The 60948-nt window shown below is 42.0% G+C and overlaps 4 protein-coding genes and 1 long non-coding RNA gene across 8 annotated transcripts; 4 read left to right on the forward strand and 1 right to left on the reverse strand.

Moving 5' to 3' along the window:
• Positions 1–10892: 10892 nt before the first annotated feature.
• Positions 10893–11855, forward strand: TAS2R40 (taste 2 receptor member 40; the record flags this gene model as incomplete). Its single annotated transcript, XM_081287303.1, has 1 exon — positions 10893–11855. One exon carries the CDS (start codon positions 10893–10895, stop codon positions 11853–11855), a length of 963 nt encoding a protein of 320 aa, XP_081143429.1.
• Positions 11856–27673: 15818 nt separating this feature from the next.
• On the forward strand, positions 27674–32268 carry GSTK1 (glutathione S-transferase kappa 1). 2 transcript variants are annotated; one of them, XM_081284038.1, is made up of 8 exons: positions 27676–27862; positions 28358–28439; positions 28646–28774; positions 29069–29169; positions 29326–29361; positions 31114–31230; positions 31590–31683; positions 31960–32268. In XM_081284038.1, the coding sequence occupies exons 1-8, from the start codon at positions 27791–27793 to the stop codon at positions 32007–32009; spliced, it is 681 nt and encodes a 226-aa protein (XP_081140164.1). In that variant the 5' UTR covers positions 27676–27790; the 3' UTR covers positions 32010–32268. The 2 variants fall into 2 exon arrangements, with proteins under 2 accessions (XP_081140165.1, XP_081140164.1); XM_081284039.1 differs by lacking the exon at positions 31590–31683 and having other exon boundaries at positions 27674–27862.
• LOC308643798 lies at positions 29891–34676 on the reverse strand. The gene is made up of 2 exons (XR_014020829.1): positions 34603–34676; positions 29891–30689 (listed from the first exon to the last, which is right to left on the reverse strand). It is a non-coding gene; the product is annotated as an uncharacterized lncRNA (long non-coding RNA).
• On the forward strand, positions 34665–44261 carry TMEM139 (transmembrane protein 139). The gene is made up of 6 exons (XM_081284037.1): positions 34665–34802; positions 38028–38099; positions 39916–40058; positions 41621–41667; positions 42152–42401; positions 42612–44261. The coding sequence occupies exons 3-6, from the start codon at positions 40042–40044 to the stop codon at positions 43012–43014; spliced, it is 717 nt and encodes a 238-aa protein (XP_081140163.1). The 5' UTR covers positions 34665–34802; positions 38028–38099; positions 39916–40041; the 3' UTR covers positions 43015–44261.
• A 179-nt stretch (positions 44262–44440) lies between these two features.
• Positions 44441–59331, forward strand: CASP2 (caspase 2). Of its 3 annotated transcripts, XM_081288071.1 has the most exons (11): positions 44443–44604; positions 46700–46850; positions 47138–47305; positions 47459–47540; positions 48124–48218; positions 48454–48630; positions 52715–52843; positions 52997–53087; positions 56156–56293; positions 56429–56538; positions 56702–59331. In XM_081288071.1, exons 1-11 carry the CDS (start codon positions 44531–44533, stop codon positions 56831–56833), a joined length of 1347 nt encoding a protein of 448 aa, XP_081144197.1. In that variant the 5' UTR covers positions 44443–44530; the 3' UTR covers positions 56834–59331. The 3 variants fall into 3 exon arrangements, 2 of the variants coding, with proteins under 2 accessions (XP_081144198.1, XP_081144197.1); XM_081288072.1 differs by lacking the exons at positions 56429–56538; positions 56702–59331 and adding an exon at positions 53172–53232 and having other exon boundaries at positions 44441–44604; positions 56156–56288; XR_014021270.1 differs by lacking the exons at positions 47459–47540; positions 52715–52843; positions 52997–53087; ... (1 more) ...; positions 56429–56538; positions 56702–59331 and having other exon boundaries at positions 44442–44604; positions 48454–48591.
• The last annotated feature ends 1617 nt before the right edge of the window (positions 59332–60948 follow it).

Here is a 60948-nt window from a genome sequence, read left to right on the forward strand (position 1 = left end):
TAAACAGAGACATGAGATGGGAGGGAAAGGGAGAGAAAAGGGAAATTGCATGGAAATGAAGGGAGACCCTCATTGCTATACAAAATTACATATAAGAGGTTGTGAGGGGAATGGGAAAATAAACAAGGAGAGAAATGAATTACAGTAGATGGGGTAGAGAGAGAAGTTGGGAGGAGAGGGGAGGGGGGATAGTAGGGGATAGGAAAGGTAGCAGAATACAACAATTACTAATAGGGCATTATGTACAATTGTGGATGTGTAACCGACGTGATTCTGCAATCTGCATTTGGAGTAAAATTGGGGGTTCATAACCCACTTCAATCTAATGTATGAAATATGATATGTCAAGAGCTTTGTAATGTTGTGAACAACCAATAAAAAATAAAAAAAATAAATAAAATAATAAAAAAGATGCACAGAACAGCTTCCTACAACAGAGATTCACCCAGCCCCAGATGATCATAATGTTGAGGTCTAGCAGGTTCACTTCTCCCAGGGACTCTTGCACTCCGCTCAGTAGCAGCCTAGGCAAGCCTGAGGAAGGTGCTGGTCCTACCAAGGGTCTCAACACTACCGGTGATTCCCTGGACATTCCTAACCTCACTTGTCTTTTGGGGTAAGAGTCGGGGGAGAACATGGTAGGGAAAGAACTGGAAAACTGCCACTCTCCTATTTTGCAAATTCCCCTCAAAAATTCTCTCTTATATAGATGGAGGTGGGAGATAACAGTAGGATCCTTCCTCTAGATTGTGGGACCCCTTTTCACCATTGATTTCCACTTAGAGCACTTAGCAAACACTTCAAAAGCCCTAAAATGTCCTCTTCCATATCTCCCCTGAGATCTATAAGGCATTGTTAGGTTCTAGAAATGCCCTGTTAACTAATTCTGTGGGGAAAACCTGTATAGGTTAACACTTACATCCAATAATGATTTTCATTTTCTGAATGTGTCTTTCACACAAATTTCAGAACTGGAGTACATAGGACACATTCTGATGTGTGTATCAGAGAAAGGATACATAGAACCAAAGGAAGAGAGGACAGAAAGCAGAACAGGGATTGTGTGATTTCCCTGGTCCTTAATTGAACAGATACTCTGTTCACATGCTCCTTCCTTACCAAGATCTTTCCTGACCACAAGGTTTAAAACAACCCACCACCACCCCTATGCCCACTTCCTCTCTTTGTTCTCTCACCCTACTTTATCTTCTACTTTTTGAGAACCTACTGAGCTAATTCCCAAAGGGGCTGCACCACCTTACCTTTCCACCGCCATCAACATATGGGCGTTCCAATTGTTATATGTCCTTGCCAACACTCATCATTGTCCTGTTGTTCCTCCATCCTAATGGATGATATCTTGTGATTTCTTTATGTGCATTTCTCCAATGGAGGATGATGCTGAGCATTTTCTTTATGTGCTTATTGACCATTTGTATATCTTCCTTGGAAAAAATGCTTATTCAAATCTTCTGCCCATTTTTAAATGGGTTATCTTTTTATTGTTCTTTTGTGAGAGTTCTTTGTATATTGGGGATACTCCCTTATCAGTATATGGCTTGCAGGTGTTTTCTCCCATTAGATGGGTTGTCTTCTCACTCTCCTGATTGTGCCCTTTCAAACAAAATTTTTTTTTAGATTTTGATGAAGTTCAACTTATCTTGTTTTGCTTTTGATTGCTTGTGCTTTAGGCCTCATAGCTAAAAAATCACTGCCTAATTCAAGGTCACAAAGATATACATTTATATCCTCTTACATTTAAGACTTTGATCCATCCCGAGTAGACTTTTTCATGTCGTGTGAGATGCAGGCTAACTTCATTCTTTTGACATGGATATTCAGTTATTTCAGGAACATTTTTGAGGGCTCTTCCTTTTCCCATTGAGTAGTCTTGGCACCCTTGTTGAAAACTGATACTTCGTTTTCTTTATGATACTGTGTGTGCTTTTCTAACAAATAAATTGTATCATTTTTCTTTATTTGTTATCTGTCATTCTCAAACTCCCTCATCCCCCTCTCTCCCACATCACCCCCCACACACACAAATTAAACTGTACATTTTATATGAAACTTGTCTCATTTACTATTTCTCTCCAGTGACATAGTAGACACTTACTAGGTTATTTGTTGAATAAATGAAAGAAACACCTGTTCTATTGTTGAGAAACAATGGCTATTCTATGTATCAACAGCTAAGTGCAGGTAGGACAAAAATTATGTTTGAACACTGTTTAGATGAAATTTCATAAGCATTTCCTGGATTGGATGAGAAGAGTCAGATTAGGTAAGTAATTTCCCAACAGTATAAAAAAATCAGCAAAAAACTTTAATAGAAACCCAAAGGCAAGTTTAAAAGGACCATTCAAAACTCATTCTTTGATAGTCCAATAATGACCTCAACAGGTGTTTGGCCTTGGACAATGAATGCCCTTTGTTTCTTTCTTAATTGACTCTTTTCTACTTGGGCAGCTCAGTTGCCACAACGGTCCTCAGATCACTTGCAGTATTGTTATCCTGTTATTCTGATATTTGTATGCTTTAGAGACATACAATTTAGGCTCTGTAGTGCTCTAAAATTTGTCTATTTAAAGAATACAGATTTTATTTGCAATTTACCTTTTAAAAATAAATGCAACTAATCTGTTGCTAAAAGAATACTTGAAGGACAGACAACCCTGACCATGGGAACAATCAGAAATCTCCCTAAAAAGTGGGTTGGCAAAACTCTTAGCCACTGCCTCCAACAGAAAAGACTTTCAAAGATTTCCCTGAGGCTCTTATTTAGAAAGAGCATGACTGCTCACTAGCGGATGAATTCAGGTATTGTTCTAAAGACTTTCTAAGAGAAATCGGTAAACTCCATCTTGTGGTGAAAACTGTTAACTAATCTTTAAACCTAGTGCATCATTCCCTAATGATGCAAGGCGTGCTTCAGAAGCCACTGAAGATTCCAGGGTCTACAGGAATCAAGGACATAAAAGTCCAGACAAATAGGGGCTGGGGTTATGGTTCAGTGGTGGAACACTTGCACACTGGGTTTGATCCTTGGCACCACAGAAAAATAAATAAAATAAATGTATTAAAAAAAAAAAGTCAGGGCTGGGGATGTAGCTCAAGCGGTAGCGCGCTCACCTGGCATGCGTGCAGCCCAGGTTCGATCCTCAGCACCACATACCAACAAAGATGTTGTGTCCGCCGAAAAACTAAAAAGTAAATATTTTTAAAAAAATGCTCTCTCTCCACATAATGTTTACATGTATACATATGAAGAGTGTGTCCTAAATTCAAAATTTAAAAAACAATTAGAAATGGAAATAGTTTTAATGTTTTCTTTCACTATTTGTTAGCCTTTGTTTTAGAATCAGAAATTTGCCACTTTTTCTTTGGCACCAACACATCTTGTGTCTAATTGCAATGTGAACAGAATTCAGCCTCAGCTAGAAGCCCTTGACTAGGAGTGGTAGGTACTATCAAATGTGAATCTTTGCAGATTTGCTAAGGTATCTATGGTATCTTAGCCTTCCAATATCTTTGTACTGCACTTTCTATCATATACCCCACCACGGATCATTCTTCATGGTGAAGGTAAAAATTGATGAAGATGCACTGAATAATGAACGCTGTCTTCACAAGATCAGAAATCAATAAACCATTTGGTGAAGTCAGTTTTAAGTGTATCACAATTTCATCATGGGGTTGAGGCCATCAGTTACATTTTTAGAACAGAAAAGAGCACCCAGTGGTGCAATGCCAGATATATTTCCCCGTGATGTTTTATGACTACTTGTGCATGTCTTTGCAGGAAAATACTTAAAGTGTTTGTCCACCCAGGACCAGTTACATGATAACAATCTTTACTGCTTAGCATAAGCAAGGATTTTTTTTTCCTCAGATAATATAAGCTCATTTCTCACAATAGCTCAACAATGCTCCTCTGTGTTCCGCCGTGACTAAGCCACCCGCCCTCTGTGCAGTGAACAGACTGTGATGCTACGCGTCCAACTCATCAACACTCTGCTTCAAACCCCACCAAGAGATCCAGCTCAAATGTTGAGCACTGTGTCCAAGATGTCTTCTATTTTTAACTTCTAGCAGAAAACAATTCCTGCTGAATAATGCAAATGAGTATATGTAAAGCTGTATCCTTACATAACTTGCCACATGGAACTTAAGTCTTATTGCAAGTCTAATGTTAACACCATCCATCCCAGGAACAGCATCAGACAGACACACAAATCTTCCACATTCGATTGTGCAAAAGCTTCCTCTCTTCACAAAAATTAATTTCTTAATTACTTTGGGGTATGCTTTCCAAAATATTTTCATTCATGTAAAAATTCTCAACACCACAATGAGTAAATGAGCTAATTATTACACAGATTACAAACTATGCATCCTGGTCAGCTGTAACAGCAAAACGTCACCATTTTAAAGTGTTTTTTTGCATAATTTTTCTTTCAGTCTCTCAGCTGTATTTTCATTGCATTGAACAATGGTATTTCTGATTACTTTTACATTAGCAGGTGCTTACATCTTTTTCAGGACACAGAGAATTTTCACTACATTCAGTAGACAATCTTTTACAATTTTCTATCTGTGAAGAATTTGATGCCCCAGGCAGATTTTTCACTTAAATATATAACCGTTTGTTTTATAAACAACAAACATAAACCTTGTTGACTTTTCAATTCTCTTTTCAATTCATTTAGGTTTTGATCACACATTTTTCTATGTCTCCATCCTTTGTTACTACAGTGGTTTATTTCATAAGGACATCTAGGCTGTTTTCTTTCATCGTGTTCTTTGTCAAATAAGCATATAAGAATGTTCTTCAATGTATCAAGTGGAACCTATCACCCTCTCAGTCTATCTCTCCTTTCCTACTTTTTATAGAGCTATGGGTCCAAGAAATATGTTGCTTTTCTACCACTGTAAACACAACTTCCCCAAGCCAAGAGCTCAGGTCTGCAAAATATTATAATTATTTCCTATAGTTAGACTTCTCAATCTAGTCTCCTTCTGTTTGATAGGGACACACATCCATTTAGTCTTCTCTAAAAAATCATTCAGACTTTTGCACCAGGAGATTCAGCAGCACTTCTGTTGTCTCAGAATTAACCCAAGAGCTCACATTATGAAGTGATAGGGTAAGTCTCCCTAAAGGACAGTGATTCCCAACACTTCCCACTCCATATTAGAATGAAAATTGAGAGATTTGAAAATATGGCTGCTTGGCTTTTCTCTGACAACTCTTCAGAACCTTTGAGGGTTATGGATGTCTTTTAAGAGACCTTTAGGTAATTTGGCCAATGCCAGCATATTCACATGGTGGAGGAGGACATATTGAAAGAAGGCAGCCAATAGCTGAGGCCAGATGCCCACTGCAAAGCTTACTAAGAGGTTGCAATGCCAGTCCTACTATGGTGAGGAACGGTTCCAACAACATCCCTCCTTCTAAGTCTGTTTATATTAAAAGATGAGGGAAGGGAGAGAAGGGGAGGGTTACTGGAGTCCTGGGCAGCAGAGAAGAGAGGTGCTGCAGAGTCCCCTCGAAAACTCAGAGAGGCTCTCACAAGACAGCCGACCGAGGATGCCTGGCTCCCAGAAGACACTCATGGCCAGCTGTTGTTGGCCAGGGAAGCAATGGCCACCACTAGAGAGCACATTTACATGGCAGTTGGTAAAACAGAGAGACTCTGTCTTCTAGCCCCTCTCCCCACACCAGCCAAGACAAGAAGAGGGAAAGACGCATGTCTCACGGCCCATTCTATTCCTGCCATACCAACCAGGTGGGGTCTTAGCCCAAACTATTCTAAACAAAGGGAGGAGGTGATATTTAAATCAAATCAGAAACTAAACTGGACAGAATATTAATAAATAACAAAAGAAAGACTGAAAAATATGAAATCTGCTCAAGATACCCCTCTGGGAAGGGAAAGGGAGATTACCACCACAGAGCTGAGCACTGTGTTGGGGAAAACTTGTGTTTGTACCCTTCATAGAGCTGTCACTGCCCCATCAACTAAATAGATTTTAATGTCTTCTCAGTCGTACCAGGCTAAAACACCAGCCTTGATGGATACAGGGGGGTTTTTCCTTCCTAAGGCAAAATCCATGTTCTTTGAGATCACACAAACATGGTGGTAGAGTGTGGTCTGTCCCTCAGCCTTTACATCGGCTTCAGCTAAAGAGTCCACACTTCATCTGAACTCAGGTTATAAAGTTTCCTGGATCTAACTACTAGATCCAACCACTAGATCCACCAACTCCCTTAGGAGATTTCCAAACCCTTTTTGTGGACATACTGAGGGTTTAGCAGTTTTCCCAAGTGAGACACTTGAGGGCTGTCTTGCAGCCCTAACTGCCTTGATACCCCTACACAGTCATAAGGACTGGGCCAAGAATAGGACCCTTTCACAGAGGCCTTCCCCTTCTCTACTCCTCCCTGTCTTCTCTTACCTTCCTCTTCAACTTAGAAAGACATTTCTAGTCTGAATGGTAGTGGAAAAAGAAGTGAGAGAAAAATGACTCCCCTAATCCCATGTTCTTCTAAATCTGTTCTATCTTATACCTGGACCAAAGATTTTGAACCCAACAACCAAATGTTTGACACCTTTGGTTCCTTCAAGAAATCTTAGCTAAAGTAGAGATGCCTCCTATTTTAGTTCATCGTATACTTATAACAGAATACCATATTGTGGTAATTTACTTTAAAAAAAAAAAAGATTTATTTCTTATGGTCCTGGAGCCTGGGAATTTCAAGGTCCAGTGTCCTGTATCTGGCAAGACCTTATTACTGCATCATTCCCTGACAGAAGGCAAAAAGGCACAAGTGAGCAAGAGGGAGTCAAACTCACTTTTAAGATAAATGTGCTCTTGAGATAATGCCATGAATCCATTCATGAAGGCAGAGCCCTCATGACCTAATCATCTCTTAAAGTTCATACCTGTCAACATTATTGCACTGGGGATTGAATTTCCAACACATGAAATTTGGGCCACACACTCAAACCACAGCACCTCTGTCCTAGCTCCACAGATGAGAAAGTATCACAGAACAAAAAACGAACCACACAGACATAGCACTATGAGTAGCTTGGATTCGTCAGTCTGTGTGGAGCCTCAGCATCCATCCCCACACCTCACCTCACGGCTGCTCTCCTCCTTGCCCCTCTTGCTCATGTCTATGGCACTTTGGAACATGTGGAGCTGCTGACAAATACCACTCTGCTCCATCAGGAGAAGCTACAGAATCTAGTGGGCCTCTTACAGGAGAGGCAAAACTTGTCAGCATACCTTGTTTCTGGTTTCCGGCTAGGAAGACAAGAGTTGCTATGAGTATGCTTATAAAAGTCTCTGTATTGACGAGTTTTTATTTAATTTTTAGATGTTTTTATTAGTACATGAGAGTTATACACAATAGTGGGATTCATTTTAACATATTCATGTATGCAAGTAATTTGCTCCATTTCAAACCCCAGTGTTTCCCCTTTCCTCCGACTCTATTGATCTTCCTTCTACTTACTTATTGCTTTGTTTTAATCAGTGCATTTTAGATATACATAAAAAAATCATTGTGATATCTTCATACATGCTCATAGCATAATGTGGTCAGTTTCATTTTTCAATTTCTTTCTTTTCCCATCCCTTCTTCCTCCCCTTCAATTCCCTTATTCTACTCTACCATTCTCCCTTCTATTTTTATGAGAGCCCCCCCCACCCCTGATTTTTAATTCCTCATCTCTCTCTAGTTACCACATATGAGGCAAAACATTCAACCCTTGACTTTCCAGGTCTGGCTTATTTCACTTAGCATGATGTTCTCCAGTTATATCCATTTTTGAGAATGACATAATTTCATTCTTGTTATGGCCTAGTAAAACTCCACTGTGGACAAATAATAATCTCTTTCATAACCTGTCTATTGTGAACTGAACTGCTATAAACATTGGTATGCATGCATCACTATAGTATGCTGATTTGAGTTCCCTTGGATAAATACCAAGGAGTGGGATAGCTGGGTCATATGGTGGTTCCATTCTTAATCTTTTGAGGAATCTCCATTCTGCTTTCCAAAATTGTAGTCCTAATTTGCAGTCCCACCAACAATTTATGAGTATACTTTTATCCTCCATACCCTCACAAACATTTATTATTTGTGTTCCTGATGATTGCCATTCTAACTGGAGTGAGATGAAATCTTCATATATCTTTCATTTGCATTTCCCTGATTGCTAAAGATGTTGAACTCTTTTTCATATATGTGTTGACCATTTGTATTTATTCTTTTGAGAAATGTCTGTCTGAGTGCATTCACCCCTTTATTGATTGGGTTATTTGTTTTTTATTTTTTTATGTTAAGGCTTTTTTATTTCTTTATATATTCTATAAATTAATCCCATGTGAGAAGTGTAGCTGGCAAAGAGCTAAAGACACAAATACAAACCCATACAGAAAAGATAAGGAGATATCTTTTAGGCATGGAATATGCTGTTCCTTTGTTCTTTCTCAGGACTTCCAAGGACATAAAATAATAAATTTCCTTAAGACAAAAAAAACCCACACAGATACAATCATCTGATCCTTGATAAAGGTGCCAAAAACATATATTGGAGAAAAGACAGTCTTTTTAACAAATTGTGATGGGAAAACTGAATATTCATATGTAGAAGAATAAAACAAGATCCCTATTTCTCATCTTGTTCAAAAATCAACTCAAAGTGCATCAAAGACCTAGGAATTAAACCAAAAACACTGCAACTGCTAAAAGAAAACATAGGGTCAACACTCCAATATATTGGTTCAGGCACCAACTTCCTTAATAAGACTCTTAAAGCTCAAGAAATACAACCAAGAATCAATAGGGATGGTTTCAAATTAAAAAGCTTCTGAAGAGCAAAGGAAACAAGAAAGAGCCTAGAGATTGGGAGAAAATCTTTGCCAGCTACTCTTCTGACAGGTGTTTTTTTTTTTTAATTTCTTTTAACAATGCTTTCTTAGTTTTGCAATGTATTACTTTGGTGCTCTTTTATACAAATATGATCTAACAACAACAAAATTTTATAATAATAAATTTCTGACTTCTTTATTTTAAATAAAATTAATTTTTATCATTCCTCCATATATAGTACAAATGCCTAACATATACAAATTGCCCAATAGAATAGGGAAAGCACACAAGCAAACAGCATGTGGCACCAAGACTGAGTGTCAAGAAGACATTAGGGGAGCTCAGGTTGTAGCTCAGTGGTAAAGTGCTTGCCTAGCATGTGTGAGGCACTGGGTTTGATTCTCAGCACCACATATAAATAAATAAAAATAAAGTTCTATCAACAATTTTAAAAAAATTAAAAAATAAAAAAGAAGGCATTAGGAAGCTGGGCATTATGATGCACACCTGTAATCCCCAGCTCAGGAGGCTGAGGCGGAAGGATTCCAAGTTCAATGCCAACCTCAGCAACTTAGCAAAGACCTAATCTACTTTATGAAAACCTGTCTTTAAAAAAAAAAAAAAGAAAGAAAAACAAAGGGCTGGGGGTGTGGCTCAATGGTTAAGTGCCCCTGGCTTCAATCTCCCATGCCAAAAAAAAAAAAAAAAAAAAAAAAAAAAAAAAAAAAGCCTTAGGAGCTAGGGGATATTGATAACAAACTGAAAAGTATATACACAGCGTAAAATAAGCAGCCAGTGCCCAGCTTCAATCAATTAACCATGCAGATCAAATATTGCCAAATCTTCTAATTTTTCAAGAAAAGATTTTGTGTGTGTGTGTTTGTGAATACATGTATACAATCTTTTAAATTCAAATATTGGCCAATTACAAAAAAAAAAAAAGTTAATCACTGGTAGACTCTCACTGTCCAGGGCTACACAATTCAAGATAAAACACAAGTGCAGGCAAATTTGGCCCAGGCACTTTCGCTTCTAGCTAAAACTTTGGTACTTCATACTACCTATGAGCAGCATGCTCTTTTAGCTTCATAAAAATATAGGCCAGTCCTACCCAAGATTCTGATTTAGTAGAGTTGTGATGAATCCTGGACCCATATGTCTTTTAAATTACTCCAGAGTTCACTGTGATTCACAATGAGAGGTAAGAAGTCAGAATTTTTGAGTTACAGTGTTTGTACATTTCCCAATTTCAACACCATGTTAAGAACACTGCAAAACCTTCCCAGCCTAAATCTACCTACTCCTGAGCCCAAAGTCGTGCAGAGGTTAGTCAGTTGTTTTTGGTGACACAATGAAAACAAAGGTCATGAAGATTCTCTAATCTCTAGTTCCCCCAGATAGCACCCAATGTTGGCTTCTCTGAGGTCCTTGTTGTAGCTGGCCCTTCTGGAAGACACTAAGTAAAGAGGCTCATGCGTGAGTGTATGGTAAGTTCTTATTCACACTCACAGTAATCATAGGGAAAAAAAAACCCTCTCCCATCATAAGGGAGATAAGAAAGGGGGAAGAAAGCACAGAAAAGAAGCAGTGTGCATTTTGACAGATGATTTCAGAAGTAACACAAGTCTTGTGAGACAAGTGAAAAGGCCAGGAGACCCTAAGACTCCTCACTTGGGATTCTTGTCTTGTCAGGTGAATATGGACAGAATATAAAATAAGAAGGTGCTGAGCTGAACACACATTGCAAATTCTATTTGATGAGCTTCTGAAAGCCCAAAACAAATAGGCTATTATGAATAAAGGAGATAGAACCAGTAACTAGATCCTCTCATAATTTGCATGACAAGCCTCTAACTTTCAGTCATGTGACAAGCAAATGAAGAAAAACTGGAAATAACCATTAACTAAGGGGGAAATTACAATAACACTGGGTGAGGGTCAGAAGGCTGCAGAGTAGGTACCAGTTCTTTGTGTGAAAACCTGAAAGGCAGAGTCAGAAGAAATGGTAGTGATGAATACAGATGCCACAGACAAAGACATTTGGGGGCCTAAAGTCCCCTTCATGTTGGTGATCTCTGGAATCCTGTGCGCCATTGGTGTACTTGGGAATGGCTTCATCGTGGCCATCTATGGGATTGAGTGGGTTAGGGACAAGAGACTCCCTGGTGGGGACTACCTTATGTTCATGCTGAGTTGTTCCAGGATCTTTCTACAGATTTGGATGATGCTGGACATTACTTACAGTCTAGTATTCCCAGTCATTTATAACCAAAAGACAGTGTTCATATTCTTCAAAATCGTCATGCTGTTTCTGAACTATGGCAACCTCTGGTGTGGTGCCTGGCTCAACGTCTTCTACTGTCTCAGAATTGCAAACTTTACTCAGCCTTTGTTCCTTACGATGAAGAGGAGAATCGCCGTGCTGCTGCCTCGGCTTGTGAGTCTCTCCGTGCTGGTGTCCCTGGGTTTGACCATTCTCTTCTCTAAAGACACCTTCAATGCGTATGTGAGTGTGTCCTTTCCTACCCCTTCCTCCAATTCCACTGACAACAAGTATGTCTCTGAGACCAATGTGGTCTACTTGGCTTTTTTCTATTATTTGGGAATCTTGGTTCCTCTGATCATGTGCATCCTGGCAGCCACTCTGCTGATCATCTCTCTCAAGAGACACACCTTACACATGAAAAGCAATGCCACAGGCTCTAGGGACCCCAGCATGGAGGCTCACTTGGGGGCCATTAAATCAACCAGCTTCTTTCTCATCTTCTACATCATCAATGCAGTCGTTCTGTTTATTTCCATGTCCAACATCTTTAACACCTACGACTCTGGGAATATTTTGTGCAAATGTATCCTGGCTGCCTATCCCGCTAGCCACTCAGTGCAACTGATCTTGGGCAACCCTGGGCTGAGAAGAGCCTGGAGGCGGTTTCAGCACCAAATTCATCTTTACTTTAAAGGGTAGCCCCAGTGACTGGAGCCCAGAGAGATGACAAGTTCTGGCCCAATGAGCTCTGCCTTTTCCTTGCCTAGATCTCTCTCCTCTCCCATTTTTTATCCCCCAAACCTGCTGACACTTCTTCTCAGGTAACTGAATTATTTTGTGAATATAAAGCTGAATTGAGACTCTAAGCAGAAGGAGCTAAGCAATGCAATGGTGGACTTCTGCCTAATGGGGTTTGTTGGCATCCAGCCCTCAGCTCTTCACTGTCCCCTCCTCTAAGCCGTAAGGAGTGGGCAAGCAGACCTTTCAATTCTCTTGGAACACTTTCTGTGGTGTGCTGTCCATTGAACACCATTTCATTGTCAAGGACATCTTGATCTGGATGAAAAAGTATGTGGTCAACCTACTGTAGACCACTGACTAACCCACAGAGAGGGACAAGGGGACTAGCGAAAGGGACCGCATGCAGTCCAAGACGTAGAAGAGAAACTAGAAAACTGCAGAGAAATGGGATCCAGGAAGAAAGTCTGGCCAAGACCACCAGGGTGCAGAGGCTCCAAGGAGAGTGCAGAGTGGAGAAAGAGGCTTTGGATCTGACTGAAACAGAGGCCATGCACACTGTCAGTGGAGTGACAGGGTAGCATTTGTATCCCAGGAGTTTCCAGAGATAGTGATGAGCAAGCGTGCAGAGACCAGTGATGGAGGGAAGGTGCTTGGAGACAAAGGAAAAATGAAAGATGGCAGGTGGGGAAGTGGAGGGTCAACTGAACATTTCATTTTTCCATGGAAATGTCAAAGTGAGAAGAGAGGAAAAGAAGAATGAAGGGGAAAGAAGGAAGTGAGCAGAAAGAGGCCAGAGCACGAGTGTCTACTGTGCTCAGCACCCAAGTCTGTGGCCATGAAGGGGCACCTGTGCCTCTAGCTGACTGGCTCTGGGTCACTTTGAAATAGTTGATGGGGTCAGGGCAGCTTCCCTGGGAGTGGCCATTGGAGCAGAAGGAAACTTTCTTCTTTACTGTCACTCTTCAGAATGGGGGATCACCAGCGTTGTCTCAAAGGGTCAGTCACAAAATAAGACACTCAACCCTAGATATCTTGGAACTCAAAAACTAGGAACTCTAGCTCTTCTTTTATTAGGTATCTTTACAACTCATAATTACTAAGGAAAATGTAAAAAGAAAGCTACCCTCATAACAGGCTAAGGCAGTTCCCTAAAGAAAATATGAGCTTGGGAGCAAAAAGACAAAGTTTTGAGCTCCTGAGTCCCCAAGCATGTATTTAAGAGACTTCTTTACATCCATAAATTGCAAAAATAACTCACACATACCACACACTCTCTCTCTTCTCCATTTGTCTTTCTCCCCCTGTCTCACACACATACATCCCTTTATAATTCAAATGGCCTGAGGCTTTTTAATTGGAAAGTAAAGTATTTGTGAAAACATATAGTTTTGATAGTTTTCTTAAAATGATACTTATTTATGTGACTATTTAAGGTTAGTATAGCTATTACAGTAAGACAAATTAGATTTTGAAGTTTCATTCCAATTCCTAAAGAATAGAGAAATATGCTTTTTTTTCCTAACAACACCTGCTGACAAAAGAGCATCCATCCTCACTAAGAGTATCTAATGCAGCACAGAGAAAAACAGAAAATTGGTTTGAAGTTGCCATTACTTTAATGAGACCCATGCCAAGATGAGAAAATGGATAATCCCTCTCTGCACTTATTATGAAGAAATATCATCCCATTGTTTGCAACAGCCTAAGGCATCGAAGAGAGAACTGACAAGAGCTTCAAGGACAACATTCTCATGGTCACTGCAGTCACCCTGCCTTCAGCTAGATGAAGTTCTCTCTGATTCTCTTTCTTCCTTTCTGTAAAGCCCAACTAAGTGTCCAGAAAGGGCCAGAATACTTGGTCTCCAAATTCATTGACTTTAAATAGAAGTCAGAAGTCCTAAATGAAAACAAAAATCAGATTTTTTTGGATGAAAGTTCATAACCAAATGAAAAGCCTGGCTTGCTGTGGACCTAGGATCCTTGCAGGAGACTCCCTCAACACCCAGGGAAGGTAAAGTTTCTAGCATGAAGAACGATGCTGATGAAGTCTCTCTGTACATCTGTGCGCCATGTGGACAAGCTGAGGGACTCTTGGTTGCTGAAGATGCAGTATAGAGGTCCACCTGGTGGAACTCCCACAGGTGAGGGCTAGACTGGCAGCCAGGGCTGATCTAAGGCCTGTGACTTGAGGGGCACTAGGTAAACCTCCAATCCAACATCACATTCCCCTTCTAATGATCCCAGTGTCTGATACAATTTCACTGTGATTTCTGCTTGTCTTTGAGTTTCCTCTGCATGACATCTCTTTTTCAATTTTCCCAATTGTCCTTTACTTTGGGCTACCAGGTCAGCCCACCTAAAACAAATCTTGTGTTAGGGGAGGGGAAGAGTAACCAAGGGCAGGAGTCAGAAGCAAATGATGGAGGGGAAGGAAAAAGAGACACTAAGAGAGGAACACTTCCGTTCTGACTAGGTTTTCCCAGACATTCTGGAGAGAAGAATTTTTAGGAGAGAGCTGAGAGGAATGGAAATTTCTTACCTACTGAGAAAGATTGGTTTATAGGAGCAGAATGGAGGATAGAAAGGCCGAGGAGCCAGTACTTATTGATTAGAAGCTGCAGGAGCTCTCTGCACCCCTTTCTAAACTGGGGAAGAGTTACCTAATGTCAGAGAGGGAAGAGTTTGGGGAAAATGCTCACTTCAAGCGTGCTCTGGGGAGAAGTAAGATGTTACAGACACTGACACAGTTTCTGTTGATGGAAGGAGAACAGGAGCATTCTAGAGCCTGGGATGTGGCCCAGGAAGGGCAGGTCTGGACAGGAAGTGGCAGGAAGTGGCGGCAAGGTTGGGAGAGAGAGGTTGGAGCAGAAGAAACAGTGAAAGGGAAGGCATCAGGTATTAAGTGCTGACGTCACTCTTGGCTGTTTGTCAGAAACTCTCTGCTGACACTGGTCCAGGCCTTTGGGCATTATCTCTACACACATGGAAACAAAAGGTCATACGAGAGCCTTCAAGGGGAACATTTCTGGGTGCGACCTTTACCAGTTTGGGATGTGGCATTGCCAAGGTGCTCCATCTTGGGACACTCACCTGTCAATCAACTTCCATGAGAGAAAAATAGCCTTTTTAAAATGTTCTGGTTGATCGCTCACTTGATTTTCATTTCTCTTAATAAGATGTCCTATGAATTTTCGACCTTCTCTCAGTTGCTTCAGAAGAAAACAAGAGAAAAGTGGTCTTAAAGACAATTCAAAGAGAACAAGAATCTACAACCATTATGGGTTCGTCTGTGACTTGACAGAGAGAGGGCATCGAGGGAAGAACTCTCTAAGGTGAAAGATCAATGGGAAAACCCACAGGCTCCTTGGGTAGCTGCTCCTCCCTACCCTCAACTCTATGCAGTCCCTAGGTTTGAGTCCTGGCTCTGAGTCATGGGCGTGTTATTGCATCTCCTTGAGCCTCAGTTTCTACATCTGTAAAATGAAAATCACAATGATACTAATGTCTACCTCCTAAGGTAATCTCAGCCCAAGAGATGAGTGAGCTAAAGCGTTTAGTACAGTGTCTGGCCCAGAGGAAACTGTCAATAAATGTTAGTGTTTGGACTCTAAAGGGAAGCTTAGGACATTCAAAGTAGGCCAAATGTGAAAAGGCCAGAGCCCACCCAGACTGGGCAGAGGCACACAAAGAGCTAGACTTTTATAGTCCTGTAGACTTGGTGGCAGAACATGGTCAAGAGGTCAGGGTTTAGCAAATCCTTTTTGTCAAGTGCAAGAAAGTAACATCCATTCACAAGGCTGCTGTGAGGCTGAAAGGTAACGATGTAGAAGTGTATAATAAACTACAGACCATCATACAAAGATTAGCGCATGTATTCATTCATCAACAAAAGTGGATGTGTTCATTCAAAGATTAAATCGACCAAAATTTCTCCCTCCGAGAGTACATACATAGTGTGGGGAACAGCAACTGATAAAATTACAAAGTAGAAAATATTCCAAATTTTGTGCTGTGGAGTCAGAGATGTATCTTAAACTGCAAATTCTCACATAAAAATGTTTAACCTCCAAAAAAAATTTTTTTCTTCATCCTGGTCTTTTTACTTTAGCTTCTTCATGGCGGGGAGGGGAGAACTCAGGGCAGAATCTCTTCTTCTTACTGAACAAGTCAGAAGAGGTAGGGAATGTGAGAGAAAAATTCCACTGAGCATCTTCAGAGACTCTCATTGGAGCCTGAGGATGCAAAACAGAAAAGGGTCCCATTACAGTCAGACCTCTCTAGGGAAAGCTGCCCTTTGCATCTCCTGCCTGGAGCCCTCAGGGACTGCAAATGAACCTGTGCATTATTCAAACCAGTTGCTAGATGATAGATTGATTGCAGCTGGTGGGCTTGAGTGCATCTGGGACCAAGAGTGAAACAACATTTACAGGGGAGGAGGCACCAATGAGACTCCTGGACAGATCAAGGGCCCCAAGGGCCACTGCTCTTGCCTCCCTTCTCAGTGGAATAGCCCCTCATACTCATACTCTGCTCATATGCAGTGAGAATAATTTGCTCACCTTTGGATTCAAAGGCCCAGAAAATGCCTTGGTAAATCAGTCCAGTCCCTTGGAGGTCGGGTCTGCACAGGGCTCTGGGGCCTCCTCCCAACTTTTCCTCGCAGCCTTAATCTGCTCCCCAGGAACAATGGAATATCTGTCAGAGGGATTCTGCAGGGGTGTGGATGAGGGAGGCTGGATTTTGTATCCTTTGCCAAGGTTGGAGTTAAGTGGAGCCATGTCTTACCCCCTCAACCAACCCCTGCCCTTCTTGGACACATCAAGATGGCCCACTCCGCTGCAGTAGCTCCACAGGGAAAAGTGGATGAGTATTTCTCTGCCTTTGTTGAATGTGTGACAATAGCAACAGGAGATGGCTAAGCCCAATGTAACCAGGGCCATAAGGTGATGCGGTACAAGACAAGAAAAGCCACATGACTGTTCCGGCTCTGACTGAGGTTTCTTGGAGAAGACAAAACAACGCTCTGGCCAGTCAGTGCCCAAAGCACTTTGATGAATGAGCCTTAAAGTCCCAGCAGCCCAAGATCTGCTCTACAGGCTGCCTTGTGCATCCTTCGGACAAAAAGAAACTGTTCTCTATCTCCTTGGAAGACTGTCTGTCTCAGCTTTTCGAGTCTCCACAGCCTTAGCCCAGGACCTTGCTCAGCACAGCATAACAAATGCCAAGGGAGATTAATACATTAATTAAGATCACAAGATTAGCAAATTGGCTAAAATGATTTTCTCTGGAGTATATTAAGTCAGATATGTATTTGTGTTTGATATTTATGTGTTTTGATTAAGATTTCTTGGATGTTTTGTGAAATGTCATAATAAAAGCTATCTCCAAAGAGTAAGAGATTGTTTTAACCTTTTCCTTAACTAACAATTAAAAAAAGTTAACAATTAGAATGCCTTTGCCTTCACATTTTACCTTTTGTGGACTTTTTTATTTTTATTTTTTAAATTTTTTAGTTGTATCTGGATACAATACCTTTATTTTATTTATTTATTATTTTTATGTGGTGCTGAGAATCGAACCCAGAACCCCACATGCGCTAGACAAGTGCTCTACCGCTGAGCCGCAACACCAGCCCTCATGGGTTTTTTAAACAATTCATTCTTCTGCCTGTATTCTAATATCCAAGAATATGAATTCAATTTATATATTTGGCATTTTTCATAGTAACTGCACTGGATAGCATAAATTTTTGTTTCCATTTTTTGTTTTGTTTTGATTTTGGTTTTAATGGCTAAGTCAGACAAAGTCCTGATCTGAAGAAGTTGGTTCTACGTCCTAGTAAACCCCTCTGTGCTGGACCACCCAGGACAGTTGGTCACCCTGGCACCACTCAGATAACTGAAGCTATGTTCAGATTCAAGTATGACCTTTCAACTGCAACTATGAACTTCATCCCAGATCCATTTTTTTTAAGAGCAGGAGACATGTACACACACAAAAACATTTGGACTATACACCCACACTTGCACACTCACCCACACTCACATACACACCACCTGCTCAAAATCTTCTGAAGACTTCCCACTATCATAGACCTTCCCACTAGCATGCAAAGCCCTCCACATGCATTCTGGTCTACCTTTGCTGACAGTTCTTGATTTTTTATTTTATCCACTCGGCTGAATATAATCATTTTTTTTCTCTCTTTTAAGCTTGGAAATTTTCAAATACACACAAAACAAAAGAAATAGTGCACTGATCCCTATGTATCTGTTACTCAGCTTAACACCCATCAACACTTAGCCAGTACTAAGTACTTAAGGCTTTCTAGAAGGGTTAGTATATGTTTCAAATATTTCTAGTAGCTCTAGCCCAAAAGGTTTTGTGGCTTCTTTTGCTTCCAGTTAAATTTTAGTTCCTATCACAGTTAATTAGACTCTGAGATTCGTCTTTGAAACACACACTATCTGATATGTACCATCTTTGTGATGGAAAGATCTATACATTTCCCCAAATTCAGCAATGTCTTAAATGTGGATCATTTGGTTGCAAAAAAAAAAAAAATAGAAATCAATGCAGAGCAGCAAAAGCGTGGATTACCAATGTCATTCCGAGGATTTCATGGAACCTCATCCAGGAAATTTCAGGAAATAAGACTGAGATTCATGAAAACTGGACAACCATCAGAGAGTCTCCTCCTCTCCTCTCCCCTCCCCCTTTTCTTTTCTTCCTCCTTCTCCCTTCTCTCCATCAACTCTCTCACTTAGCTGTTTTCTGCATCTCTCGGCACATCTGTTCTGGGATCCTCTCTTCAAACCACCTTTCATTGGAAAGATGTTCATTAGCCTCATGATTGCTTATATTTCCCTCTTGCCTTTAGTTTGAGACTTTCCAATGTGTAGAGTTTTCTGATTTCCACTGTGTAAATAATTCTACCATGTCGGAATTCAAACTACCCACACGACACTGCTGATTAGGGAACTGGAAGAAAGCACACCAGCCATCTCTCTCTAGATGGTCAGAGTCAACTCCAACACACCACTGTCTCTTTTCCAGACACAATGGCAAAAACCTTGAACATATTTATTCTAGAGCTACACTGTCTAGATTTCAACAATCTAAGTCACAGATCATAGCTCTGTGATCTTGGCAAGTTGCCTAACTCTTCTAAGTCTAAACTTCCTCATTTTTAAAATAGGGATAATAATAAACAATGTTTTACAGGGTAATGGTAATGCGAAAAATTCTTAGAATAGTGCCCTGCAATTAGGAAGTGTTATAAAATGCATCCTATTATTCAGGACTGAGGAGCCAGTGGTAGTGTTTGGGCTCACAGCCACTAGATGGCGCCCACCTCTGAACTATTGTTGAACTGATTTATGATCTTTTCTGTAGAGGTATCAGCAACTCAACTTTTTAACAAACCACAATTTGATTATATGAATTAACTCACAACATTTTTCCCTCTGTAAGAATTTCCCTGTGAAAATTTTTATGTTTTCCTTTTAAATTCCACTGAGAACAAAGCTATTGGCCCTTTTGTTGTTGTTGTTCTTTTTAGTTACACATGACAGTAGAATGTATTTTGACATATCACACATGCATGGAGTATAACTTCCCGTTCTTGTGGTTGTACATGATGTGGAGCTACAGTGGTCATGTATTCATAAATGAACATAGGAAAGTTATGTGCTACTGGCCCTTTCATGGGGCCACTTCTAAATCTCTAAGCAAAAGCTATTTTCAATCAAAAATCACTGGTCTCCTTGAGTTAAATTAAAACCAAAGCCACATTCATTCCTCAAGGGGTTCACTTCCTGGCTTTGCTCTCCTCCTCTGGTTCCCCTTCCTCAAAAAAAAAACAAGATGGCTTCAATGCTGATTTGCATTATTACATTTCTCACTAGCCACTGAAAGGAGATCATCAATCAGTTCAACAATAGTCCAATTCTATAAATATTTATTAAGCAACTGTATGTCTGAGATATAATGTTGGATACAGGCATAGAGGACATAAAGGCAAATAAGAATCATAAAGAAGCAAGGGATTTCCTATCGAAAAATCCACTCAATCTTCCTAGAAATAAAATATATACTTTTTGATGAACCCACAACCTACTCTAAAACTTATGTAGAATAGAAGTTCTTGAATAGTGAATATCACTACCAGATATTAAGATACAGTAAGTTATAAACAAAGATAACAAGAAAGTAGATATACAGACTGACTCACTTATCCATGAGAACTGAAGATATGTCGCACATAAAAGTGGATAAAGGACAAATTGCTAAGTGGGACTGAGCACTGGGGCTCACTATTTAGAAAGAGACCAAGCTGGATCTCATCCTTGAACTTTATGCAGAGGTAAATCCAAATAGATAAAAGATCTAAATGTAAAGAACAAAGTTATAAACTAATAGAAGAAAACATAAATAACTTTGTAACCAAGGGGTTGGGAATGACTTACTATACCAAATCCCAAAAGTGGACTGGGATTGTGGATCAGTGATGGAGTGCTTGCCTAGCACATGTGAGGCACTGGGTTTGATCCTCATCGACACATAAAAATTAATTAATTAATTAATTTAAAGTATCGTGTCAATCTACAACTTAAAAAAATAAAAAACAAAAACAAAAGCAAAACAAAATAAAAATCCTAAAAGTGCTCATCATAAGGCAAAGACTGGATTTCCATTCAGTGAAAGGCCAGGAAGAAGACATAATGATATCTGAACTCTATGAAACCACCAGCTAGGCTATACGAGGAAAATTGGGTGGGGGGGGGGGTGCGTGCACACACACACACACAAGTAGGCAGAGGAAACCCAGTTGACCAGCAAACAGAAGAAGTGTTCATACCTACTTGTAACCAGAAATATGCAAATTAAAACAACAATAAGATACAATCATCACCTTTTATCCAGGGTTTCATTTTCTAAAGTTTCATTACTCCCAGTCAAGGGTGAGAAAAGTATGGTAAGAGATGCTGAGAGAGACAGAATGTTCACATAACTTTTATTATGGTATATTTTTATAATTATTCTATTTCATCATCACTTATGGTTGCTAATCTCAAAATGCATCTAAATTGTAAGTTAAACTTTATCATAGATATGTCCATTAGGAAAAAGAATAGTATATATAAGGCTCAGGACTATTTGCAGTTTCAGACGCCCATTTGGGAGTCCTGGTATATATCCTCTGTGGATGAGAAGGGACTATTGTACCATTTTACATTCCTCAGAATAGCCAGAAATTACCAAGTGTTGGTGAGAATGGGAAGAAAGGAAAACCTTGGTGTTTCTGACCAGAGTGCCACACAGTACCATAGTTCTGGCAGCAACTTATCAGCACTGGTGAAATAATTTATTCACATAGATCTTAACTCAGAGATCCACTCCTGAATGCGCTCCCAGAAGAAAATCCAGCACAGGTTCGTGAGGGGATCTCCTTGCATTGTTCTTTGTGGAGGAAGTGAGTTGAAGCTCATGGCCAGGATAAAATAGGACATAACAGTCAGAAACAGTGAGCTAAATGTGTCAATAGCAATGAAGTGAAAGTGTTAAGTGAAAAACACAAGAGGCAGAACAAGACCTGCAGTCCAGTGCCATCTGTATTTACCGAAAGCTTCTCACAATGCATTTTAGGAAGTAATGATCATGCCCAAGGTTGTCACCAATCACATGCAACAGCATCTATGTCATGGTACAGCATAGAAGGTAGAAGTGTGGCTTCCAGAGAAGGACCACTTGAATTCAAATCCTGGCCCTGCCAACTCACTCTGTCACCATGTACAAATTCCTTAACCTCTCTATAAATCAGTTCCATTGACTGAAAAATGGGAGTTAATCATGACAACTACTTTATGGGACCCTTGAAGGACCGACTGAGCTAATATAAGGTGCTTAAACTATGCCTGTGTCTTTGTTGTTATTGATAATAATATAAGGGGGGGATATCACAGTGTAAAGAAAAAGATTTTTAAAAGGGTACGGACCTGTATCATACGAGCTGTGAATTAAAGGGAATGAATAACCAAACTCTGTACCACAGGTCAATAACACACATACCTGTCATCCTCCCTACCCAAGTTTATAGTAGAGTGGAGGATGCTGACAATTTCAGTATAATATGGTAAGGCCTGTCATAAGAGAAGGCACAGATGGCAAGAAAACACTAGAGAGGGCCCTACAGCTAGCCTGGAGACTCACAAAGGCATTCTGGAGAGCAAGAATCTTGGAAGCAGCTTGATTCACAGCTTAAGATTTGGAGCCTGAATCAGGATCCCAGTTGTCTTCCTAGCCTGTGTAATTTGTGGCAAGTTATACTCTCAGAGTCTGGATACCTAAAAAACACCCAGGCCCTAAGAATATACAACTGAAACTCAAAGACCCCAGTGGGGCCTCTGCAGGTAACCTTACCCTTGCCTGAGCCTTCTCTGCAGGTAGCCCTGTCTCTGCAAAAGCAATTCCCCTGCATATCATCCATGGGTCATGTGAAAGTTGAGCCAAAGGCCTGAAAATGTATTTCCTGGCTGCTTTGTTCAGAACCTGGAGAGTGGAGCTGCCTCACTCTTCTGCAATCCTCAGCAAAATGAGGATGTGAGCATGGTAATCAGCTCAAATCTTGAAAGCAGAAGGTGGCTGATGCAACCTTTAAAATCATGAGGAGGTAATTACCAGCCAGAGGCAAAATGTCCTTTGAGCAACTGGTTCATGGGCCCCTGACAGTCAGCCCACATGCTGTCCTTGGCATGAGCACCACAGGCCACCAGCTGCTGCATTGGAAAGAAACCACACTAAGTCAGCACCTAGAATGTTATTTATTTTGCCCCAAGAAGATTGTTCTTGATCCGAGAAGGGGGATTTGATCACTGGAGAGTGATCAAATGGAAAACACTTGCAGGTTTGTTCATTTTCCTCCTGGAAAGAGCATGAAAATAAAAATTCTCAAGTGGCCTGAAATTTGCGTAGGAATCAACATTGGGACCAAAGAAGAAAACAAACACAGCAGGAATTCCTACAGGCACAATCCCCACCCTCAAGACAGAACTGAATGACATATTCTTTAACACTTCTGAAATCAAGATGAGATGAGGGAAGAAGACAAGGTTTGTTCTTAGAAATTGAAAATTCCAAACAAAGGAAGTGGTCACCAAAGTTTTGTGTTAAATCGGCAGAGGTTGAATCAGGATCTCAAAGATTCAGTTCACACCCTCACCACTCACAGGCTCTAAGTTTTCATAATTTCCCCATCCATACAGTGGAGATGATGGTGATGCTAACTATCTGAACAGCGACTTTGGAGAAGTCTATCCTTTTGGTTTTTTTTTAATTAAGACAAACCTATCATCAAATCTGCTTGCTAATCCCACTCCTAGGTATCTATCCAGAAAAATACAAACATATGCCCACACCGAGATTTGTATGCAAATATTCACAGCATTGTTCATAATGGTCAATAACTAGAACACTAAAACGTCCATCCACTGGCTAGTAAATGAATAAAATGTGGTCCATTAATACAATGGGATATTTTTCACCAATAAAATGTAAATAAATAAATAAATAACAACTGGTATATGCTTCCACACTGATGAATTTCAAAAGCAATATTGCTAAGTGAAAGAAGCCAGATGCAAAAGATTGTATATTTATGTGAAATTTAATATATGAAATTTAAATATATTTATATGAAATGGCTACAAAAGGCAAATCTATAGAAACAGCAAATCAGTGATTTCCTGGGGCTGGGGCTGGGAGTGGGATTAAATGCAAGCTGGCACAGGGGACTTGGGGGATGATGGAAATATCCTAAGATTAAATTGTGGTGAAGGCTGCACAAATGTATCAGTATACTAAAATCCATTGAATGGTACACCTACAATGGAAGTGTTTACAGTAAATAAATACAGCTGCTAAAGGGCTGGACATGTAGCTCAGTGATAGAGCACTTTTCTAGCATGTATGAGACCCTAGGCTCCATACCCAGCACCACAATAAAGAAATAAAGCTGCTGACAAAAAGTAGTACCTATCTCATAAACTTGTTATTTACAAAGCACTTGGAACAGTATCTTAAATGTAGCAAACTCTGTGTATGTTTGCTAAATTTAAAAAAAATATATATTTGTGGTGGTGTGATTCATCACAGGAATACATTACTAACAAACAGTTCCTGTATGTTTTTCTGCTCCACAGGAAGCACTTCTAACAACTTAAGCAATGGAATTCCTTCTTTTCTGTGAAATGTTTATAAAATCACGAAGCTTGAGGTCATTCAACCAGAGACTCTGTCACATGACCACCCTTTACCTGCCCGGGTCCAGCCTCATCTCCTGTACTGCCCTCTCCAAGTCCTGCAGCTGAAGAGCCCTTGTCAGTTCCTCCAGACCCCAGAAATGGGTTTTTGCACATGTTGCTGGCTCTATGTGGAATGTTCACCTGCTCCCCCAACCACATACACACTCTTTCTGTCATGGATGTTTGTGTCCCCTGCCCCAAATTTTGTTATGTTGAAATCCTCATTCCTCAGGTGCTGGCATCGGGAAGTGAGGGCTTTGGGAGGTGACTGGGCCATGAGGACCTCTCAGGAATGGGATGATTGTGATTAAAAGACCCTGGAGAGCTTCCTTTTCCCTTCCTCCATGTGAGAACAAAATGAGAACTGGAAAGCAGGTTCTCACTGGACACCAAATCTGCTGGTGTCTTGATCTTGAATTCCCAACCTCTAGAACTATAAAAAAATAAGTTTTGTAATTTGTAACTTTCCAGTCTATACTATCCTATATTTGCAGCACACCTAACTTACATTCAACGGTCTATCTCCCACCTATCATTCAACTCTTTGTTTGGTCACTTTCCCTGGGGAGCTGTTCCTGGGTTTATTGTCGTTGTCTTAAACCCTCTCTTCAATACACACACACACTTTATATTGAATTTGCCAACCAACTTAGAAAAAAAATTTTTTTATTTATTGTTTTTATGTATGCATGATAGTAGAGTGTATTTTGGCATATTATACATATGTGGAGTATAACTTATCCTAAATAGGATCCCATTCTTGTAGCTATACATGATGAGGAGTTACACTGGTCATGTATTCATATACATAGGAAAGTCATGACTGATTCATTCTACTGTCTTTCCTAATCCCATCCCCCCTTCCTTTCATTCCCCTTTGTCTAATCCAATGAACTTCTGTTCCCCTGCCCCACTGTGTGTTAGAATCCACATAGCAGAGAGAGAACATTTAGCCTTTGGTTTGGGAGGATTGATTTATTTCACTTAGCATGATAGTCTCCAGTTCCATCCATTTACCAGCAAATGCCATAATTTCATTCTTTTTATGGCTATATAATAATCCATTGTGTATATATACCACATTTTTTTTATTCATTCTTTTGTTGAAGGGCACCTAGGTTGGTTCCATAGCTTAGCTATTGTGAATTGAGCTGCTATAAACATTGATATGGCTGCACCACTGTATATTAAAAACCAGTAAATGGGATGGTATCAAACTAAAAAACTTCTTCACAGCAAAGGAAATAATCAAGAACTGAGAGAGCCTACAAAATGGGAGAAAATCTTTGCCATCTGCACCTCAGAAAGAGCATTAATCAACAGGATATACAAAGAACTCAAAAAACTTAACATCAAAAAACAAATGATCCAATCAATAAATGGGCAAAGGAACTTAACAGACACTTCACAGAAGAAGAAACATGATTGGTCATCAAATATATGAAAAAATGTTCAACATCTCTAGCAATCAGAAATGCAAATTAAACTACACTGAGATTCCATCTCACTCCAGTCGGAATGGCAATTATCAAGAATACAAGTAACAGGCTGGGGATGTAGCTCAGTTGGTAGAGTGCTTGCCTAGCATGTACAAGGCCCTGGGTTCAATCCCCAGCACCACAAAATAAAAAGAAAAAAAAAATACAAGTAACAATAAATATTGGTGTGGATGTGAGGGGAAAAGTACACTAATACATTGCTGTTGAGACTGCAAACTGGTGCAACCACTCTGGAAAGCAATATGGAGATTCAAAAAAAAAAAAAAAAAAAACAAAACTTGGAATGGAACCACCATTTGACCCAGTTATCCTATTCTTTGTTTTATATCTAAAGGACTAAAATGAGCAACGTTTTTTTGTTGTTTTTTCACTCCCACATCAAATAATTAGCCAGGTGCTTATATTCCTCAGCACTCAGAATACTACCTCTCAATAGTGCTAAGCTAGTTACCATACTTTGAGCACAGGGACCTTTGGAAGACATTCCAGATACAAATTATAACATATTTCATATAGAAGTAGAGATTGGCTTTTTGGATTCTGATAGGCTGTAGTTATGTGCTAATGAATACACGAGAAGCTGTATTTTTACTGTGTGTGCTCTAATTTCTAAATTAGTAATGTTCAAAATAGTTTTAATAAAGTTAAATAAGATTTTTTTAAATGCTGTTTCAATGCAGTACATGAAATTCCAATTTAAGACATGACATGTTTGCTGATAAAAATAGGACAGATCATTCCCCATCGTCCCTATAATTACTGTGGGATAATGAGTGAGTCTTCCTCATCCCCTACCAGTCTCTCTGTTACACACTCAGAAGAATGTAAAAATTCCCTTCATTTTTTTGCTGCTCATTTAGTGAGCTTTTCAATGATCTTATGATCAAAGATACCAGGTTCTTGACACACAGAGTTTCAACTCTGCAATTTATATTCTCAAAATCTGCTGGGGTCTTCTGGAAGCTGTAATTATATTTTCTTTCCCAGGCCACTTAGGTGGGCTAATTGGGCCTGCAGAGTCCTCCTTCTCTTATCCATAGTTTCATTTTCTAGAGTTTCATTTCTGCCGTAGTCTAGCGGTGTCCAAAAATACTAAGGGGAAAATCTAGAAACAAATAAAATTCATAAGTTTTATATTGCCAGGCTTTCTGAGTAGCTTGATAAAATCATGCACCTTTCACACTTTGATGTGAATCATTCCTTTCTTTGTCCATGGTATCCCCACTGTATATATCACCCACCTCTTGGTCACTTAGCCATCTAGGTTGTAGTACTGAAGTGCTTAAGTTCAAGTAATACTTATTTTACTTAATAATGGTTCCAAAGTGCATACTTTTAGTGCAGTATTTTGTTGTGATTATTCTATTATTGCTGCTAATTTCTGTGCCTAAGTTACAAATTAAAATCATAATTATGTTTGTACAGGAAAAAACAGATAGGTTTTGGTACTCTATCCCATTTAAAAGCACACAGTGACCTTCAATCTGCACCTTCGATTTCAGTTATTTCCCTGGGGATCTTAAATGTATTGGGAGGGTGGATAAGAGAGGACTATTATGTTGTCAATTATGTTCTAGCCATTGTACTAATTTTTGATAAAGGCAACACAAGAAAATGTTCATGCAACTGCCATGTAACAATATACAGCTAACATTCATTGGCATGCCTTCATTTCTCACAACTCTTAAGTCATTAAGTAGATCCCATTTGCTGGAGGAATGAGGTTCTGAGGAGTCTAGTGGTTTGCTAAAGGAGCACAGGTAACTGGGCAACCCCACAAACGTCTCACACCACCCTCTGCGTCCCAGACTCCACCTCATACCGGGGCGGAGACTGCAGGTGCCAGCCTCACCCCTCTCAATCCTCGCGCGGGTCTTCTTCGGGTGAACTCTGCACGAAGCCGGGGCGAAATCCTTCGCGATTCGCCCCATTGGGCCCCTGGAACATCTCTCCACCGCGGTGGGCGGGTCGAAGGGTGGGCCCAAAAAAAGCAAAGCGGGCGGAGCCTGGGGCCAAGGAGCAAAAGTGCTCTCTCGCAGCTTTTACTTTGCTAGCAGCAGTCCGCCTCGCTTTTGGTCTCCTTCGCTGCAGCATGGGGCCCTTGCCGCGCACCCTGGAGCTCTTCTACGACGTCCTGTCCCCGTACTCCTGGCTGTGCTTCGAGGTGACAGTGGGAGAGCCTGAAGGGCGAGGGCAGGGGGTAGCGCGAGCGCAGAGCAGTGGAGCAGAGGCCTCCAAAAATTCCTGGAACTGCCCTTGGGGTTAGGACAGAGAGCGTACCTGATTGAAGTTCACTGTGTGCTTTTACATAGAGTCGCAATCCTAATTTCCAAGTGGAGTCTTTATTTCCTAAGATGGTACAGTTGCTTTCCACAATAGTGAGAAAGAATGGGGGCAAACTCCAAATAATCAAGAAGGCCAAGGCCTCTGATGTCAACTTGGCGGGGTGCAGAACAGGATGGAAACCATCCACAGGAACAAAGATCATGGAATCGATTTCTAGGACTGGAGAGTGTTTTGATCTTATCACCAAACAATTCAGTGCCCTTAACACCATTGCTCTGCCCTTAGTTGGTTGCACTGAGCCAGCCCTTTCCCTTTCCTTCAGCATGTCACTTTTTCTGTGGTCCACACTGGCTCTCCTCCTCTGCACCAGTAGGTCCTGTGCAGGTATCAGAAGATCTGGAACATCAAGCTACAGTTGCAGCCCACTCTCATTGCAGGAATCATGAAAGACAGCGGTAGGAAAGGAGAAGCATTTGGGGTAGGCTGGGCGGGGGTGTTGCAGGAGGGCTGATCTCAGTGGTCTGGAGGAGCTGTCCTCAACCAAGTCTTTATATTGGCACCTGCAACTAGTAATTTACCCTCTGCCCTTCACCCAGGGAGGGATCCTCCAAGCCTGGGACTCTTAGGTCTTCTCTCAGCATGTACAATTCTCCACTGCCAGGAAACAAGCCCCCAGCTGTGCTTCCTCGCAAAGGACAGTACTTGAAAAGTGAACTCAATCTCCTGAAACAGCATTTCCAGGTTCCCCTCAGAACCCCCAAGGATTTCTTATCTGTGGTTATTGAAAAAGGTAAGGAGAGTGGGCTGCATGTGGGGAATCAAGTGGAGAGCAGAGCAGCTGGAGATCAGAGGGCCAGGAAGGAGGGACTCTGGAGACTAACTTAAGTGAAGCATTCTTGGGAAACTTCAGGATCAGAGCAGGGTGAGCTAAAGGTCATGGGGACTTAGACTGAGCAGGGCGAGTTGGTCATGGGAAACTTGGTGAAAGGCTGCAGGTGATAGAGCCTTGGGGACATCAGAATAGCGGGTCCTCCATCCTGATACAAAGGAGAGGAGCCCTATCTCTGAATGCCTCGGCCCACAGGAAGTGTATCTGCCATGCGATTCCTTACTGCTGTGAAAATGGAGAACCCAGAGATGCTGGAGAAGGTGTCTAGGGAGCTATGGATGCGAGTCTGGTCACGGGTGAGGGCAGGAATCTGGGAACTGGGCGGGGGTGGAGGAACTCTGGAGGATCTGACCCTTTTGAGGCCCATTTCCTGAATTCCAATCCTGCCCTTCCCTATTGTCACACTTCTCTCCTGCCACACTGCTTCCTGCTGAGTATTCCCTTCTTCCTAGGACCAAGACATCTCAGAGCCCCAGAGCATCCTGGCTGTGAGTACCCTGACTCTATCCCTAGTACAATCGTAGAGAACCTGAGAACAGCTGGCTCTTGAGAGCGAAGAACACAGTGTTTTTCATACTGCATGGGAAAGGCGCTAGTGGTTTGAAGACAAAGAGTGTCTGTGTTTAAGGGAACAAATTACCAGAAAGCTGGAATGAGGAGGATTCTTAAAAGAATGTCTCAGAAGCTGGGTATAGCTCAGTAGTAGAATGTGTGCTTAGCCTGCTTGAGGCCCTGGGTTCAATCTGCACTAAAACAGAAAAAATTCTCATGGTTTCAAGAGGAAATGCAAAATGGGAAACCGTGGATATAATGTATTTGATGAAAGAAGTCAGTGGGAAAGAGATGATCAGTGTTAGAATTCCAGATGGGAAAAGATGGAGTATTCACAAATCTCCAAGGACCCCAATACATGCAGAGTAGAAAGCAGGAGACTTTAAAAAGAGGCTTTAAAAAGACAAAAAGGAATAACTGACAAGTGCCAGAATTATATAGACACTGAGTGAAGAGCTCGAAGCATTGATGCCAGACAGACACAGGGGCTTTAAAGTAAAATGTTCTTTAGGATTAAGTCAGGAAATTCAGAACAGTATTTTTCCTCCAGCTTACAGAAGATAGATGATGCATATTCATACCTAACAAATAGTGGTGAATCATACCAGTTAAATGTAACAAAGATCAGTCAATACATCTGCTGATGTCTTTCTTTGTTCCTGAAAAGTATATGCATATTTTTAACCTGCTTTTTTTACTTATCATTTTCTGCTCCAACCTTAACTTTTTGAAGGTGTTGTTATTTGTCTCTAGCATTCCACCCAGTGACCTTTCTGTTCACTTATCCATTCCCCTATTGTTGAACATTTGTTTAGTCCAGGACACATTCTCTTATTAACCTGTCAAAGATGATGAGTCTTTAGCATGGACTTCGTGAAGTCAGGTTGCAGTGCTTCTCAACCTTAGCAGTACATTAACAATACATAGAACAACTGAGTACCACCCTATTCCCAGAAATTCCAATAGAGACTGGGGGATGGATTATACATTAGAATTTTTTTAAAACTCCCAGGAGATTTTAATGTGCAGCTCAAGAGGTAAGAATCACTGATCCCAAACCTTAACAATCACCCTTAAACTGAAGTCTATCATTCTCTTGAAGCCAAGTACGTAGCTGTAGCCATGACCTTATTCCAGAGTTCTGAATAGTTCCATGGGAATTAGAATCCAGCCACTGATTCAAAACAGCATGAGAGCTGAGTGTATAACTTGGTGGTAGAGCAGTTGTCTAGCATGCTTCAGGCCCAGGCTTCCATCCCTTGCACTGCAAAACAAACAAAAAAGCAGCATGAGATATTCAGGAAATCCAAGAAAAAGAAAAGAACCACATGGGCCCTGGTGACAGGACTTAAATTCTAGGGACTTGGAATCTAGTGTTGCTGCCAACAGCCTCTGCCTCTGAACTAGTAATTTGTAATTCATTCCTGAAGGGAAGAGGTAGGATTAGTTGATTTCTAAGATGCTCTCTGCATTTAGTTTCTGTGACTATGACTCTCTGCCCTCTGCTCTTTTCATTTTTGTGAAGATTTTAGAGAAAGAAGAGTTTCTCTTGACAAGAATTGACCACCACTGATGGGTGGGTCAAGATATTGCCAGGAAAGCTTGGAGGAAGAAAAAGAACAACCAGAATTTTCTATGGAGCTTCACCTTCATAGTGCCAACAGTTATATTCCCTCATGTCCCCTCAGGCTGCAGAGAAGGCAGGTCTATCTGCAGAGCAAGCCCGAGGCCTTCTGGAGATGATCTCCACAGCCAAGGTGAAGAAGAAGCTCGAGGAGGTCACAGAGGTGGCGTGTAAATATGGGGTGAGTGACTGTGTGTTCCCAAGCCCCATCCTGAAGGTACAGCCTGAGAGTCTCTGAGCATGGGGCTCCTACCCAAAAGCCCCCTGCCCTCATGAGTCCTTCTTAGCTCTCCCAGGCAACCCTTTCCTCTCTTCCTCTGCCTGAGCCCAAGATAGGTGGGGAAGGAACATGTTGAGAGAAATTCAGAGCCTCTGTGCTATAGAAGCAGAGAAGGTGCCTTGAATCATGGAGCCTCTTTTCAAACATTTGTTTGGTGCCTTTGCTTCTATGGTCCCCAGTAAGAGTTACTATAGCCTTCCACCCCAGCCTAATAAACACCTGGTCCACCTTGCCCCCTGCACTATTAACTGCTTCCTCAGGCCTTTGGACTGCCTGTCACCGTGGCCCATGTGGATGGCCAAACTCACATGCTATTTGGCTCTGACCGAATGGAGTTGCTGGCATACCTGCTGGGTAAGTTCAAGTTCCTGCAGCCTTTGATCCCAGCCCCACTTCGGTTATATCAGTTGACTAGACGGAAGGGTTCAGAGCAAAATATTCTTGGCACATCCAACAGGAAGCCTTGGATAGTCAGTGCTGCTCAAGGTCAAATGGGGTGGGAGGTGCCACCACCACCCCCCATGGAAGAGAAGGAAGCCTTTTGGCTTCCTGGAAAACCCCCGTGGGCCAACCTCTTCTGCCAACTCACTTGAAAATAGCGTGTAGACATCTGTGATTTTCTTCATGCAGGAGAGAAGTGGATGGGCCCTGTGCCTCCAACCCTGAATGCCAGACTTTAAGATTGTCCCACAGGCTCTTGGTATCAACAAGCAGGCCATCTGTCTAACCTTCCTCATTGTAGCACTGGACTTGGATTTCTCTCTCTGGCAGGGTGTCCTCTGTGGCCCCAAAGGTGCTCTCTTACACCTGTCCCCAGGGATATTGGGGAGTGGGCCTCTCCTTAGCTGTGGTTACCTTTAATTCTGTGCCTTATAAGTGCCTTATGAAAGCCCCAAATTCTGCTGTCCCACAAAATAAATCTAATACCATCAGGCAAAACCTTTCTATGTCTGAGTCTGCTGGTGATGTTGCCATACCCTCAGTCCTACAATCACATCCTGTCTACTGTAGGAGTGGAGCAAAAAGAGCTCTTTCAGGACAACCCACCCTGCTCTTTAGCCTCCTGTTGGACAGTTGTGGGGCAGACCTGGGGAAACAATCCCCTCCTGTCCTTAGTCAGTCGCCTATTTGTCTCTGTCAGGGACAGAGGACGAAGCCACATAAACTTTGTAACTAACCAGTTTGCCAAAATATGGAATAATGTACTATATTAAAATATCACATTGTGCCTTATAAATACACACAACTATTTGCAACATAATTAAAGGTATTAAAATGTTACATAAGTACTGTCAGGAAAAAAAAAGGATGTAATGAGATTATAATTTTGTGATGCTCCATGTTTTGCCTTATCCTCACAGTACTATGCGCACAGACCAGCTTCAGTACTATGCGCACAGACCAGCTTCACGGGCTTGCAGCCTACACATTCACATGGCCTTGCAAATGGCTTTACCCTTGCAGTCACTGTCTTGAAATTCTTCATAATTTTTAACATGCAGTCCTGAATTTTTCATTTGCACTAAATCTCACACATTCTGTGGCTGTAGCTGATCCTGTAAGCACATCATACATGCTGAGAAAATGCTTCCTGAATAAATGGAGCAAAGAAAGAGGGAAGAGAGTCAGGGAGAGAAGCAAAACAGAGATGGAGGTAGCAAGGAGGAGGAGACTGCAAGGTCGCAGGAGAGGAGGATGAAGTTACAAAGTTGAAAAGTCAAATGGAGAGTGCCGAAAATGCTGCTGCTGGGAAAGCAGGGCAGATGAGTGGTAGTGGGAGTCTGGGTGGAAGTAAGCGTTGGGGACCCATTACCCATCATTTTCCTTCTCGAAGGAGTTTCATTCAACTGCTATTCCTATGCACAAGCAAAAGTAGAAGCACCAAAAGGTGGCCAGAGGCCAGCAGAGGCTGGGAGGCCAACTGGACCATTGCTTAATTGTCCCATCCCCTTAACCCCAGCTAAGAGAGTCTCTTTAATCTTGGGGAAAAGTAAAACCTTGGCTTGGATCAACACACCTTTTGAATTTTTTAAATATCATTTAATTGTTTAAATATTATTAATTTATTATAAAGGCATGGAAAGCATTTACATGATACAAGACTAGAGAACTGCAGTTGAATGGGCAGCTAGCTTCATGTGCTACCATTTGAACAATGATGTTTTTTTACTGTTATGGTTTGGATGTGAGGTGTCCCTCAAAAGCTCCCAAGTGAGCCAATGCAAGGAGGTTCAAAGAAGAAGTAATTGGGTTACGTGAGCCTTAACCTAATCAGTGAATTAATCCTCTGATAGAGACTAACAGTGGCAACTGAAATGGTGGTTGTCGCTGGAGGAGGTAGGGATTGGGACGTGGCTTTGGGGTATATATTTTGTATGTGGAAAGTGTAGTCTCTCTCTACTTCCTGATCACCATGTGAGCTGCTTCCTCCCACACTCTTCCACCATGGTGTTCTTCCTCACCTCAAGCCTGGAGGAATAGCACAGGACTTCTATGGACTAAGACCTCTGAAACTGTGAGCCCCCAAATAAACTTTTTGTCCTCTACAGTTGTTCTGGTTGGGTCTTTCAGTTGCAGCAACAAAAAAGCTGACTAAAACATGTACTATATGTTTTAAATAAATGAATAAAATATGTACTATAAATAAGAAATTTGTATTTATTTCAGCTAGGCGCGGTAGCACATGCTTGCAATCCCAGCAATTCAGGAGGCTGAGGTAGGATGATTGCAATTTCAAGGCCAGTCTCAGCAACTTAGGGAGACATTGTCTCAAAATAAAAAATAAAAAGGACCAGGGATATAGCTCAGTGGTAGAGTACTCCAGACTCAGTCCACAGTTCAAAATCTATATTTAAAAAAAAATTGAATCTCAGTTTAAATAAATCACTAATATGTAAGTCTGTTTTTAATCATTATTTGATATTTTCCTAGGTTACCACCTCTAAAGAAATAATCCTAACTCCTTTTTATAGCCAAGCCCATGTTCAAGGGTGTGGCTGGCTTTAGCTTGTGCCAGACTGGAAAAGATTTGAATAGGGTGTGTGTCAATTGAGGGGAAACCAAGGGATCAGAAGATCATGACTCATTAAATCAGTAAGTATTCACTAATTACCAATAAAATATATGACAAGTATTTATTCCCTGCCCCATGCCTATTACCGAGCCATGCATAAAAGGAGTGTGGACAAACTCTGCTTCCTCCCTGGCACATTCCCAATCCCCCCCACCCCCCAGCCTCACTCCCAGCCCTGGTCACTTGGAACTTTGTCTTACAGTTAGTTGTACAGGCATCTGTCCTCTCTGGTCTGTAGCTCCCAGTGAGTGAGATTCCTCTCTGAGCTGCCTCTTGAATGCACCCCTTAGATTGTCCACATTGCCAGTGCAGGATACAAATTTGTCAACTCCTTCCCTCAGAGCACGAGGAAGCAGGGCCCCAGCAGCAGAAGTGTGGCCAGCTACACCTACTTTGAAGGGTAATTTGGTCATACCTATCAAAAGCCTCACTTTGAGAAATGTTTCTTATATATACATGTAAATAAAGACAAATGGAGAAAAATATTAATTGCAAAATCCTGAAAACAATCTAAATGGTTATCAGCTGGAAAGTCATTAAACACATTAATAGATGTTTCCTAAAATACAATAAAATCTCTCAAGCACAAGGCCCTGGGTTCGACCCCCAGCACCACACACACACACACACACACACACACACACACACACAATACAATAAAATTAAATACATATTTTATAATATAAAAATGTATTTCAAAAGTTGGAAAAAATAATATTCACATATGGAATTGACTGGGAAGGGATATGAAGAAACTTTCTGGGCAATAATAATGTTTCACATTTTAAATGGAGTTGAGGTCACACAAGTGTATGCCTTTGTCAAAATTTGGAGCATGAGCTACTTAAAATCTGTATGCTTTGTTCTATACTGATGTTACTTCAAAGCAAATATTGAACTCCATTTTTGTGCATGCTGAAGTATTTAGGCAGAAGTGTGCTTATGTCTGCAGACTTCTTTGAAATTTACTAAGGATTAAGATATATTGATGAGCCGGGTGTGGTGGCACACACCTGTAATCCCAGAGGCACAGGAGGCTGAAACAGGAGGATTGAGACTTCAAAGCCAGCCTCAGCAAAAGTGAGGTGTTAAGCAACTCAGTGAGACCCTGTCCCTAAATAAAATACAAAATAGGGCTGGGTATGTGGCTCAGTGATTGAGTGCCTCAGAGTTCAATCTCCAGTACTCCCCCCATCAAAACAAAGATACATTGATGAATGAACAAAGGCATAGATAGGAGAAACACATAATAAAGCAAGTATATATAATGTTAATTGCAAGATTAGGTCGTGGATACACTACAAAATTCTTTTCTCTGTGTGTGTGTGTGTGTATGTGTGTGTTTCCTGGTACCCAGGGGCACTCAACCACTGAGCCCACATCCCCAGCCTTTTTTTGTATTATTATTATTTTGAGACAGGGTCTTGAGAAGTTGCTGAGGGCCTTATTAAGTTGCTAAGGCTAGTTCAAAACCTCTCCATTCTCCCCACCCAGCTGCTGGGATTACAGATGTGTGCCGCCACTCCTGGCTACATATTGCTTTTGCATACTCATGGTCTCTGTCAGGGTAGTGTGAACACAGTTACCTAGAAAACACCAGGAAACTATCTCTGGGGAAGGGATCCAAGAGACCAGTTTAGCACTATAAGGAGACTTGCTTTCAACTATAATCTTGTTAACTATTAAATTTTATACTACAACTTAAATTATTTTTTTTTAAAGAGAGAGTGAGAGAGGAGAGAGAGAGAGAGAGAGAGAGAGAGAGAGAGAGAATTTTTAATATTTATTTTTTAGTTCTCGGCGGACACAACATCTTTGTTTGTATGTGGTGCTGAGGATCGAACCCGGGCCGCACGCATGCCAGGCGAGCGCGCTACCGCTTGAGCCATATCCCCAGCCCCAACTTAAATTATTTTTAACTAAATAAAATAATTATGTTTTAGTAATCTCTAACTTTTATGTTCTTCAAGATTTATTAATATCCACAAGATACATTCTCCAATACTGTCCTCAATCATTATTTCTTTCATATGCTGTTTTATCTCCCTACCCACATCACAAAAACCCCAAAGATCAAGATCAAATGTTACCTTTCCTGGGTAGGGACTCTTGGAGGTTAGCACCAGGTCATGTGCAATGTTAACAAACAAATGTTCCATGTGACATCAGGTGCCCAGTCACAGGTTGGTGCCCCCACCCTGGTCTCATACAGATGTGCCCCTTACATTCAAACCAAAAACCTGCAGTTCACCAAGGTGAGGAATACAAATAGAAAGGGGGCAGTAAGCTTGGGCTTAATTTCCCCAATTTAAGGATTAGAAACTGAAGCTCAAAAGGTTATGTAACTTAAGCAAGGGCCCACAACTTGCAGAAATGAGCTGTTTAAAACCAAGTTTGGCCATCTCCAAAACACACGTGCTTAACCCCAATGCCTTCTGTTTGCTGGTATTTTTAGGGAGCACACATGTGGGACTTTTGCTACCATCTGAAGGCATTTCTAACAAATGGTGCTTTTGTTGTTGCGGCTGCTCAGCAACAACCACACTCACTTTCTCAAGTTTCAGAAGAGCTTTTGGTGACGTCCTGCTGTACACCTGAGCTGAGGCAACTGCCCAAACACCATTGTTCACATTTTCTCTTAGGGAGCATTGTATGATACTGAAACTAGTAGTGAGGGTGCTGGCATGCAGTTTTCTTCCATTATTGGAGGATTTATGGTTCTTTGGAAGAAATAAGATAATTGTGGAGCAGAAAATCTGTCTGAATTAAAAGGTCACAGCTCTGAATTTGTTTCTAACTAAATAAATCATGCATTTTTCTCTGAACTGGTTTCCTCCTCTGTAAAATGAAAATGATGATCAGACTTACCCTTCATGTTTATTACTAAGGATCAAATGATACTTCGTATGTGGGCCCAATCAATTGTTTCTACACAGATAAATAGCTATGACCACCAATATCCTTTCAGAAGAAGCCAGTGGCCTCAGCATTAGGATCTCGGGTTGTTCGGTCTGAAGTAGATGATGGAAAGTTAGCATCCTGGTGCACAGCTGCAGTCTTAACTTCCCCTCCTGCCTTATGTGTCCCTAACCTTCCCTTATTGTCTGGTGGTCTTCTGTGCTGACCTTGCCTTCTGTTAATATGTCAAACATTGGAGAAAACAGCAACGAACCACGAACCACTCCTCAGGGAGACCAGACTGCTGTAGGTATTTTGTTAAATTATCATTATGTGGGCAGCCACTAAAAGTGTTTGGAGGGGGATGATACAGTGGTTAAGAGTCAGGGTTCTAAGCTTGGATGTGGATTCAAACCTTGATCCCAACTCTGATTAGGTCAGTCTGATTAGACTCAGGTCCCTCGAGTTTCTGACCTTATCCATAAAATGGACATAATCACAGAAACTACCTAATGTACTTCAAATTACTTAATTTGTGTTTCCAAGCACAGGGAGCAGTACACATCAAACATCCCATGCATGTTGACCACAACTATGAAGCAGACCCAGACCCAGACTCAGAAACACAAGATCACAGAAATGCACAGCAGAGACAAGCACCCATTGGGACACCCAGATCTTACCACAATCACAATCATCTGTCTCCTCCTTTGTTCCCCCTTCCCAGGTCTCCACTGTTGTCCCCAAGATGAGGTGGAAATCGTGAGTGGGCAGAGAGGAGTGATTTAGCCTCTCACAGGTTTGTCAAAGGCAGCCAAGTAGAAAGTGGAATGATAGTTTAATCAAATCATGTATTTGCATTTTTCTAAGATACTAAGTTAGTGAAAAGAAAAAAGGAAAATCTTTGGGAAACTGTTTGGCCACATGTATTCAGAGCAGTAAAATCATTCATATTGCTTGCCTCTTGATGACATAACTTATAATTCGTTCTCCTCTTAGAGTTCATCATTCAATCCAAAAAAGAAGGAAAAACTACCTGTAAAAAGATGTTCATTACATTATCTTTAAACAGCTTTACTGAGAAATAATTCACTCTTTTGAAGTGTACAACTCACTGGGGTTTTTAAAAGTATATTCATAGAATTCTGCAAGCATCACCACTAACTTTAGAACATTTTTGTCACCCCCCGCAAAAAAAAAAAAAAACATTTAGCAAGTACTCCTCAACCTTCCCTCCCCCACTGTGGTCCCAGCAACCTCAAACTACTTTCTGCTTCTTGAGGTATCATTTTTTTCCCATATTTTCATTGGCACATTATAATTGTACATAATGGTGGAATTCATGGTCACATATTCATACATGTACAAACTCCCCCGGGGTTTCCCCTTCTCCTCCCCTTTTCTTTCCCCTGCTGGTCTCTTTCCTCTACTCTACTGATCCCCCATTGATTTTCACAGGACCCTCCCCCACCTTTCTTTTTCTTGTGGCTTCATTTTTAACAACCCAGAAAACTGAATGAAATAAGCTCAGTGTTATAGAGCAATACATCATAAGGGTATGTTAGCCAAATTATGGCATATCCATTCAATAAAATATTGTATGGTTATTAGAAATTACTATTGTAAGAATGGGGTATATAGGTCAGTAAAGAATGTGTGCTTAGTATTCAACCCCCCCAAAAAAATATTTATATATAAGGAAAAGAAAAAGAACTATAGTAACTGGCAAAATATACTCTATATAATGTTTGAAACTTTTTAAAATACCAAATGATGAAATTAATCTGATCTCAACTGAAGAACAGTCTAGTTTGTATGTGGACAACCTGGAAGGAATTGTAAAAATTTTAAATGGTCATATTAGGATATTTCAAATCACTTTTCTTTGGCTTTTAAATATTTTATAACTTCTTTTTTTTAACAAATGCAATTTTTAAAAAACCTATTTTAAATTGTTGCTTTAATAAAGGGAACAGCCAGCAGGCAGTCCAGTACCCTCTTCTGACTTAGAAGAGCCCTACGCTATGAATGGCCCCACCTCTCCCACACAGCAGAACCCTCCCTCACACAGCAGACATTCAGGCCCACACCTTTTGACCTTTGTCTTTTACTCTGTACCTTCTTCCCTCTCCAAACACCTTCCAACAAAGCTCCCTAACTTAGCACACATACCAAAGATGAATGCCTGGTCAATTTCCTTCTATTCATATATTAACTGAAGGTCAAAATCCTGATGCCAGCCATATTGGTGGAAACAAAATAACCACTCTCTTCTTCCACTTCCAATGTCTACTGTGTATAGACACACCTCAAGTGGTTACCATCACTCTCTTCCCTCTTCCCATAATGATCTGAGACAAAGGAAATGAAGCTAATACTGCACACATATCCATATTCTCTCTCTCTCTCTCTCTCTCTCTCTCTCTCTCTCTCTCTCTCTCTCTCTCACACACACACACACACACACACACACACACACACACACAACACCACTGTTGGGTTAAACACTGATCAGTGCCCAGGAAAGCTTGCAGTAAGATAAAGTCTCTAAGGAATGTGATACCTCAGGAAATGGACAGGGGGAAATTGGCCATTTTCTTATCTTCTATCTTTAGGAGAGCATCTGAAGAGAGGATTGTGAAATAAAGGAATGTACTCATAATACATCTGGGGAAACCCACCTGTGCAATGGGCTGCAGCCTATAGTGCATATTCCCCTGGCATCCCTCCATTGCATCACCATGGCTGCTGCTAAGGAGTAAGTTATAAAATGTCCAAAACCTCTCTGTTGAGTCTTCCAAACTCTTTCTTTGGGACTGGAAAACAGTAGGCTGGAACATTTGTAGCCCTGGGGTGAACACTCCACATACCCTCTGCTACAGCAGCCTGGCTAGACCCCCACAACCGTCCCTGGGGGCTCTGGATTATATTTGTGCCCCTCTGTCTGCAGCTTCCCCCTTTATTCCCAGCTAACAGGCAGAAGGAAAGAGTCCAGTCTTGAGTGGCTCCAGGACATCATAGGCTCCAGCCACTCTCCATTTCCCAGCACCTCCCTCACAGAGACTTACTGCCTGACCCAAAGCTAAGGAGTGGTTTTTGGATCCACAGAGTGTCATGAGGCCTCAAGCAAGGTGGCTTCTGATACTGGAATCAACTCTACTGAGCTCATACCTACCCTGTGACAGGAACTGTACTAGTTTCAGGGTTTCAAAGATGACTGAAACTAATAACTCTCCTTAAGGAACAGTGGAAGAAAAGTATTTAACCAGGAAAAGGCCCAGATAAAGGAATAAAAAAATGATGTGGCTATTCAGTGCAGACAGGCTCCAAAGCAGGTATCACCCCTAAGTGAATTTTGAAGAATCAAGAGTTAAACAGGCCAAGAAACACACACACACACACACACACACACACACACACACATCCCTCTGACAGGTTGGCAGGAAAGAGGCAGTGTGCAGCAACAACAGCAGAAGCTATGCACCCACTCCAAGCCCACACCATGGCTCACTAAGTGCCAAGCACCATGTGGTCCACAAAGGTGAAATAAGAAACAAAATAACCACTCTGGTCAGAAAGACAGGCAGAAAATAAATTACCTAAATAAAAGGCAAACTGCCCAAGGCTGATTAATTTCCAGTGCATTGAAAGGAAGAGAAAGGTTAATTCTACTTTGGGTCCTAAGTACAAAGATCACTAGGATGGGGGGGAGCCCGCTCAACAAGGCTTTGTATGGATAGGTGGAAAGGAAATCCAGGTGGGGATCATAGGAGGAGGTCAGCCTTGGTGGGAGAGGGGAGGAGGAAGACTGGGCAGGACAAAGGGATTGGAGCAGAAGAGAGGGTGGGGCCAGTGGACTCCGCCTCCTTCCCCCAGCACCCCCGCCCCACCCCACACACAGACCTGCTTCCTGCAGTCTATGGAAACAGGTGAGCAGGAACTCCTGAGGCCGCTTGGGGGGCGGGGCTGGGGTTGAGGAATTGGACTGGTGTGTCAGGAGGGGGTCTATAACATTTTGCTATATAAACTTCAGGGAATTGGCAGGCTGGTTTGGGGATTTGGGCTGCTTCAGGATTATTACTGTGAGAGAAAAGTTTTCCCTTGTCCGCTAAACTTGCTGCCCCTGTTCTGACTCCTAGCAGGAAACTTGAAACCCCAGTTTAGTGAGTTGGGGATGGTGTGGTGTCTGGCAGATATGGGGTCAAAGAGGACAAGAGTGATCAGGGCCTTGTCTCCTACCAGGCCTTTGTAAGACTCTTTCTCACATAATTGTGTCCCTGTGGCTCTGCTGCGTCAATGTGTACTTTCTCTCTTTACTAGAGCATGGCTGACTGTGGGGACATTGGAAGATAACCGGGACAGACAGGGTAAGTGTTATATCCCTTCTCTTTCCAACTGGATCAGACTGAAAGCCTCTAGCTGGAGAAACAAAGGATGGAGGTCCAACAGGTGCAATAATGGAGAAAGGCGGGCCTGCCCCATCACCTGGATTCCAGAATCACCTGGATTCCAGAGATGCCGGTGTGCACTGAGGCCGTGGCAGGGTAGCCTGCACTGGATTCTGGATGGTTTATAGGGAAGATGGAAGGGAGACTACAGGTAAGAAGAAAGGAATGCAGGCAGAGCCAAGACACAATAAACTCGCTTGAATGCTGGAAGTCAGAACTCTTGGGCTGGTTTCCTGCCACATGATAACCTAGAGAGAACTGTGGACTTGGAGGGGATCCTGCAGGTCATTATTTGAGATTGAAGCACATACATGGAACCCACCCGAGGAATATAATTTGTTTACCTGGTACAGCCATGATCCCAATTTCTAGTTACACACCATAGCTGTGTATCTCTTTGCAGGCATTCTGGGCAGGGCCATGGTGCCAAGCCAATTGTGGGGGAGACTGGAGAAACCACTTCTCTCCCTGAGTTGTGCCTCCCTACTCCTGGGGCTGGTTTTACTGAGCATACGGCCAGACATCGCCCCTGTTGCTTATTTTTTTCTCACCTTGGCTGGCTTCTTCTTGTTTGCCTCCCTCCTGGCCTGTTTTCTGGAACGGGGGCTCCGATCAATGCAGACAGAGAGCCCAGAGACCCCAAGCAATGCACGGTGAGTGAAGGTGTGGGTGGATGACAGGAATACACACTGGAACCATCCTTCCTCTACACCTTTAGTCTCTAAGAGACTCTGCTTTCCTCCTTCACTAGTACTAATGAGAGCAGGGGTTAAGGACCAGTAGAGGGGTCTGGATTGCAAACAGGAAAGGGGAAAAGGGGTCCTTTCAGGAAGCCACTAATGACCTTATTTCTTCTCCCTCAGGGACAATGAAGCGTTTGAGGTGCCAACATATGAAGAGGCCATGGTAGTGTTGGAATCAGAGAGCCACCCCCAACAGCTGGATCAACCACCCCCTTACAGCAGTGTTGTAATCCCCCCAGAACTTGATGGGGGACAACCTAGCCAATCAGAAAGGCCCATGACACATAGACTGGAAAGAAGAGTGGGCTCAGAGGGGGCTATGACCCCAGGAGGAAGCCCTGGAAGAGTTCTGATCAGCCTTCGGCTTCGAGGACCGAGGGTCATATCCACTGCTCCTGATCTGCAGAGCTTGAGGGCAACCCCCAAAAGGGAGCCTCTTACTCCACCCCCTGCCTATGATGTCTGCTTTGCTCACCCTGATGATGATAATGTTTTCTATGAAAACAACTGGACACTACCCTAAGCAACTCTCTCAGGACTTATGGCTCTACATCAGACCCATTCATTCATTTGACCAGCATTTCCCAGCACCCACCATGTGTCAGGAACCGCATTTCTGCCTGGACATCAAAAATGGGGACTTGAATCCAGAGGGGAGTCAGGCTATGGTAAGCCTTTCCCAGTGAAGAAATGGGTAACAGAATTTGAGTCTTCTGGCAACATTTTATGACATACCCCATGCCCAGTATTTCCAGAGTTAAATTAGGGTGAGGTGGTGGGGTAATCCAAAGAAGCTGAGGAAGGAAGTAAAGTAATATCTGAATGACAGATACATTTCCATCTGTTCCAAATGCCTTACTTCTGTTAGCTTTCTCAGGCTTTCAGCCTTATTAAGTATTATTACCCTCACTGAAAAATGGGGTTTCAAGGGTCAGAGGAGTTATAAAACATGCACTAGGACATACAACTAGTAAATAACATAAAAATATCTTGAATGAACTCCTGATTTCAATGCAAGGCAAGGACCAGGAAGCCAGGCCTTCCACATTTGTCTCAGTCCCTATCGTGGAACAGTTGCTATACAGAGGACTTCATACAAACAGAATGCAGGATCCTTACATCGAACAGGGTGGGCTGGGCAGGATCAGGAGTGACCCAGCTTCCTACAGGAGTAAGGCTAATCATAGTTCTGATGGTCCCTGCTCCATGTGGGAAGCAGTTACTGTGCCTCTCCCCTACCCAGGAGCTACAGTGCAGTCCCCACACAGGGTCTTCATCCTGTCTGAAAGCAGTGGAGTAAAATGCCCCAGGTAGACTTCCAAGTTTTGACAATGGATAAAGGTCAGAAAGGTTAACAACGTGTTTCTTGGCAAGGGGTGAAGGGTAGTATCCAAGGAGACTCTCTCCTGAATATCTATCTTGGAGCGCGGGATCACCTGCGGAGTGTCCCCAGCCCCTTCGGCTTCACTCTGACTGACTGCTGGGGCTCTACCCCAGCCCCGTGTCCTGCTTCTTCAGACCCCCAATGTGCTGCGACTGGGATGCTCCTCACTTCCCCCGCAAACCAACATTCGTCGCGGGGGGTCTTGTCTAGCGTCTTCTAGTGTTCGCCCTCTAATTTCTGCATCCCGCCCCTGGGGGCAACTCCAGTAAAGCGACCAGTCTCACTCCTCGGTCTCCGGACGTTATTGCAGCAGGCTTGGCAGGGAGTGGGGGAGGAGCCAAAGGAGAAGGCCTTGATTTCCGCGGGAGCCGATGGCCAGTCGGATTCTTCAGTAGGAGGGGCTTCAGCCATTCCCCGCCCCTTCCAGTTCCGCCGGCGCCTGCTCTCTTCCCATTGGACGGCGCGACCCCGGCAAGAGTTCTGTGTTGCGCACGCACCATCACGAAGGCGGACCTGCCTGAAATCGGGGCGGGGCTAGGGGCAGTAGGCGCAGGCGCGATTGCCCTGGAGGTCGGGGGAGGGATGCGGAGGAAGTGGCGGCCCTGGGTTTGTTTGGGTTGTGGGCGGTGCGTGCACAGCCCGGGAAAAGTGGGAAATGGCGGCGCCGAGCGCGGGGTCCCCTCCCGCCCTGCAGCAAAGGGGGCTAATGGCTGCTGACCGGAGGCGCAGGTGAGAGGGGAAGGGATCAATGGGGCCTTCATGGCGTCCAGGAGAGTGGACCGCGCGGTCCCAGCGTGCAGTCTTGTCGCCCCCTGTTCTTGGAGCCCTGAAAGTAGCCGTGTCCGGGCTAGCTGCCAAGGGTGGGAGGCCCTGAGGAGCCTTCGGGGCCGCTCCGAGCCAAACCCCGCGCAGGGGCGCGCGAGCAGCCCTCTTGGCCTTGCCTTTCGTGGGCAAAGACTGCCCCAGCCTCCCTTTGTCCACCTCTTGGGGGCTCTGCATAAGGATAGCTCTTTGCAGCCCTGCTAGTCTCCATCCTTTCTTCTGGGTGATGAGGAGGAACTAACTGTTCTCTTCTCCTTAAAAACCAATGAGCCTTTCTGCAGACATAAGTGTTCTGCCTGATATACATTTGATTTGGATAGACAGTTTCATGACCTGCATTGCTTTCCATATAATGACCAAGTTTTTAAGAAGAATTCAACATAAGCATTGAAGTTTAAGTACTCTGGGAAGATTGGGAGGCTCCTGAGTCTCAGAGCAAGTCGCCACTTCTGCCTTGATCTGTAATGAGACAGATGTAAACGAGAAAGATATATTGTAATGGTCTTGGTCCAAACCAGGACCAGGACTGGGGATTAACCCAGAATTTCGGAACAGGCACCTTCAGAAGCACACAGAATCAAAACTTTAGGACTCCCTTGGTTCTCTGCCCCCACCTTGCAACTGTGTCTTAAAAATTGAAGGTTTGGAAACTTTTGAAAAGTTCACATTGGGAGCAGGTGTACAGAGAGTGGACCACGTTTTCGATAAAAACCGAGAAGTTTTTGGTTGAAAATTTAAGTACCAAGTCTGGTACTTGAGGGAAATTGAATAAGTTGTGAGAATGGATAAGATTGCCTAGGGAGGAGAGTCTTTTTGGGGAGTCCTAATTCAGTAGCAACTTTAAGGACAGGCCAAAGGTCTTCCAAAAGAAATCGAAGCATGGTAGGCAGAGAGGACCTAGAGGGAATGGCCCTTGTGAAAACTAACGGAAGAGAAAGTTTTAAAGACTGATCTTTATCTCAAATTCCTTAGGGTTGTTACCAATCATAAGAGATCTGTTGCTTATGAACCACATTTGTAATAGCAGGAGTATTCTAAATATCTCCTCTGTCTTAGGTGCCCACTTGTTCTCTTCTTGGATATCTCAATTCCTCTCAGACTCTGCTTTTCCCTCTAACTATAAATATCTAGTCCAAGTACATCCATTTTATAGATGCATGTTTTTCTTGTAAATTTTATTATTTTTTGAAGTCAGGATTAAGGTTTAATTAACTAGGTTTTAGGTTGTGTGATGGACCTTTTATTCTTTTCTCACTGCCAACAAGCCTTTAATGTTGTGCATTTACATACAAGGGCACCTAGATAATATATCGGAAATAGGAGTCTTTAATTCATAAGCAGAAGTTAGTCTCTTCCCAAATTGATAGAAACACTAAAACATCTTTGAAATACAGATATCTCAATAAATTACCAAAGTAATTTAACCTTGCAGTATAATTTCAAGTGACACTGTTCATCACTACATCTGATAGGATTCTGATCATTTCTAGTGTCATTTTGTCACAGTAACTTAAAGGTTTTAAAAAACTTCGTTTGAGTAATCTAGAAAGCATGTGACTATTAAATCTGGCCATTGGCTTCAGATTTTGCCTTTGTGTTAAATTATTTTATTCCTCACCCAAGGTCATTTTAAACTTACATTACTTTTAGATTAATAATATGAATGTTTTCTGGAACTCTCTTAATATTGGTCTGACAGAGATATATCCTTTCTCTAAATATATGTGTGCTTGTATTTGGTATCAAGATATTTTTATCCCACAGTCAGACAATTCATCCCAGATAGCCTCAGTTGAATGTACTCCCCAAAGAATTTTACATTATTCCTTTAGGATTGGTGTACTATTACTGCTTAGTACATCTTTGATTTTAACCAAATTCAGTATAATGAGCCTAATCTTTGTTATTGTAAGTCCCCTTTTTGTTTATTTTTCCATGGCTCTTCCTCTACTCTTTGTCCCAACTTGTACTCGACTACCTTTTCATTTACTGTTGTCTATAGGATATCAGTGGTTTATGGTATGCATCCTGACCATCAGGAGACTCTGAAAAAGAACCGAGTGGTGCTAGCCAAACAGCTGTTGCTGAGTGAACTATTGGAACATCTCCTGGAGAAGGACATCATCACTCTGGAAATGAGGGAGCTGATCCAGGTATCTGGAGGCAAAAGAGAGGGGCCAACGAGATAAATTAGTCTTAGGGGTAGGAATAGAAGATGATAAAATGTGGAAACCCATAGTGCCTTGCTAAGGATATGGAAGTGCCTTCCTAACTATAGAGAATTTGAAAGAAAAGACATAATGGAAAAGACTTCACCTGTACATAACTTTTTCTGTAAAAGGAATTCTTAAGATGAATGAGGAAACTACTAGAAAGCTTATGTAAAAAATGGGATTATAACTAGATAATTGTGATTTCATGGTTTGTTCTGGTCTCTCAGGCCAAAGTGGGCAGTTTCAGCCAGAATGTGGAGCTCCTCAACTTGCTGCCCAAGAGGGGTCCCCAGGCTTTTGATGCTTTCTGTGCAGCACTGAGGGAGACCAAGCAGGGGCACCTGGAGGATCTATTACTCACCACTCTCTCTGGTCTTCAGCATGTACTCCCACCGGTATGGAGCCCTGGACATGTTGAGATTTGGGGAAGGGTTACTTTGGCTGGAAAGGACTTTTTGGGGACAGGGTGGGGAAACTAGATTTTATTTTATTTGGACTGAAACTTCTCCCTAAGGTGTATCATGGTGAGTCCTAAAATTTTTTTACAGTTGAGCTGTGACTACGACATGAATCTCCCTTTCCCAGTATGTGAGTCCTGTACCCCTCACAAGCAGCTCCGCCTGTCGTCAGGTGAGAATTAATGGGTTAAAAGGAGTCTCACACATTGATTTCTCTTTTTTTGACTAGTGTTTGGCTTTTCCTTAACTAAGACATATTTCATACTGGGAACAATTCCTGCAGTGAATTTGTTAAGGACTAGTAGGACAATTTAAATAGTGCATTAGCTGGGCCCATTTCCCTTCCATCACAGTTAATATTCTTTATGATGATTGGCCTGTTGAGCAACTTATATTGGTAGAAAATTTCTACCCAACTGACTTATCTTTTCTTTAAAACTGAATGAGAAAAGACTATGTTTGGGGCTACCAACATACTAATTGTGTAGCCTGGTGGTTAAAAACAGGCATTTATCAGATCACCTTTTCAGACATTAAACAAGTTGAGTACCCACTACTCATAAGCCCAGTGTAGAGGATCCCCTGTGAGCTGAAGCTAACAGGACCTGTGCCCTCTTGGAGTTTACCAGTCAGGGGAATAAGAGACCAAAATTTATCAAAACCTCAGTTCAGAGGGGTGTCTAATATTATAATTAACTGCTAGAATTGATGTTTGAATTATATACAAGTTTTTTTGCTTTCTTTTTGTAACACAGACACTATGGAACACTCCCTAGATAATGGAGATGGTCCTCCTTGCCTTCAAGTGAAGCCTTGCACTCCTGAGTTTTATCAAGCACACTGCCAGTTGGTGAGTCTTGTGTAATGGCAAGAAAGTTGGAAATTAGATACACTTTCATGAGTCTTTGAACCTAGTTTTCATGTACATTTTCTAACTGCCTTATTAGTCAGAAAGTCATTGCTGGTTGGATGCCTTCTCTGAGTGGGTCTCTTATTCACCTGGTGAAATTAAGAAGATTATGTCTTTGGGTATCATAGTTCCTGTCATTAAGAAGCTCAAGGTCTAACTTGCCCCCACTCCCCAGGCCTACAGGTTGCAGTCTCGGCCTCGTGGCCTGGCATTGGTGCTGAGTAATGTGCTGTTCACTGGAGAGAAAGAACTGGAATTTCGCTCTGGAGGGGATGTGGACCACGGTACTCTAGTCACCCTCTTCAAACATTTGGGCTACAATGTCCATGTCCTGCATGACCAGACTGCACAGGTACCTGAGACTGGAAAGACTGGCATGTAAATCACATGACTGGGCAACACGTGGGGGCCAGACAAGTCTGCTGCCTCTGTGCCTGCAAGATGTGTCTTAGAGGTTATGTACTCGCAGCGTCACTACTGTTGTGCTCTTCACTTTGCAATCTAGTAAAAAAGAATTAGAACCATCCAGCTGTATCAGTGTTGACATCTCAGAGTAGCTGTGCTTTCATGGAGTAATAATAGTCCAGGGTTAGGTTCTCACTTTTACATATTCAGAAACTTGATTCCCAGCCTCTCAGGAAGTGATGAGATACTGGGATTCACCCTAACTAACTCAGAGAAGATATTTATAAACTGGGACTATGCAGGACATTTATTCTTGCTTGATACCATTGCTTAGGAGCTTAATTATTTGTTAAATGATTACTTTAGAAGATATAATTCTTTCAAATCATATTCCCCATATGTTATGGGGTTATGGCCCCAAGTCCTTTTGTGGGTAGATTGCTTCCAGACTAGATTCTCAGACCATAAGCAGTTTCATTAGGGTTATTCCTCATTAACCTCAGTGACCAAGCTGCACCACTACTGATTTCATTGCCTTTAGAATTTCTCTTGAAATTAACAGTCACTTATATACAGGTTTATTATGAACTCTATTTTGATTCCATAATAATACTTCCTTAAACTTGCCTTTGGGGTTGTTAATGGTGACATTAAAATTTCTAGGAGATTCACTTTGTCCTGTTGAGGCAAAGAATCTTGGTTTTGTGTTTAGCATTTGTTCTGTGTCCTTTGTTTGTTCCCCAGCTGTCCTGCTTCTGTGGGAATAGTCATGCATCTGCTGTCACTTGGCTGCGGCCATTTTCGTCAGCGGGTACCTAGGTGTTGTCCTCTGGAGTTTTTGCCAGCTTCTCCATAAGAGCCAAGCAGAACAGCATCTTCAGTTGTCTTGTACTGAAGTAGGTCACACACTTGCCAGAGAGGCCTGCTGGCCATGCAGGGACAAGGGTAGCCCGTGTACCAGTCACTACAGAGGGAGTCCTGTGACAAGGTCACTGACACAAAATGTACACTGTGTATGTTTCCTCAGAGGTTTTGGTTCAGCCATTCATTTCACTAGGAGTCTATTATGTGATGGTTTTCTAAATCGTACACAACTGATAAAGGGCTTTATGTGCATAATAGTTAAAGATACAATACTGAGTCACCAAATCAGCTGTTTACTGCTGTATTTTGAAACTTTCAGTAGATTTAATAAATGCCATTTCCATTTATGGCAAACCTGATGCAGATTCAAGAAACTATTGAATTCTCTGGGAACAGTGTTCTATAACTAGAGTTGCAATGTGGCTTAATTTTGAGCACCTTATAGGGGGACTGTTAGCTATCAGAAATTTTTAAAATGTGGGCCTTGAATTCAAGGGACTTGAGATAGATTAAGGAGTCTTAATGTCTTCTAAAAAGGAAATGCATCCCTTTTTATTCCTAAAGACCAAGCAGGATTAGAGACACCATTTTCCGTAGGAGCAAAGAGGAAGAACCCCCTGGAAGATGTGGTCTGAAGGATAAATGAGGAAGGTGAGACTTAAAGAGGCTACTAAGGCAAAGGAGAATGGTGGCATCTAGGCAGGGAGAAGAGTGTGTAGGCAAGAGCTGCATGAGTCATAAACTAGGTGATCACCGTGGGTGTCATAGTTGATGCACTGGGCATCTGCCCGGCGTGTGCTTCCTGGTAAACCTCTCAAGAGACTACTCTTGTGTAGTTATTCAGCATCAAAAAACATTAAGGTCTTCTTTTTCGCCTGTCAGACATTTTTTACTTTAAATTCCATTAGAAAACAGGGAATAATACAGTTATTCATAGTGAACACTCTTCTGTTGATAGTGCTAAAGAGAACACCAGAACTCTCTCCGCCCAGGTTTATTTTCAGTATCTCTTTGCATTCTTGCTTTTACCTTGTACCTCAGGAGGTTGTTAGACCTAATGAGGACATTAAGAAATGGAGATACATTTTGAAGTGGCAAAGCTCCTTTTCTGATGTGCTAATGTCTTCTAAATTACATTCCAATCACAGACTGCCTTGAGAATGTAGGGACAGGCTGGATCATCCCTGGAAAATGCAGCCATCCTTACAATTTTGTGTGTAATTTCAGAGGATTCACAGGTTCTTTTCACGTGTCTCCCAACCCCCAGCCAAAACACACCCAAGAGCTAAGAATCCCGCTATTTATAGAAGTACTGCAGAAATAAATCTACAGATCCTATTTTAAGCTATTCTACTTGTGGAAAAATTCCTCCAAATAACTAATCTGCATTTGTTGAATAGTTTAATCTTATTAAATTTAGCTACAAAGTATGTATGTTCTTACTTTGGGTTTTGTTATACTCTATTTACTGGCCTAATAATTTTATGAAGTTGAAAATACTTATGACTAGATGCCCGGGTATATGTTTTATTCCATTCTTCAAGCAAAAGTAACTTCTTAACTATTACATGTTCAATTCTACTAGTGGTCAACTCTAAAGGAACATTCACAAGCATGTTATCTCTTGAAATTATGTGTTTCATAAACAAATTAATTTTGGATCTTTTATTAATTTAAGATTTCCATTATAGTTGGCTTCTATTTACCCCAAAGATAGAAAAATAGTTGTTTTTTTTTTAAAGAAAAGATTGTCTATTTCAAGTTATATTGCCATGCATTTTAACTCTTTTATATTACATTTCAATTATATGCAAACAGAAGTATTATTCCAAACAAATAGATCAGTACATCTCAAACTTATAGCATCAGGATCAGCTGGAGGGCTTGTTAACAGTTTGCAGCAGAAACTTTCTCACAAGTTCCTATCTGATGTTGCTGTTGCTGCTTTAGGGATCACACTTTGGGAACCAGTAAAATATGTTGTACTAATGTGGTCTTTATGGGATGAGTGGATGGTAAATATATATGGACAATAACTGTTATGCCTAGAATAGCATATTTTCATTAAATTTCCTTCAAATTCATAATCAAATGAATTTGTTTTCTCTCTGCTCATCTCAGGTACGAGAGAAGACCCAGAGAGACATAGGTTTGAAAATTATTATACTGTAAGACAATATATAACTCTCTAGTGGATGAACCAAATGTTTAAGTTAGTGATTTTCCTGTAGGCATTTGTGCAAGATAAACAAGATCTTCATTCAAACTACAAGATTGATCCATAATAGGTTTTTTTTAAAGTAACATGATTACTCTATTAGACATGCATGTTATAATGACAGACACAGTGATTGATTCCTTTCTGTGCAATAGTTCATTTAATCTTCACAAACTAAGAACATTTGCTTGTAATTATTTTCCTATTGTGTGGAAATTGGAGCCTCAGGAGGCTAACCATTGCTCTAATCTATGGACCCTGATTCACTCCTAGGTGACTAACATCGGAATTCACATATGTAGTCTGCCCTGTGTGGAATCGTCCATCACAGTGTGCTTTCCTTAAGCAAAATGTTTTATGCAGACGTTTTCATTGTCTCTTGGATATTTATAGTCCCTGACAGAAAGAAGCATATAAATTCTGCTATGCTTTCTGTCATGGTGATATTAACCCTGTCACAGAGCAATGTTTTTTACCTGTAGCTGAATAATGGTCCCCCTTGTGTCATTTGTAAGGTCATTTGTTCAAATGAAGGATCTGGTTCATTGTCAGGGAACAAATTACAGTTGACCAGCTCAGGAATAGCTTCATTAGGGACTTGCTTTAGTCTAGGAGTTTGTAACCTTTCCCAGTGAGTCTGTGAATCTATATGCAGAGTTTTGTGTCTGAATTCTTGTGCATTTTTCTGGCAAGTGCATAGCTTTCTTTAGCCTCTCAAAGGGTTGACTTATCATTTGCTACAGGAAGATACAGAAAACATTTTATCTTTAATAGCTTAGGGTTTCAAACAGAAACTAGAGATTGGTATTTATATTGGTGCTGGTGTCAGTAAACAACTCGGAAAGGTGTTTTTCTTCTAATAGTTTAGGGTTTCAAACAGAAACTAGAGATTGGTATTTATATTGGTGCTGATGTCAGTAAACAACTCTGAAAGGTATTTTTCTTCTAGGAAATGCAAGAGAAACTCCAGAATTTTGCACAGTTACCTGCACACCGTGTCACAGACTCCTGCATAGTGGCACTCCTTTCACATGGTGTGGAGGGCAGCATCTATGGTGTGGACGGCAAACTGCTGCAGGTGCGTGTAATCTAGGGGAAGCTGACAGTTGGACCTAAGCTGCGTCACTTCCCGCCTGACCTCCTTTATAGCAGCAGTTACTATTGTATGTATAGAACTTCTGGAGTCCTTATTCACAACTTATCCTCTCTTCTCCTTTATTTCTCTCCGCAGCTCCAAGAGGTTTTTCGGCTCTTTGACAACGCTAACTGTCCAAGCCTACAGAACAAGCCGAAAATGTTCTTCATCCAGGCCTGCCGTGGAGGTGAGTGCCCTGGCAGACCGGCACCTGGGTGATGGCTCCTGGGCAGCCTCCACCAGCTCTCACTTTCCTGTTTGCTCCTCTCAGGTGCTATTGGATCCCTTGGGCACCTCCTTCTGTTCACTGCTGCCACCGCCTCTCTTGCTCTGTAAGTGTCTCCCAATGCATGGGGTGTGCTGGGACTTGGGCAGCCCCTGGCTCTCAGGCTGGTCAGTTCTCTGTGCACCACCATAGCCTATTCTCAGAGTTCTCTTGTCAGTGTCTTCACCCCTTTTTCTGAGAACTTGTACTCTTCTCTGTGCTTATTAACTCTGATACACTTTTTTTGTTGTTAATCATTCCAGTTAAGGATTTTCTGTCTCTCTCTTCCTACTTCTCCTCACATTTTATCTCTTTCCTCTTTTCTCTTTCCTTCTGTCTTCCCCCTTGTACTTCTCTGTTCACCTACACTTCCATTCTTGCTTCCTTTTTATCATTCATGGACCACACAGGATAACAATACAGACTCCATTTCAACCTTGGACTTTCCTGAGCTGCTCTTCTTTTTTCCTGCAGTCTGTTTTACCCCTTTAAGAGGCAGGCCTGCATGACAAGGCTCAGAAGACACCACAGGCCTGCTTCTCACCCTGGAGGAAAACAGTAGTAATTAAGAGTTCTAAATTTGGAGTCAAATTCTGACTCTGCTGCTTAGTAATTATTGGAAGTTAAAGAAGTTATTTGACATTTCTTCGCCTCAGTTTTCTTTAAATAAAATGTAGGCAGTTATACCTATTTCATAAGGTAGTTGTGATGATTAGATAGAATAGTGCATGGAAAGGCAAGTTTACACAGTACCTGATTTAGGGTAAATCTACCAAGCTAGCTATGACTGTTAGAATGTGGTCACTGCCCTCAAGGGGCTTATAGTTTGGGTTGAAGTTCATTTTGTCCAACCATTCAAATTTTTGAAGCTGTTATATAATAGCTAACATTATTTTCCTAATCTGATATCACCAAAGATGTAGTTTACTGAGGCCCTACAACATGACTAATACTACACCGGATACTATCACAGAAGCAAAAGAACCTCGCAGTTACTCTGGAAACTAAAGCAAATATACACGTAGCAGCTTTAGACTAGTTCTCAAGCATGAGCAAAATTAGAAACCACACATATGAGGAAATACTTAGTAAGAATACATCATTTTAAGTGCAGTTAGTATGAAAAGACTTTTGTGGCTAGGGTAAGGCTTAATTTGGATCCAGGATATATGATTTACATAGGTAAATCTTTGGTAAAGTCTTTGGAGAGTTTTTCCAAGGGAAAGGAACAGTATAATGTGACAAGCACCTGAGAGTAAAAAGGACACATTCCCCCTAACCCCAGTTGTGGGATCCAGTTAAAAAGCTGACATTTCCTGTGGTGTGTATGATCACAGGAAGTAGGTCCAGCTGATTACAAACTTTTACTCACAGTTGAGATTTTGAACTTCCACAGATGACAGTATGGAGCTGTTGGGAGCTTAAGAAAGAAATAATATGTTGAGTTTCCCCCAGGAAGGTCACCATGTGAGGGAGCTGCTCTAAGAGCATATGAGAACACAAACCTAGTTTTGCATTCACTGTGCTTTTCCCAAGTCCAGAGCAAGTCCTGGTGGCACTTACAAATGTTGACTGAATGAATGAAAATTTACCTGCCTAAGAAATTGTAGCAGTAATATGGAAAACATTAGGAGATATTGTAAAGAAAGAACCAGTAGCATTTACTGAGTGATAGATCTGTGATGTGAAGGCAAGAAAGGAGTTCCCTGTCTCTTGAACGACATACTTATCTTGGCCCATTTCCTTTAGGAGTCATAACCAGCAAAGTGAAATAAATATGACATTAGTGGTCATTTTCTGAATTCAGAGATGAATACAGAACTGAATCTGGATAGGGCAATTGCTCTTTCCTGGGGTAATCTGAATCTTTGCTCCTCCTCTTCCCCTTGTCTCTCAAAACTGTATTAATTAAAGGATGAACAGTAGTTGATTATTCCTTTGAAAATTTGAGCTTTCTTTCTGCTACATTTGGTAATATAATTAATGTCTATGAAAGTATGACCCCTGCCAAGTTGACTAACATCTCAATTGAAGTGGAAGTTTCATAAGGTGACTTTTCCTTTACCATATCCTTAGGGCTTCATATAAAACAGCATCTGATACATGGCCGTTGCTCAGTGACCTATTATTGAATCAATGAATCTTGGTCCTTTTTTCCACAATTTTTCACCAGGCTCTTGAATGTTGCGTGGAGCAGGAAATACTATGAAAGAGCACACACCTCTGCTATTGACCTGTGGTCTTCCCTGTCTCCCTTTCTACCAACAGGACTCCTGCCTCCCCCCAAATGAAACAGCAACATTGAAAATAAGAATCTGTCTTAGGGTAGATAAGCTCTAAGTCAAGAGTTTGGGCATGTGCTCAGTGATGCTATGACACTACCACTGAGCTTGAATAATGGTGTTCTTTTTTCAGTTTTGAGGGAAAAAAATAAATTATTCCTATTTTAATTTCTTCCTCTTTAAAATTTCTCTTAAATCTTAGATGCCTGCTATAATCTATCTTGTAAAATTAAACAAGTTGTAAGTGCTTTAAAGATATCAAAATCACCATGGGAACTACTGATCATGATTAGTTTTATAGCTTATTTTACCAATAATATAGATTAAAGTTATGATTTTTATATAGCATTTTTTGGTTTTTGCTTATGTAATAAAACTGAGTGTGTCAATATTCTATTGCTTTTTACAGCCAAAGCACTGTGACTTCTAGGTATTTTTCCAATTGAACTTAGATGATTTTTTTTTGCCTCGCCGTGTATATATGCATGTGTTTGAGTGCAGTGCCTGGCCTAGTAGGCATCCCCTGGATAATGAGGCATGCTGGGAAAGTAATAACTTTTGTTTTTAAATTCATCTATCATAGGTTGGAGACAACAGCTGGAGATGACTCTTCCCATTCAAGGTTATAGGGAACTGGGCTTACCTGTGACAGGCTGCTAGAGACGGGAGAAAGTAACATCTTTGTTCATTTTGTGTGCCTTTCTACAGACGAGACTGATCGCGGTGTTGACCAGCAGGATGGAAAGAAGCCCGGGTGTGAGGAGAGTGATGCTGGGAAAGAGGAGATGCTGAGGATGAGACTGCCCACTCGCTCTGACATGATTTGTGGCTATGCCTGCCTCAAAGGTATTTGGAATTCCAGTAGGTAACCCAGAAGATATACTCTGGGCTTGAATTTTTCATACTGCAGGATACAAGATACCATGAAAGTCACCTGTATTGGGGAGGATTCCCCATGACCTTCATGCTTTCTGGTTTCAGGCACTGCTGCCATGCGGAATACCAAACGGGGTTCCTGGTATATTGAGGCACTCGCTCAGGTGTTCTCTGAGAGGGCTTGTGACATGCATGTGGCTGACATGCTGGTTAAGGTAAGTCAGCATGGGCCGGCTCCATAAGCCCTCGCATCTCCGTAGCATTCTCCCTTCCTTTTCCTTGCACCACTTCTCTTAGGCTCTCTTCTCTTGTATTGGACTGCTGTTGTGAAAGCACAAACTGATCTCAGACTCTGGACCACTGGCTCTACCTTTCCAGGTGAATGCCCTCATCAAGGAGCGTGAAGGCTACGCCCCTGGCACAGAGTTCCACCGATGCAAGGAGATGTCTGAGTACTGCAGCACTCTGTGCCGTCACCTCTACCTGTTCCCAGGATACCCTCCCACGTGATTTCACCTCCCCATCGTCCATGCTGTTGGCAGCCACTGGACCACCAGAGGCACGATAGAGCCTTTTTTCTTCCAGATGCAGTTTCTGTTCTGCCCCCTCAGGGATATGGGGACCCCCCCAGGCTTGTTTCCAGTGCCCGTCATCTCCGCCTTTGTGTGGGGGACTCCAGGCCAGCTCCTCTTGTGTGAAGCTCTCCCTGTAGAGCTGGCTCTGGCTGAACTTGTTGCCAGGAATGTTTTGGCTGCAATCAAAGAGCCTGGCAGGCAGTGCTATGAACAGTACCATTGTGGGGGAGGGCATGCAGGTTTCTTAGTGTTTGTTACTTCGGCCCCCAGGGCTTCTGCGGAGCACTTTGGTCATCACTCTTATTACAGTAGTAATGATGTCTCAGAGATGGTCTCATATCTGTTCTTTGTTTCATTTCCCAACACCGTTTGTCCCAGAGTGAGAGTTTGGAGGGTGTCCTAAGTTAACATAGACATTTTCATTTGGCTTTGAAAAAAGGTAGATGTGACTGAAAGACACACCCTCTACAGTGAGCAGAAGTGCCTGTACATTCCCTTCAGGACCGCGGGTCCCTGTGAACAGCAGTCTTCTCACTTCGCCCTTCCTTGTGCTTCAGGAAGCCAGCCTTTCATCAGCAGTTGGGTCTGCTTGCTTTGCTCCTGGGAGTGTTAAAGAGCTTCCTTGGGCCTTCCCCCCCCCCCCCCCCAGCGGTTACTGAAGTGAATGTGTGGGGAGAGTGGGCAAAAGGCCAAGAGGGTGGTGTTCTCCTCACACCGACCTGCCACGTGTCTGCTTTCTCTCTCCTCCGTAGTGTTCTCATGTCCGAGCAGTCAAAGGGAACCTCACATCTGGATTTCTGGAATAGCTTCCCACTGTTGTCTCCCTCCTTCATGTCTCTTCCTTTCACCTGTGTTTCCTCCTGTTCAGTGCTGCCATGTCAGTGGGCGGTGCCCCTTTGTGGGTCCTTTGGCTCCTGTACTCTGCTTCTTTGTCAGACTTGTTTCGATTTTATGTGGTCTTCTCTCCCCTCCCATTCTGTTTCAGTGAGGATATTACCACATACACTATTATTCTTTCAAACCTAGAAACTTTATTTCTGCTTCTATGAAACCTTCTTGTTCTTAAGGCATTCTTTTCCATTTCCATTTTACCCCCTCCAGTCTATTCTTCACATAACAGAATGGTTTTGGGGTTTTTTTTATTTGTTCATTATGTTTTGGGGGACATTATTTTAGTTTCTTGGTATTAGAGATTGAACCCAGGGACACTGTACCACTGAGCTGCATCTCTAGCCCTTTTTATTATTTTTTTGCGGGGGGGGGGGGGGGGAAACGACAGGTTTTTGGTAAGTTACTTAGGGTTTTACTAGGTTCCCTGAGGCTGCCTGGAACTTATGATCCTCCTGCCTCAGCTTCGTAAGTCACTGGGCTGAAAAGCATGTTCCATTGCCTGGCCATTTTTTGTTTTTAAATATAAATCTGATGATGTCATTCTCCTGCTTGGAACTCTTTGGCTTCCTGTTACACCTCATAAAATTCAAACTCCTTACCCTGGTTTGTGAGATATGGCCCTTGCCTTCCACTTGAACCTTATTAAGTAGTGGCTTCTCACTATGCTCTAACCCCGTGGCCTCTTAGTGTCTCAGCTATTCTAAGCTCTCTATCCCAATGCTCTTGCCTGCGGTAGCATCTTATTCTTCGAGCTTCATGGAGGCCTTCCCAACCTGTGGTCTATAAACAGTCTTCTCTGTTTATTACTGCTTTCTGTTTAATTCTTCTTTGGTTCTGGGGATTGAACCTAGGGGCATGCTTCCACTGAACTGCATCCCCCAGTCCTTTTTATTTTTTGAGAAGAGGTTTTGCCACATTTTTGATTCTGGTCTTGAAATTTTGATCCTCCTGCCTCAGCCTTCCAAGAACCTGCAATTACGGTGTTCACCAGCGGGTCCAGCTCGTTTCATTCTTTCCTTGCACTTATTGCAACTTGTAATTACATGTAATATTTGTTTGTTTTACTTGTTTGTTTTTATATCTCCTGCTAGGCTATAAGCTCCAACAGGGCAGGAACCCTGGCTCTCTTAACCTGTATGGACCCAGTGCTTCGCGCTTACTAAATCTTCAGTAAATGTTCGTTGAATGAAGAAAGGAGGCCAGCAGCCAACCCTTTCTAGAATCCTACTTTTTGACAAAATTTCCCTTTTGACATTGTACAGTTGAGTATTTGTACTTGTGTTTTTCCAGGTGTTCTGTTTTTGTCCACTGGTATTTTTAGCTTCTTGAAGACATACCATCTGTGAGACAGCTTCTTTCACATCCTGCATGGTGCCTAGCAGAATGCACACATGCAATAGTCAAGGTGCTCAATAAACATTTGTTGTGCGAGCGGGTGGCTTGAAGACTTGCTCCCTTTGGGTCAGTGTAGGATGGGCGTATTTGAGTGATCTAGCCTTTCCACTTCCCACTGCCAAGATTTGTATTGCCATGAGGTGCCAAATAAATGTTCATATTTGTTACTGTTGCCTGCCTGGTGTCTGTTTCTGTAGATGCTCAGTTTTCAGAGCCACGTATCTTCATTTTCTTGGGCCTTGTCCTGCGTCGTTCCTTGCCCTCACAAGGCATACTTAGAACTGAAGACCCCTTATTTTGCTGCCCCTCTTTCTCATACATTGACATAGCCCTGGGTTTGATTTCTCATGTTCAGATGAGTCTTTACCAAGCAGTGTTGGTTCTAGCTTATTTAATTGTGGGATGGAGGCTGGAGTGACAGACTGGAATAGGAGGATAGGAGAGAAGGAATAGTAGTACTCCATTTCTCACATGGTCCAAGTGAGGTTTAAGGTGAGCAGAGATTGTAACAGACTTAGGGCTGGGCATGGTGGCACAAGGTGGCAGAAGGATCTCAAGTTCGAAGCTAGCCTCGGCAAAGGTGAGGCACTTAGCAACTCACTAAGACCCCATCTTTAAATAAAATACAAAATAGGGCTGGGGATGTGGCTCAGTGGTTTGAGTGCCTCCAAGTTCAATTCCTGATACCAAAAAAAAAAAAAAAAGAATTCTAGGGCAGCATGGAAGCACTGGATTCTGAGTTGTGCTTTTGGGGTATATGTCTAGAGACAAATGTGCAGGTACAGGTGGGCTTCAGAGGTTTAGCAAGAGATTAAAAATTCTGTAGGAGCATTTGGGTGGGAAATAGCTGTGGGACTTGGGGAAAGTTACTGAGGAGTACAGAGTGGGTGGGGTGGGGGGCAATTGTCTAAGAAGAGGGAAAGGGCATAGTTAAGCTGAAGCATGTCACCAGACAGGGGATCCAGTGTGAAAGAATACCAGGGGCAAAGAGCACAAAAAATGGACTGAAACCAGTTGGTCATGCTGTCAGGGATACAAGAATCTAGGAAAGTTTAAGGAATTGCAGGAATCATGGGAGTAAGAACCCATTTTCAAGACGGGAAAGCTTGGGAATTAAAGAACAGTGTTTGCTGAGCAGAAGTTCGTGTCCTTGCCACCTGCCCTTGAATCAGGGCATCAGGTTGAATTTCACAACTCAATTCCCTTCCCCCACTTACCTCTGCCAGGGGATTCTCTTCTAAAATTATTCCCCTCCCTGAGCTGGGGGCTGCCCTCTGCCGCCCTTCCCCATCCTGTTTTCACAAACGGAAAAGGAAAACAGGAAGAAATGAAACAAATGATATACCAGACCAGATCCTAAGAGGAGGGAGAGCTGTCTGAAGACAAGAGTGGCTACTGGGGATGGAGTGCAGAGCCTGGGGAGGCACTGAGCAAGGAGTTTTCCGCTTCCCCAGGTCCCACAGGGAGTCATCTTCCCACTGTTTTTTTGGTTTGGTTTGTTCAGAAGGAAAACAAGGCTCAGAGATTCAATTATCATTTATCATAAATGAAATGTAGCATTAAGAACTTGGATTCTAGAACTTTCTAGGTATGATTTTCAAATCTGGCCCTGCCTTTGAAGATACTAGAAACCTTGGCCAAGATAATTTACATTGAACCTCAGTTGCCCTTACCTAAAAATGAGGAAAAGGTCTTTGTCTTCAAAGGCCCCAATGAGGATTAAATGTGATGCAGGAAAAAGATTATCATATTTGGAAAGCCAGA

This window comes from Spermophilus citellus (assembly GCF_964194105.1).
Source record: "Spermophilus citellus genome assembly, chromosome: 3".
NCBI classification, from domain to species: domain Eukaryota; kingdom Metazoa; phylum Chordata; class Mammalia; order Rodentia; family Sciuridae; genus Spermophilus; species Spermophilus citellus.

Coding starts and splice junctions, on each gene's coding strand:
- GSTK1 (XM_081284038.1), top strand. CDS start 27,791: ATGGGGCCCTTGCCGCGCACCCTGGAGCTCTTCTACGACGTCCTGTCC. Junction 28,775..29,068: donor ATCTGTGGTTATTGAAAAAG/GTAAGGAGAGTG, acceptor CTCGGCCCACAG/GAAGTGTATCTGCCATGCGA. Junction 29,362..31,113: donor AGCCCCAGAGCATCCTGGCT/GTGAGTACCCTG, acceptor ATGTCCCCTCAG/GCTGCAGAGAAGGCAGGTCT.
- TMEM139 (XM_081284037.1), top strand. Junction 41,668..42,151: donor AGATAACCGGGACAGACAGG/GTAAGTGTTATA, acceptor ATCTCTTTGCAG/GCATTCTGGGCAGGGCCATG. Junction 42,402..42,611: donor GAGACCCCAAGCAATGCACG/GTGAGTGAAGGT, acceptor CTTCTCCCTCAG/GGACAATGAAGCGTTTGAGG.
- CASP2 (XM_081288071.1), top strand. CDS start 44,531: ATGGCGGCGCCGAGCGCGGGGTCCCCTCCCGCCCTGCAGCAAAGGGGG. Junction 47,541..48,123: donor GCAGCTCCGCCTGTCGTCAG/GTGAGAATTAAT, acceptor TTTGTAACACAG/ACACTATGGAACACTCCCTA. Junction 56,539..56,701: donor TGGCTGACATGCTGGTTAAG/GTAAGTCAGCAT, acceptor CTACCTTTCCAG/GTGAATGCCCTCATCAAGGA.